Source organism: Phyllobates terribilis, unplaced genomic scaffold, assembly GCF_046119375.1.
Source record: "Phyllobates terribilis strain yellow unplaced genomic scaffold, ASM4611937v1 Scaffold_9__5_contigs__length_417890890, whole genome shotgun sequence".
NCBI lineage: Eukaryota > Metazoa > Chordata > Amphibia > Anura > Dendrobatidae > Phyllobates > Phyllobates terribilis.
In genome coordinates, this window is record NW_027362769.1 from 402,441,320 (window position 1) to 402,513,408 (window position 72,089).

Sequence of the window (72,089 nt, forward strand, 5' to 3'; positions counted from 1 at the left end):
AATGGATTTAAAGTGTATTCATTCAAATTAGAGGGACAATTTAAATTAAAAAGCTTAGAGCTGCCTCCACCACAGGGGGGCTCTCTCGACCCACCAGCGGACAGGCACCAGTATTGGGAGAGGGGGGCTGGCCGTCAGGGTTCACCGCGGCTCTGGCACAAACCCGGCGACACGGAGGTGGCACGGGCAGGAGCGGACTGGCCGTCTCGGCTTCTCACTTTTTGGATTTTAGAAGGGCATGACATGCCTATATCTGTGTCTCCCCCTCCTTTTACTCCTCCACCTCTTTTCTTTTCGCATGACTATATGTACTTGTCACTTTTCCATGTGTTAGTTGTGTCTTCTGAGCAGTTTGTCAGCTTTTGGACACCTTTGAAGGTGTTTTCTATGTGTTTCTATGTGTTTTTGTTTGCCTGCCATTGGTTTTAATGGTGTTCGAAGGTGTTCGACGAACAGTTCGACGAACAGTTCGGCGAACACACGGGTGTTCGACGAACCGAACCGAACTCGAACACTACGGGGGTGGCTCAACACTAATGTTCACCACACTACAGGTGTTTGGAGGTGTACTGGTAGGTTGGGCAGCTTCCTATGGATCTTTTGGCTTACTGTGGTTACGACAGGTTCGCTACTAGCAGAGGGTAGATTCTCCTGGTCTGCTGATGAGGAATCTTCTGCCTCAGGGGCCAATGGTTCGTCCAATTCTACTGGGACTTCTACAGCTCCCTGAGGGGCTGGTTGGAGAAATGTAAGGACTGGCACAACAATGGCATTATTCACTTGCGTCCATGACCGGGGAAATTCTCCGAGTACTGTGCTGACCATTTCTTCCACTTCCTCTGCGGGTTGAGGGATATCTTGGCCTTCTTCAGCATGATGTAGCTGCTCGGGACATTTCTTCAGGTGGTCTCTGGAAACTGTTGCTGTCGTTTCTCCTCCATCCTTACTTATGAGGTACACCTTGGTGTTATCATGACTTGATGGTAGAATGGTGTACGGCTCTTTCTCCCACTGGTCATCCAATTTATGGAGCCGCCTTTTTCTCTTTAGGACTTGCTCTCCAGGTGACAAGGGGGCAGCAGGTGCATGTCGATTGTAAGTCTTCTCTTGACTTTCTCTTGCTTGGGACAAACTTCTTTCAACACTTTCTTGTACCTTACGGTATTGCTGTTGCCGCTCAGTGTCCCAATCCGCATCAGGAGAGGCGTCCTCTGGTGTCAGAACTCCCATATCCAGATCGATGGGCAGCTTACCAGGTCTCGCTCTCATCAGATAAGCTGGTATGCAGTTGGTGGAATTCACTGGGATGTGGTTGCAGAGATCCACCAGGTCTGGCAACTTTTCTGGCCACAGGCTGCGTTCCTCCAGGGGCAACGTCTTCAGTAGGTCTATCACCACCTGATTCATCTTTTCAAACATCCCGTTGGGCTGGGGGTGATAAGGCGTTGTCCTGATCTTCTTGCAGCCGTACAGGTTGCAGAATTCCTGGAATACTTCTCCTTCGAAGGCCGGACCTTGGTCAGTTAGCACACATTCTGGGTAACCATGCGGGCGGCAGTAGTGCTGTTGGAAAGCTCTGGCTGCTGTCTGAGCCGTTTGGTCCTTGACTGGCACTACTACCAGGAACCGGGAGTAGTGGTCTACGATGGTGAGAGCGTAGACATAGCCTGACCTGCTCGGGGATAGCTTCACATGGTCCAGGGCTACCAGTTTGAGTGGCTGCTTGGTGATGATGGGCTGCAGGGGAGCCCTCTGGCTGTCACGGTCTTTTCTTCTTAGGTTGCATGGTCCGCATTCTCGACACCACCTCTCGACTGCTTTCCTCATGCCAACACAATAGAACCGTTCACGTAGCAGGACTTCCAGCTTCTTCCATCCAAAATGTCCCGCTCCATCGTGGTACGCTTCCAGGACCATAGACGCATCTCGCCTCGGGACTACCACCCGCCAGACCAGCTCATGTGTCCGGGAGTTGACAGTTCTTCGACACAGCTTCCCTTCATAGATTAACAGCTTGTTCTTTTCTTTCCACAGCTGTTTGGTCTCTTCTGGAGCATCTGAATCAGGGTATGAGTCAGCTTGTGTCAGCAACTCTTTGACTAGGCGAACAGCCGGGTCACTTTCTTGTGTTTCTGCCCATCCATGGTGGGGCAATGGATTGAACATGGCTTCTCTGTTGGCAGAGCACCTGTTCTTCACACAATGGGAGCACTGCTTTAGCACATGGTGGTGGAACGTGGGGATTTCTATCTCTTCCAGCTCCTCTGGGTCTTCTCCCCCGTCTGGCAAGTTAGGCATTCTGGACAGCGCACCTGCATTTGCATTCTTGTGCCCAGTCCGGTACTTAATGGTGAATTCATAATTAGACAGTCGGGTCATCCATCTTTGTTCCAGGGCACCAAGTTTTGCAGTGTCCAGGTGTGTCAGCGGGTCATTATCCGTGTACACAGTGAATTTGGAAGAGGCGAGATAATGTTTGAAGCGCTCAGTCACAGCCCAGATGATGGCAAGGAACTTCAACTTGAAGGAGCTGTAGTTTTCTGGGTTTCTTTCTGTGGGCTGGAGCTTCCTGCTGGCGTAGGCTATCACCCTTTCTCTGCCTTGCTGGATCTGGGACAGCACCGCTCCTAGTCCCACGTTGCTCGCGTCCGTGTGAAGGATGAAAGGTTGGCCATAATCAGGGTAGGCCAGGACCTCATCTCCTGTTAGGGTCATCTTCAACCTGGTGAAGGACCCATCTTCTAGCTTGTCCCATTTGAATGGTGGTTTCTGGTTCTTGGCCTTCCTGGACTGGCCTATCAGGAGGTCCTGCATGGGTGCCGCCATCTTGGTGAAGCCTGGTATAAACCTTCGGTAGTAGCCTACCAACCCGAGGAACTACTACACTTCTTTGATGGTGGAAGGTCTCGGCCAGTCCTTGATTACGGTGACCTTGTCTGGGACTGGTGCTACACCGTCAGCGCTTACCACATGTCCTAAGTACTGTACTTTGGGCTTCAGCAGGTGGCACTTAGACGGCTTCACCTTCAGGCCAAAGCCAGCCAGGGCTTCAAACACTTCCGCCAGGTGCTTCAGATGATCCTCATATGTTTTGGAGTATACTATGACGTCATTCAGGCACAGCAGGACTGTCTCGAAATTCTTATGCCCTAGACAGCACTCCATCAACCGCTGGAAGGTTCCTGGGGCGTTGCAGAGCCCAAATGGCATGCACTTGAACTCGCTGAGGCCCATCGAGGTGGTGAATGGGGTCTTTTCCTTATCTGCCTCTGCTACAGGAACCTGCCAATACCCACTAGTAAGATCCAAAGTAGAGAAATAATTAGCAGATTTTAACGCAGCTAGTGACTCCTCTATCCTGGGTAGTGGGTATGCATCTTTATGTGTTATGCGGTTAATTTGCCTGTAGTCTACACACATTCTCATTGTGCCATCCTTTTTCTTTACAAGAACTAATGGAGCTGCCCTGGGGCTACAACTGTCTCTTATTACCCCAGCCTCCTTCATCTCTCGCAACATCCCTTTGGCATTTTGGTAGTGTGCTGGCGGCACAGGCCGGTACCTTTCTTTAATGGGTGGATGGTCTCCCGTGGGGATATGGTGTTGAACCCCCTTTACCTACCTGAAGTCGAGTGGGTGTTTACTGAAGACCCTTTCATACTCTTGGACCACCCAGTATACTCCTTGTTTTTGGTGTTGATGGGTGGAGTCAGTGCCCACATGCAGCTTCTGACACCAGTTCTCCATCTGTCCCTCGGAGCCATTACCCTCCGCCTGGTTGGATGGAGGTAAGGGTTCCACTGTTTTTATAGCATTTTGATTGACGGTAAATAGCTTGGCTAGGGTGGCATACCGGGGCAAATGGACTTCTTTTTCCCCAATGTTCAGGATGCGGACTGGCACTCTCCCATGGCGGACATCAACCACCCCCCTGGCTGTCAAAATGGTGGGCCTACTGTCAGAGTAGACGGGCTCTACCAGGGCCTGGTAATCTCTACCCCGGAGACCGATTGCTGCCCGGCACCATATCAGCATTTCACTTCTTGAGGGCATGGCAATAGGGAATGGGTCGCTCATCCTGACACTGCCAATCTCACCACCAGACAGTTCTACCTGTTGTCTTTTCATCAGGGCTCTGATCTCTCTTTGTAGAACCCGCTGCTGGCTGGAACTGGTGGTCTCCGCAACCTGCTGTAACAAGACAATTATTTCTGCAAGACAATTTTCAATGACATTAGTGCCTAAGATTATAATGGGATGACTTTCTCGGCGATCAATGTCGACAATAATCAGTCCTTGTTCTGGCAGTTCGACTTTGCCAACCTTTATGGTCACTTCTTTGTACCCCACCTGAGGTACGTGTTGACCATTACTAGCATAAATACTCAAATGTTCGTCTGGACGGCGGGTAATGTCCGAATCAGTCCAGTACCGTTTGAAAAGAATGTAAGGGATGGTGGTCACCTGGGACCCAGTGTCCAGCAACGCGCTCATTGGAAAGCCGTCCAGCGCGATAGGTAGGACTGGTCGTCCTCCCACATATTTGTCTCGCCAGCTTGATGGGCCTGGTGGTCTTACGCCTGGGGGTTGGCCCTCTGCCCCAGGTTTTGCTCGTTTAAATGACAGTACCTTGCATAATGTCCTGGCTGGTTGCAGCGGCAGCAGATGGGTTGTCCATCCTGGTCGTAGCGGTCTCTGTTCCTCCCTCTGGATGGTGGAATCCTCTTCTGTCGGCGCCACGGGATGTCCTCCGGACTGGAAGCCAGCAGGATATTTCCGTTGGGATACACCTGCAAGGACTGCACAGTTTTGGTTAGTGCAGCTACACTTTTAGTTAACTCTTGGACCTGATGGTGCAGGTCTGTAGACAGGGCATTGTCCAGAGTCTGTGCATCAGCTCCTACAGGCTCCAGGGAAAAGGGTGCCACCTCCTGGTGGTAGGTGATAGCTGGGCGCCAATGAGCTGTAGCGCCACTTGGTGCTGGTTCCCATAGCACCAGGATGGCCCTGTCCTCAAATTGAGCAAAGTCCAAGTCAGGGTTTTGCAGAGCCATTATGCGCAACTGGGTTCGGCTATTTGACCAAGAAGGAAAGTGATGGGGCGCTACGCCTGATGACCTGGCCTCCACAGTCACCAGATCTGAACCCAATCGAGATGGTTTGGGGTGAGCTGGACCGCAGAGTGAAGGCAAAAGGGCCAACAAGTGCTAAGCATCTCTGGGAACACCTTCAAGATTGTTGGAAGACCATTTCCGGTGACTACCTCTTGAAGCTCATCAAGAGAATGCCAAGAGTGTGCAAAGCAGTCATCAAAGCAAAAGGTGGCTACTTTGAAGAACCTAGAATATAAGACATATTTTCAGTTGTTTCACACTTTTTTGTTAAGTATATAATTCCACATGTGTTAATTCATAGTTTTGATGCCTTCAGTGTGAATGTACAATTTTCAAAGTCATGAAAATACAGAAAAATCTTTAAATGAGAAGGTGTGTCCAAACTTTTGGTCTGTACTGTATGTGCTCTGTGTATGCATACAGTATGTGTATGTTTGCACTCTGCATATACATATTTGTGTATGTGTGTTCTCTGTGTATACCTTTTTGTGTATATGCTCGGTGCATTCATGAGTATGTATGTGTGTGCTCTGTATATACATATGTGTATGCTCTCAATATACATGTTTGTATGCATGTGCTTTGTGTATGTATGTGCTCTGTATATAGTTGTGTCTGAATATGCTCTGTATACATGATTATTAATGTATGTGCTAGGTTTGTATATGTGTGTGCAAGTATGTGCCCTCTGTATACATGTGTCTATATGTATTTGCTTAGTGTATACATGTGTGTATGTATGTGCTCTATATACATGTAATCAGAAAAAACTGACTGGCACTTTCAAAACAAGAAATAGGTGCGTACAGGTGCTTACTAGGAGCAGATACCTCCATATACAACTAACAAATAAAGTAGCACTCTGCACTGCTAAGTATGCAAACATGAAATATATGACATTAGAATATCATTACTGCTCTAGAAAGTAGAAATAACTGAGAAATCTTAGCGCATAAATTAGCCAATTCATGTGTACCTGGTCGCTACGATAAGGCGTTTCTTTGTGTCTGAAAGCATACGCTCTGCATGTGCATGTATGTCCTCTGAGCACATTGTGTCTGTATGTATATGCTTTGTGCATACAAATGTATATGTATGTATGTGCTCTGTGTATGTACAAATGTGTGTATTTATGTAGACATACGTGTGTGTATGTGCTAAGTGTATATACCTGTTTGTATAGTATCAACTTGTTTAAATATCGTCAGTGAAGACGGAAATTCATTGGTGTAAACATGTCAGCAATCGCCCAACAAACAAGCAAAATGCTGCTCATTCATCGGGTGATTGGATTGTTTATGCTGGAACAAAATCCCCCATAATTTTTTGTCATCTTGTGTAAAGAGGCGAGTAAACAAGCACCGAACGACTTCAATATAGTTGATAGAGCTCGATTAACGGTTGTGTAAACGCATCCTCTATGTGTGATGGTGCAATGCGCTAACATTTGGGGCCCACTTTTACCTTTTGCCCAGGGCCACACTTCACCTAAAAGTGTTTTTTTTATTATTTAAATTAAGTAACTGTTTGTTACTGTGGTAGTATATGTAGCATATAGAGTTGTATAAAAGTATCATTGGCATTAATGTTTTTTGTATAGTTTATTATGTTCGGTAGAAGTATTATTTATTCACTATGTAGTGGTCGTGGTGTGACGGTATAATTTCAGCTTTGTATAGAGGTATTATTGGTACTAATGGTCTTTGTATACTTGGATGATATATCTAGACCTGGTATTGCAGGAACAGAGATATCATGTGCCGTACGTATATGAGTGTATGTGTAGAGGAGGACAGATTCTTTGGGGGTTTGGGCTGCTGATGACCCTCCACCGCCCCTGTTCCAGGTAATAAGATACTGAAAAGTCACACACAAAGCAGCAGTCTGATGGTTAATATGGAGAATGTTCTCACGTATGTCCGGCTTTATGACTGCGGTGACCTAAGATACATCAGTGATATTATATAAAGCAGGACACAGAGATTTCTGGTCTACGGTGAGGCCCCTCGTGTGTAAGATCTGCAGTTTCTTGTAAACCCGTCACAAAGGTTTTCACTTTCACTTTCCTGGCTGTAATAAACACATCTAGCTCTTCTCGTCTTCATTCCACCTTTGTATGTGTAAGAGGTCGAGACTCGGAGCATCTCCCGGTGAGAACCATGCAGAGCATTCCTGAAATGACCGACTACATCAAGAACTTCAGTCTCCAGGACTGTAACAATAAGGGCTTCTCCCGAGTCCTCCTCCAGCTCTTTGGTTATTTGGGTCATGGGAAATCGTCTTTCATCAACACCTGTAAGTACGTCCTGGATGACACCGAGTTCAAGACCTACGCTGATTCCGAAGACAAACAAGGTGGTAACACCACGGAGAGGATCACCTACGAGCTCACCGACACACTCACCCTGGTGGACAACCGAGGCTGCTCCATCATGAACGAGTACGAGACTGGGGAAATATTTGCACAATTAGGTAAATATTTATGCTCAAGATGTCTATCTATTAGGGTTGAGCGAGTATGTTCTGTTCCGAGTATGCTCGGGCCGAGCTCCGAGTATTTATAGCTGCTCGGTGATATGGTTGAATCCCGTGTGCATGATTTGTGACTGTTTGACAGTTTTATTACATGTGAGGAATGTGTAAGAAATAGACATTCCTCCCATGTAATAAAGCTGTCAAACAGTCACAAATCATGCACACGGGAGCGATTCAACCATATCACCGAGCAGCTGTAAATACTCGGAGCTCGGCCCGAGCATACTCGGCGAAAGGGTTAATAGAACATACTCTCTCAACACTACTATCTATCTATCTATCTATCTATCTATCTATCTATCTATCTATCTATCTATCTATCTATCTATCTATCTATCTCCATACTGCTCCTCACTGCCCCCTTCAGTATTTCCCCATCTTCAGTGTGTCCCATTACCCCTATATACAGTATGCATTTGGTATATATACAGTATGATGCACATACAGCCTCTATACATAGTATAATGTCCCCATATAATTCTGCCCACACACAGTAGGATGGTGTCCCTTGCCCCCTTTACATAGCATGATGGCCCCCACAGTACATTTCTCCATAACATGATTAAAATAAAAGTTTTTCACACCTAATCCTGGTTCCTTGTCTATCACAGCCTTCGAATTCTCTTCTGGCAGCTCCTCTACCAGTGGTGGCAGGCCAGAAGTAGCCTGCATCTTGTGGAGTAGTAAGTTTCGGAGTAGAGAGCTGATGGCTTTCTGCTCCACAACACTTGTTAACAATATCAGTGTACTGAGGATGCCTACATTGCTAAAAGATTTTGCGGGTAAATGCAGTCCATGGTTGGCCCTCCTGGAGTAAGAGTCACCCCAGACCTCCACCTAAGGAGGTGGTAGAGCACATTAGCACCTCCCTCATCACTTGAATCTTGGATTATTATTCACATATTGAGAATTTCACACGAATTTTCAATCAGTTTCAGCACTGAAATAGTAAATCACTATCAGAAGAAGCCTGTATTGTACAAGCATACAACGCCGCTGCATTCCCTGTCGTCATCTTTTATACTGACTGTGATAATCGCACCTGAATGGCTGCGTTAGACCTTGTTATATGATCGCTACAAAGCCTCGCCTGGAATCATGAGCCCAATCTCCGGCTGATATAATTTTAGGCATAATGTGAAATGGGGTCAGGGATTTGCTTTTGAACCTAATTGTTAATTATTTCAAATCTCTCCATGTAGATGTCTACTGGATATGGACCTCAGGGAAAACTGTTACTTTTTGTTCTTCATTTTTCTTTTTTCATCAGGTAATTTGCTGCCACTCAATCAAACAGTATCATGGAGTAAGGGCATTGGATTGGTGGACAGAATCGTCGAGGCGGAGCGCTATGTGCAGACATCGGACTTCATTTATCCAATATTTGTCTACAGGTCAGTGGCTGAGCTGAATACTGAACACTGAATATATATCAATTATTATCTATATATATAATCATCTTATCCCGGCTCATCTGCCGCACGGAGGTCAGCGGCGATGCACACTAACCCTCTCACACTCACCCTCTCACACTCACACCCTCACGCACTCACACCCTCACACGCTCACCCTCACACACTCATCCTCACCCGCTCACCCTCACCCGCTCACCCTCAAACCCTCTCACCCTGACACGCTCACCCTCACATGCTCACCTTCACACGCTCACCCTCACACACTCACCCTCACATGCTCACCCTCCCACCCTCACACGCTCACCCTCACCCTCACACACTCATCCTCACCCACTCACCCTCACCCGCTCACCCTCAAACCCTCTCACCCTGACACGCTCACCCTCACACGCTCACCTTCACATGCTCACCCTCACACGCTCACCCTCACCCGCTCACCCTTACCCGCTCACCCTCACACGCTCATCCTCACACGCTCACCCTCACACGCTCACCTTCACATTCTCACCCTCACACGCTCAGCCTCACACACTCACCCTCACACGCACACCATTACCCTCACACGCTCACCCTCACCCTCTCACCCTCACACGCTCACCCTGACACGCTCACCCTCACACGCTCACCCTCACCCTCACCCTCTCACCCTCACACGCTCACCCTGACACGCTTACCCTCACACGCTCACCCTCTCACCCTGACACGCTCACCCTGACACGCTCACCCTCACACGCTCACCCTCACACGCTCACTCTCTCACGCTCACCCTCTCACGCTCTCCCGCTCACCCTCACCAGCTCACCCTCACCCGCTCACACGCACACCCTCAGACGCTCACACGCTCACACTCTCACACGCTCACCCTCACACGCTCACCGTCACACTCTTACCCTCACATGCTCACCCTCACACACTCACACGCACACCCTCAGACGCTCTCACTCTCACACGCTCACCCTCACACGCTCACCCTCACGCGCTCACCCTCTCACGCTCACCCTCTCACACTCACCCTCTCACACTCACACCCTCACGCACTCACACCCTCACACGCTCACCCTCACACACTCATCCTCACCCGCTCACCCTCACCCGCTCACCCTCAAACCCTCTCACCCTGACACGCTCACTCTCACACGCTCACCTTCACACGCTCACCCTCACACACTCACCCTCACATGCTCACCCTCCCACCCTCACACGCTCACCCTCACCCTCACACACTCATCCTCACCCGCTCACCCTCACCCGCTCACCCTCAAACCCTCTCACCCTGACACGCTCACCCTCACACGCTCACCTTCACATGCTCACCCTCACCCTCACCCGCTCACCCTTACCCGCTCACCCTCACACGCTCATCCTCACACGCTCACCCTCACACGCTCACCTTCACATTCTCACCCTCACCCTCACACGCTCACCCTCACACGCTCAGCCTCACACACTCACCCTCACACGCACACCATTACCCTCACACGCTCACCCTCACCCTCTCACCCTCACACGCTCACCCTGACACGCTCACCCTCACACGCTTACCCTCACCCTCACCCTCTCACCCTCACACGCTCACCCTGACACGCTCACCCTCACACGCTCACCCTCTCACCCTCACACGCTCACCCTGACACGCTCACCCTCACACGCTCACCCTCACATGCTCACCCTCACACGCTCACTCTCTCACGCTCACCCTCTCGCGCTCTCCCGCTCACCCTCACCAGCTCACCCTCACCCGCTCACACGCACACCCTCAGACGCTCACACGCTCACACTCTCACACGCTCACCCTCACACGCTCACCGTCACACTCTTACCCTCACACGCTCACCCTCACACACTCACACGCACACCCTCAGACGCTCTCACCCTCACACGCTCACGCTCACCCTCACACGCTCACCCTCACACGCTCACCCTCACACGCTCACCCTCACACGCACACCCTCACACGCTCACCCTCACACCCTCACACGCACACCCTCACACGCACACCCTCACCCTCACATGCTCACCCTCACACGCACACCCTCACACGCTCACCCTCACACCCTCACACGCACACCCTCACACGCACACCCTCACCCTCACACGCTCACCCTCACACGATCACCCTCACATGCTCACCCTCACACGCTCACCCTCACACGCTCACCCTCACAAGCTCACCCTCACTCTCACATGATCACCCTCACATGCTCACCCTCACCCGCACACCCTCACACGCTCACCCTCACAAGCACACCCTCACATGCACACCCTCACACGCACACGATCACACGCACACGATCACACTCACTCTCACACGCTCACCCTCACACGCACACCCTCACACGCACACCCTCACACGCTCACCCTCACACGCTCACCCTCTCACGCTCACCCTCTCATGCACACCCTCACACTCTCCTGCTCACCCTCACCAGCTCACCCTCACCCGCTCACATGCACACCCACAGACGCTCACACTCTCACACACTCACCCTCACACCCTCACCCACACACCCTCAGACGCTCACACCGTCACCCTCACACGCTCACCCCCACACACTCACCCTCTCACGCTCACCCTCATCCTCACATGCTCACCCTCACACACACCCTCACATGCTCACCCTCACAATCTCACCTCACACGCTCACCCACTCACCCTCACACGCTCTCCCTCTCACGCTCACCCTCTCATGCTCACCCTCTCACGCTCACCCTCACACTCTCACACTCACCCTCACCAGCTCACCCTCACCCGCTCACACGCACACCCACAGACGCTCACACTCTCACACACTCACCCTCACACCCTCACCCACACACCCTCAGACGCTCACACCGTCACCCTCACACGCTCACCCCCACACACTCACCCTCTCACGCTCACCCTCATCCTCACACGCTCACCCTCACACACTCACCCTCACATGCTCACCCTCACAATCTCACCTCACACGCTCACCCACTCACCCTCACACGCTCACCCTCTCACGCTCACCCTCTCATGCTCACCCTCTCACGCTCACCCTCACACTCTCCCACTCAGCCTCACCAGCTCACCCTCACCCGCTCACACGCACACCCACAGACGCTCACACTCTCACGCGTTCACCCTCACACCCTCACCCACACACCCTCAGATGCTCACACCGTCACCCTCACATGCTCACCCTCACAATCTCACCTCACACGCTCACCCACTCACCCTCAGACGCTCTCCCTCTCACGCTCACCCTCTCATGCTCATCCTCTCAGGCTCACCCTCACACTCTCCCGCTCACCCTCACCAGCTCACCCTCACCAGCTCACCCTCACCCGCTCACACGCACACCCTCAGACGCTCACACGCTCACACTCTCACACGCTCACCCTCACACCCTCACCCGCACACCCTCAGAGGCTCTCACCGTCACCCTCACACGCTTATCCTCACATGCTCACCCTCATGCGCTCACCCGCTCACCCTCGCGATCACACGCTCACCCTCACACGCTCACGCTCACCCTCACATGCTCACCCTCCCACCCTCACACGCTCACCCTCACCCGCTCACCCTTACCCGCTCACCCTCACACACTCATCCTCACCCACTCACCCTCACCCGCTCACCCTCAAACCCTCTCACCCTGACACGCTCACCCTCACACGCTCACCTTCGCATGCTCACCCTCACACGCTCACCCGCTCACCCTTACCCGCTCACCCTCACTTGCTCATCCTCACACGCTCACCCTCACACACTCACCTTCACACGCTCACCCTCACCCTCACAAGCTCACACGCTCACCCTCACACACTCACCCTCACACGCACACCCTCACACGCACACGCTCACCCTCACTCTCACACATCACCCTCACACGCTTACCCTCACCCTCTCACCCTCACACGCTCACCCTGACATGCTCACCCTCACACGCTCACCCTCTCACCCTCACACGCTCACCCTCTCACCCTCACACGCTCACCCTCACACGCTCACCCTCTCACGCTCACCCTCTCACGCTCACCCTCTCACGCTCTCCCGCTCACCCTCACCAGCTCACCCTCACCCGCTCACACGCACACCCTCAGACGCTCACACCCTCACACGCTCACCCTCACACGCTTACCCTCACACGCTCACCCTCACACACTCACACGCACACCCTCAGACGCTCTCACCCTTACACGCTCACCCTCACACGCTCACCCTCTCATGCTCTCCCGCTCACCCTCACCAGCTCACTCTCACACGCTCACCCTCACACGGTCACCTTCACTCGCTCACACGCACACCCACAGACGCTCACCCTCACACGCTCACCCTCACACGATCACCCTCACATGCTCACGCTCACCCTCACATGCTCACCCTCACACGCTCACCCTCACACGCACACCCTCACACGCTCACCCTCACACCCTCACACGCACACCCTCACACACACACCCTCATCCTCACACGCTCACCCTCACACGATCACCCTCACATGCTCACCCTCACACGCTCACCCTCACCCTCACAAGCTCACCCTCACTCTCACACGATCACCCTCACATGCTCACCCTCACCCGCACACCCTCACACGCTCACCCTCACAAGCACACCCTCACATGCACACCCTCACATGCACACGATCACACGCACACGATCACCCTCACCCTCACACGCTCACCTTCACACGGACACCCTCACACGCACACCCTCACAATCTCACCCTCACACGCTCACCCTCACCCTCACACGCTCACCCTCTCACGCTCACCCTCTCATGCACACCCTCACACTCTCCCGCTGACCCTCACCAGCTCACCCTCATCCGCTCACACGCACACCCACAGACGCTCACACTCTCACACGCTCACCTTCACACCCTCACCCACACACCCTCAGACGCTCACACCGTCACCCTCACACGCTCACCCCCACACACTCATCCTCTCACGCTCACCCTCATCCTCACACGCTCACCCTCACACACTCACCCTCACATGCTCACCCTCACAATCTCACCTCACACGCTCACCCACTCACCCTCACACGCTCTCCCTCTCACGCTCACCCTCTCATGCTCACCCTCTCAGGCTCACCCTCACACTCTCCCGCTCACCCTCACCAGCTCACCCTCACCAGCTCACCCTCACCCTCTCACACGCACACCCTCAGACGCTCACACGCTCACACCCTCACCCGCACACCCTCAGAGGCTCACACTGTCACCCTCACATGCTCATCCTCACATGCTCACCCTCACGCGCTCACCCTCACGATCACACGCTCACCCTCACACGCTCACCCTCACACGATCACCCTCACACGCTCACGCTCACCCTCACACGCTCACCCTCACATGCTCACCCTCACACGCACACCCTCACACACTCACCCTCCCACGCTCACCCGCTCACCCTCACACGCACACCCTCACCCTCACACGCTCACCCTCACATGCTCACGACCACACGCTCACCCTCACCTGCTCACCCGCTCACCCTCACACGCCCACCCTCACACGCTCACACTCTCATTCACTCACCCTCACACGCTCCCACGCTCACCCTCACACCCGCATACGCTCACCCTCACACACTCACCCTCACACGCACACCCTCACACGCACACGATCACGCTCACCTTCACATGCTCACCCTCATACGCACACCCTCACACGCACACCCTCACACGCACACCCTCACACGCTCACGCTCACCCTCACATGCTCACCCTCACACGCTCACCCTCACACGGTCACCCTCACATGCTCACACGCACACCTCCACACGCTCACCCTCACACGCCCACCCTCACCCGCTCACCTTCACATGCTCACCCTCACACCCTCACACGCTCACCCTCACCCGCTCACCCTGTGCTAGCCGGTCATCTCCCTCACATGCTCACCCACTCACCCTGTGCTAGCCGGTCATCTCCCGGCTGCTCGCAGCAGAAGTACCCCGACCGGTGGCCTCGCTCCCCGGTCCTCCAATATTCATTAGGGGCTCCGGGGGGATACATTGGGGGGTTAATTTAAAGTAGTGCACAACCCATTTAAAAACTGCTTCGCTGATTGCGCCCGGTCAGCCGCATACATATTCTAGAATACCCGATGCGTTAGAATCGGGCCACCATCTAGTATACTGTATAATGAGCTAAAGCTAAGAGGATATCACAGGATACAGAATATATAATAAAACAACTGTATACAGAGAGTAAAACACTATACTAACAACAACAAAGTAATATAGAGAGAAGAGCACCATACTGTACCTAGAACCGCAAAATGATATACAAAGAACTGCACCATACTGTACCTAGCACCACATCATAAACATGATACACGCTGGAGACGCCAGTATTGGATCAGATAGACAAGATGGAGAGCAGTGTGAGCAGGCTCTTCTTACCTCAGCATCCCTAATATATCCAGTAATAGATCGGATAGACAAGATGGATAGCAGTGTGAGCAGCCTCTTCTTACCTCAGCACCACTGATATCTCCAGTAAAAGATCGGATAGACAAGATGGACAGCAGTGTGAGCAGCCTCTTCTTACCTCAGCACTACTGGTATCTCCAATAATAGGTCAGATAGATAAGGTGGACAGAAGTGTGAGCAGCCTCTTCTTACCTCAGCACCCCTGGTATCTCTGGTAATAGGTCAGATAGACAAGATGGACAGCAATGTGAGCAGTCTCTTCTTAACTCTGTACCTCTGGTATCTCTAGTAATAGATCAGATAGACAAGGTGGACAGCACTGTGAGCAGTCTCTTCTTACCTCAGCACCCCTGGTATCTCTGGTAATAGGTCAGATAGACAAGATGGACAGCAATGTGAGCAGTCTCTTCTTACCTCAGCACCCCTGGTATCTCTGGTAATAGGTCAGATAGACAAGATGGACAGCAATGTGAGCAGTCTCTTCTTAACTCTGTACCTCTGGTATCTCTAGTAATAGATCAGATAGACAAGGTGGACAGCACTGTGAGCAGTCTCTTCTTACCTCAGCACCCCTGGTATCTCCAGTAATAGGTCAGATAGATAAGGTGGACAGAAGTGTGAGCAGCCTCTTCTTACCCCAGCACCCCTGGTATCTTTAGTAATAGATCACATGGACAAGGTGGACAGCAATGTGAGCAGTCTCTTCTTACCTCAGCACTCCTGGTATCTCTAGTATTAGATTAGATAAACAAGGTGAACAGCAGTGTGAGCAGCCTCTTGTTACCTCTGAACTTCTGGTATCTCTAGTAATAGATCAAATAGACAAGATGTACAGCAATATAATTAGTCTCTTCTTACCTCTGTACCCCTGGTATCTCTAGTACTAGATCAGATAGACAAGGTGGACAACAATGTGAGCAGCCTCTTCTTACCTCAGCATCCCTGGTATCTCCAGCATTAGATCAGATAGACAAGATGGACAGCAGTGTGAGCAGCATTTTCTTACCTCAGCATCCCTGGTATCTCCAGCATTAGATCAGATAGACAAGATGGACAGCAGTGTGAGCAGCCTCTTCTTACCTCAGCACCACTGTTATCTCGAGTAATAGGTCAGATAAACAAAGTGACCAGCAGTTTGAGCAGTCTCTTCTTACCCTAGCTCTTCTGGTATCTCTAGTATTAGATCACATAGACAGGGTGGATAGCAGTGTGAGCGGCCTCTTCTTAACTCAGCACCCCTGGTATCTAGAGCACTAGATCAGATACACAGGGAGGACGACAGTGTGAGCAGCCACGTGTTACCTCAGAATCCCTGGTATATCCAGCATTAGATAAGATAGACAGGGTGGATAGCAGTGTGAGCAGCCTCTTCTTAACTCTACACCGCTGGTATCTCCAGCATTAAATCAAATAGACAGGGTGGACAGCAGTGTGAGCAGCCTCTTCTTAACTCAGCATCCCTGGTATCTTCAGCATTAAATCAGATAGACAAGATGAACAGCAGTGTGAGCAGCCTCTTCTTACCTCAGCACCCCTGGTATCTCCAGCATTAGATCAGATAAACCAGATGGACAGCAGTGTGAGCAGTCTCTTCTTACATCAGCACCACTGGTATCTCCAGTAATAGATCAGATAGACAAAATGACTAACAGTTTGAGCAGTCTCTTCTTACCTCAGCTCTTATGGTATCTTTAGTATTAGATTAGATAGACAGGGTGGATAGCAGTGTGAGCGGCCTCTTCTTACCTCAGCACCCCTGGTATCTAGAGTATTAAATCAAGTAGACAGGGAGGACAGCAGTGTGAGCATCCTCTTGTTACCTCCGCATCCCTGGTATCTCCAGCATTAGATAAGATAGACAAGATGGACAGCAGTGTGAGCAGTCTCTTTTTACCTCAGCACTCCTGGAATCTCCAGCATTAGATCAAATAGACAGGGTGGACAGCAGTGTAAGCAGCCTCTACTTACCTCAGCATCCCTGGTATCTCCAATGTTAGATCAGATAGACCATATGGGCAGCAGTGTGAGCAGCCTCTTCTTACCTCAGCACCACTGGTATCTCCAGTAATAGATCAGATAGACAAAATGACCAGCAGTTTGAATAGTCTCTTCTCACCTCAGATCTTCTGGTATCTCTAGTATTAGATCAGATAAACAGGGTGGACAGCAGTGTGAGCGGCCTCTTCTTACCTCAGCACCCCAGGTATCTAGAGTATTAGATCAGATAGACAGGGAGGACAGAAGCGTGAGCAGCCTCTTGTCACATCAGCATTCCTTATATCTCCAGCATTAGATCAGATAGACAGGGTGGACAGCAGTGTGAGCAGCTTCTTGTTACCTCAGCATCCCTGGTATATCCAGCATGAGATCAGAAAGACTAAATGGACAGCAGTATGAGCAGCCTCTTCTTACCTCTGCACCGCTGGTATCTCCAGCATTAGATCAGATAGAGAGGGTGGACAGCAGTGTAAGCTGCCTATTCTTTCCTCAGCATCCCTGGTATCTCCAGCATTAGATCAGATAGACAAGATGGACAGCAGTGTGAGCAGCCTCTTCATACCTCAGCACCCATGGTATCTCCAGCATTAGATCAGATAGTCAAGATGGACAGCAGTGTGAGCAGCCTCTTCTTACTTCATGACCACTGGTATCTCCATTAATAGATCAGATAGACAAAATAACTAGCAGTTTTGGCAGTCTCTTCTTACTTCAGCTCTTCTGGTATCTTTAGTATTAGATCAGATATACAGGGTGGACAACAGTGTGAGTGGCCTCTTCTTACCTCAGCACACCTAGTATCTAGAGAATTAGATCAGATAGACAAGATGCCCAGCAGTGTGAGCAGCCTCTTATTACCTCAGCACCCCTGATATCTCCAGCATTAGATCAGATAGACCAGATGGACAGCAGTGTGAGCGGCCTCTTCTTACCTCAGCACCCCTGATATCTAGAGTATTAGATCAAGTAGACAGGGAGGACAGCAGTGTGAGCATCCTCTTGTTACCTCCGCATCCCTGATATCTCCAACATTAGATCAGATAGACAAGATGGACAGCAGTGTGAGCAGCCTCTTCTTAAGTCAGCACCACTGGTATCTCCAGTAATAGATCAGATAGACAAAATGACCAGCAGTTTGAGTAGTCTCTTCTCACCTCAGCTCTTCTGGTATCTCTAGTATTAGATCAGATAAACAGGGTGTACAGCAGTGTGAGTGGCTTCTTCTTACCTCAGCATCCCTGGTATCTAGAGTATTAGATCAGATAGTCAGGGAGGACAGCAGTGTGAGCAGCCTCTTGTTACCTCAGCATCCCTGGTATCTCCAGCATTAGATCAGATAGACAAGATGTACAGCAGTGTGAGCAGCCTCTTCTTATCTCAACACCCCTGGTATCTCCAGCATTAGATGAGATAGACAGGGTGGGCAGCAGTGTTAGCAGCCTATTCTTACCTCAGCATCCCTGGTATCTCCAGCATTAGATCAGTTAGACAAGATTGACAGCAGTGTGAGCAGCCTCTTCTTACCTCTGCACCCCTGGTATCTCTAGCATTAGATCAGATAGACAGGGTGGACAGCAGTGTAAGCAGCCTATTCTTACCTCAGCATCCCTGGTATCTCCAGCATTAGATCAGATAGACAAGATGACCAGCAGTGTGAGCAGTCTCTTCTTACCTCAGCACCCCTGATATCTCCAGCATTAGATCAAATAGACCAGATGGACAGCAGTGTGAGCAGCCTCTCCTTACCACAGTACAACTGGTATCTCCAGTAATAAGTCAGATAGACAAGATGACCAGCAGTGTGAGCAGCCTCTTCTTACCTCAGCTCTTTTCTTGTATCTCTAGTATGATATCAGTTAAACAGGGTGGACAGCAGTGTGAGCGGCCTCTTCTAACCTCATCACCCCTGGTATCTCCAGTATTAGATCAGATAGATAGGATAGACAGTAATGTGAGCAATGATGTAAAAATACTCTTGCTGCTATATTGCGCTATACAAAGATTAGACATTATCGCTGCACATTGTATTGTATGATGCAAATTGTCCACACGTTATTTACTATAGTGGCTTCACAGGAATTATTAATGAGAAGGTGACAATGTAACTTTCCCCAACATCATCAAGTGCACCCCGATATACTGTAACAGAAGATAAAATTCATCTGACAGACTTGTATTGAGGACCAGACAAAGCACAAATGCATATAATGTATTCTAAACATAGAATAAACTCAATGTCCATGGCACAGACACTTCAGAACTATGCTGAAGCCGGGTAAGACTGCTCTGCTTACGCTGGTCCAGGGAGAACTGCAACAGGACAGATCCAATGAAACTGGAGGAGTAGATAAAGACTAGTGATGGGCGAGCACTAAAATGCTCGGGTACTCGATGCTCGGGTCGAGTACATTGAAATACTCGGGTGCTTGACCCGAGCAACGAGCCCAATGTAAGTCTATAGGAAACTCGAGCATATTTCAGGCGGCTCCCCCCGGCGGTCTGCAGAGGGTCTAAAAATTGCCCAACTCAATGGGAACAGTGCTCAAATGGCATGAGAACAGCATGACAACACCCCTGGAAGCATTTCTGACTCCCAGGTCACTGCTGTCAACAACGTTGTCAGAGGTATTACGCCACTTTTAAGGACTCACAATAAAACATACCAAAACGAAACCAAAATGGATTTTCCTGGGAAATATGCTAAGGAACATCCTTTCCAGGGTAGTGACTTGTATATAAGGCAAAATAAATAACCAAAAACAAAAATACTCCTCTACACCTTGGGGTATGTTCACACGTAGCGTTTTTGATGCGTTTTTGCACTTTTGCATTGCTTTCAACCGTGACAAATGCATTCACCGGAAAATGTAATTTTAACATTTTACAACCTTACCTGGCCATGTGGTGTGTGAGACATGATCAGACACATCCTGTTTCATTTATGAAGGAGGGACTCTGAAAGTCACAAAGCCTATTGTTATAGGGCCATCAGGCGGCCTTTACTATTCTTAAAGGGCCAGCAGTCAGCCCTCACTGTTCTTAGAGAGCCATCAGCCGGCTATGCTTTGTTGTTCCCATTACTAAAGAGTGGGTCTCCTATACTGTTATTGCATATGCAGTGAGTGGCAGGGCTGCCCAAAATTTGGACGCACCCCAATATCCCTTTGGAAATTTGGACGCACCACAATACCCCTTTGAAGAGACTTAGAGGAGGGCCTCATGAAAACAATATTCCCATTAATAGGAAGTGGGTCTCCCATACTGTTTGCCTATGCAGTGAATGCAAGGGCTGCCAAAAATTTGGACCTACTCCAATGCCCCTTGAAAGAGACGTAGAGGAGGTCCTCCTGTAAAACAATGTTCCCATTTTTAGGAAGTGAATCTCCCATACTGTTTGCCTATGCAGTGAATGCAAGGGCTGCCAAAAATTTGGACCTACTCCAATGCCCCTTGGAAGAGACATAGAGGGCCTCCTGAAAAACAATATTCTCATTATTAGGAAGTGGGTCTCCCATTGTGTTTGCCTATGCAGTGAAAGCAAGGGTTGACAAAAATTTGGAGACACTCCAATGCCCTTTGGAAGAGACGTGGAGGTCAAAGGGCCTCCTGAAAACAATGTTCACATTATTAGGAAGTGGGTTTCCCATTGTGCTTGCCTATGCAGTTAATGCAAGGGTTGCCAAAAATTTGGAGGCACTCCAATAACCCTTGCAAGAGATGTGGAGGTCAGAGGGCCTCCTGAAAACATTGTTCAAATTATTAGGAAGTGGGTCTCCCATTGTGTTTGCCTATGCAGTGAATGCAAGGGTCGTCAAAAATTTGGAGGCACTCCAATGCCCCTTGGAAGAGACGTGGAAGTCAGAGGGTCTCCTGAAAACAATGTTCCCATTATTAGGAAGTGGGTCTCCCATACTGTTTGCTATGCAGTGAATGCAAGGGCTGCCAAAAATTTGGACCTACTCCAATGCCCCTTGGAAGAGACGTGGAGGTCAGAGGGCCTCGTGAAAACAATATTCCCACTATTACTAAATGGGTCTCCCATAGTGTTGGCCTATGCAGTGAATGAAAGGAGTGACAAAAATTGGGAGGCACTCCAATGCCCCTTGGAAGAGATGTAGAGGGCCTCATGAAAATATGTTCCCATAATTTTGAAGTGGGTCTCCCATAGTCTTGGCCTATGCAGTGAATGCAAGGGGTGCCAAAAATTGGGAGGCACTCCAATGCCCCTTGGAAGAGACGTGGAGGAGGGCCTCATAAAAAAATGTTCCCATAAAGGAGCGGGTCTCCTACTGTAGACCTGTCCACCTCAGGAATAACAGATATAACGTTCTCCTTGTAGCATGGGTCTAGAAGTGTCACTAACCAGTAATGACTGTCACTCAAAATTTTGAGAACACGAGGGTCGTGGGAAAGGCAGCGTAACATAAACTCAGCCATGCGTGCCAGACTTCCGTGTCTTCACCAAGAGGACGACTGACCATGCTCTCCTCCTCCTCATTCTCCTCTTCTCTGTCCTCAGGCCATCCACGCAGAACAGACGGTATGACATTTGTGCAGGTAGTAGAGTCTATAGCGCATGAAACTAGCTCCTGTTCTTCCTCCTCCTCCTCTTCCTAATTGTCACCCAATCCATGTTGGGATGAGATGAGGCTGGGCTGTGTGTAATCACTAGAGATGAGCGTTGTTCTACTCGAACTGTTCGCCAATCTCAAATTCAAGCTGTTTTGGGCGGTGTTCGAGCCGGTCGGCGAACACGAACAATTTGAGAAAAATTCGGCTGTTCGAGGTTATGTTCGATAACTGTTCGTGCACCAAAATCATAACTGGATTTTTTCTCAGTAATGATGAAAATTAATGTTAATACGCAGTTTGAGTGTACAGCGGGGCGGGGGGAGGGGCAGGGGATGGATCTCTGCAGGAACAATGAAGATCTCCATTTTTTTTTCTCTTTCCCGCATTTGCAGTGGGGAGGTGCAATCTGTCAGCCTATCAGCAGCGCACACACGGAGCGAAGTGCTTTTTTTCACACAAGCAAGGGCATGTGTGATTGGCAGTGTATGTCACATGTCCTTGCCCTATAAGACCAAGCCATTTTCCCCGTCGCCACCATTTTCTCACTGCTGCAGCTGCGTGTTAGACGGCACCGCTGTTGCTGTGTGCGCTATACCTTGTTAATTTCAAGCCAATTTTCGCACAAATATACAGATAGCTTGGGAGTAGGGAATAGTTGTGATTGCAGTCCTTTTAAGGACTAGGTTACAGCATTTCCTACGACTTTTATCAGGCAGGTCTGTGCTCTTAAATAGATAGATTGTGGGAGTAAAGACTAATTGTAATTGGAGTCCTTTTCAGGACTAGGTTACATCAGTTCCTATCAGTTTTTGCCAGGCAGGTCTGTGCCAGTGCTGTGCAAGTTTTTTTCACAGCATTTGGCTGAATCTAGCAAAGCTAATCCTTTTTGGCCTATTGCAGAGTGTGTTAGTCAGTGGAGTAGCCTATCTGTGTTGCAAGATATAACACCTGTGTATAGAATACCAATTTTTTTACTGCACCTAGTGAAGTAAAATCTTTTGGGCATAGCATCATTCTATTAGTCCATCTATACTGACCTCCATCAGGTTGCAAACTGAATATAATTTTTTTCTGCATCTAGCTCTGAAAAAATATTTGGGCTTCTAGCAGTGTGTGGGACTTGGTCTATTAGTCCATCTATACTGACCTCCATCAGGTTGCAAATTAAAAATAATTTTTTTCTTCATTTAGCTCTGAAAAAATATTTGGGCTTCTAGCAGTGTGTGGGACTTGTTCTATTAGTCCTTCTATACTGACCTCCATCAGGTTGCAAATTAAAAATAATTTTTTTCTTCATTTAGCTCTGAAAAAATATTTGGGCTTCTAGCAGTGTGTGGGACTTGGTCTATTAGTCCATCTATACTGACCTCCATCAGGTTGCAAATTAAAAATAATTTTTTTCTTCATTTAGCTCTGAAAAAATATTTGGGCTTCTAGCAGTGTGTGGGACTTGTTCTATTAGTCCTTCTATACTGACCTCCAGCAGGTTGCAAATTGAATATAATTTTTTTCTGCATCTAGCTCTGAAAAAATATTTGGGCTTCTAGCGGTGTGTGGGACTTGGTCTATTAGTCCATCTATACTGACCTCCATCAGGTTGCAAATTAAAAATAATTTTTTTCTGCATCTAGCTCTGAAAAAATATTTGGGCTTCTAGCAGTGTGTGGGACTTGGTCTATTAGTCCATCTATACTGACCTCCATCAGGTTGCAAATTAAAAATAATTTTTTTCTTCATTTATCTCTGTAAAAATATTTGGGCTTCTAGCAGCGTGTGGGACTTGTTCTATTAGTCCATCTATACTGACCTCCATCAGGTTGCAAATTAAAAATAATTTTTTTCTGCATCTAACCCAGCCAATAGTTTTGGCCTAATACCACAGTTTGGCCACTCAGCTCTGCTCGGTTACCATCCATTGTTTTTTTGTGCAAACAACTCCAGAGTTGTGAATTAGTTAACCACCAAAATGAGTGGAAAAAGGCCTGCTGCTGGTGGAAAGGGGAATAGGCGTGTTGGGAAGGGGAAAAAAGGTTGTGTCCGTGGGGTAGGTGCAGAAGAAAGACCATCTTCCAGCCAAACTAAAATGTCTACTTCTTTTAGCGGACAATGTGATAAGATCCCTTTCTTACGGCCACGCCAATCGCTACAAATTCCAGATGAGGCACAAAAACAGCAGGTGCTTCAACGGATATCAAGTGCTCCTCTAAGTGGGCTCTCCTCCACATCAACTTCAACATCACAAATACTCCAGTCCTCAAAGGTGTCACCCAAATCGCACTTGCTTCCTCACAGAGGTCGACTCCAGCGCTTCTGTGAATCCAGACGAGGAAATGATCTGCACTGATGCCCAGAATCTTTATGAGTCGGATCCAGGACCAGACGCAGAAGGTTCTGACCATAATGTAGACCCTCATTCCCAAACTGTAACTCCTGTTGGTGGAGACAATGAGGAAGAAGATGATAAGACTCAAATACCTGATTGGAGCGACAACTTTAGTTTTTTGTCAGGGCAGGAACAGGTTGGCTCTGAGGACGACGGGTGTGATAACGCACAGGGTGATGATGATGAGGTCGGAGATCCCACTTACTGTCAACCCACAGTCAGCCAAGAGATGAGGTCAGCAGAGGAGGTGGAGGAAGATGCTAGTGACGACGAGGTCAGGTTGCGCCTTCCTGGACAGAGACGTAGTACTGGAAGCACGTCAACAACTGCATCCTCAAACACAACTCTGCCTCTCACCACAAGTCGTGGTGGCTCTTCAGGTCGCATGGGTGCTAAGCCTTGCATAGCCTGGGCATTTTTTCAGATCGATAAAGATGACCCAACTCGTGTTATCTGTAACATTTGTCAGCAAAAGCTAAGTAGAGGCCAAAAAATACATAGTTTGAGTACTTCATGCATGAACCGGCACATGGACATGAAGCATAAGTTGCAGTGGGAAGCTCAGTGTGCTACAATGCGGTCTAGCCGGCCGGGCCAACCACCGTCTGCCATATCTTGTGCATCCGCGGCCTCTTCATCCTCTGTGACTGGGGGGACAGCAGTCACACCTGTTTTGGGGCGCAGACCTGCCACCTCTTTACCCGCAACAGCCAGCGTGATTGGCAGGTCATCATTTTCTTTGGAGGTGGTAACACCAGCTGGTCTTGAGCACTGTCCGACATCGATAGCACCACCTTTGGATCAAGGCAACGTAACATGTCCGCCTGCATCTTCCTCACAGACCGGCAGTTTGCCGGGGACACCCTTATCAACCCCGTCTAAGCACAATAGCCAGCCCTCGGTCCCTCAGATGTGGACAAGTAAAAGACCATTTCCTCCTAGCCATGAGAAAGCTAAGAGGTTGAATTTCACCATCTGCAAGCTCTTGGCTACAGAAATGCTGCCTTTCCGCCTGGTGGACACAGAGGATTTTCGAGACCTTATGTCCGTCGCAGTGCCCCAGTACCAGATGCCCAGTCGGCACTACTTCTCAAAGAAAGGTGTGCCTGCGCTCCACCAGCATGTCGCACACAACATCACCGCTTCTTTGAGAAACTCTGTGTGTGACAGGGTGCATTTCACCACAGACACTTGGACGAGTAGGCATGGACAGGGGCGTTACATGTCGCTGACTGGGCACTGGGTAACTATGGTGACAGCAGGACAAGGGGCTGCTGTCCAAGTCTTGCCGTCCCCACGAGTTGTGCGTCAATCCTCTTTATGTCAAAGTTCCTCCACTGCTTCTGCCTCCTCAACCTCCTCTCGGTCTTCCACCTGCACCCAAAGCCTGTCTGGTCATGCCACAAGCTTTCTAACTGCGCAGAAGGGATCCTGCACACCTCCTTACTATGCTGGCAGTAGGGCTCAACGTCATCAGGCGGTTTTTACATTGAAATGTCTGGGAAATGTGAGTCACACAGCTGAGGAGTTGTGGTCAGCTCTGGAGAACCAATTTCATGAATGGTTGTCTCCACTGGACCTGAAACCAGGGAAGGCCGTGTGCGACAATGCTGCAAACCTGAGTGCGGCCCTTCGCCGGGGCAATGTCACACACGTGCCTTGTATGGCTCACGTGTTGAACCTGGTTGTCCAGCAATTTTTAGCCCACTATCCCAGACTAGATGGCCTTCTGCAGAGGGCACGGTCGCTGTGTGCTCACTTCCGCCGTTCGCATCCCGCAGCTCAGCGACTTACATCTCTACAGAAGTCGTTGGGCCTGCCACTTCACCGGCTAAAATGCGATGTGCCTACCCGGTGGAATTCAACTCTGCACATGTTGCAGCGACTGTGGCAGCACCGACAAGCCCTGGTGCAATACGTTCTGACGTATAGCCTGGGCCAACGAGATTCAGAGGTGGGGCAAATCACGCTGGAGGAGTGGTCTCAGATCAGGGACCTATGCACCCTTCTGCACAGTTTTGAAATGGCGACGAAGATGTTTAGTGCTGACGATGCCATTATCAGCATGACTATTCCGGTGATTTACATGCTGGAGCACATGTTAAACAGAATTCGGAGTCAGGTGGTGGCACAAGAGGAGGTGGAGGAAGTAGAGGAGGAGGAGTTGTATGCGGAAGGGCTAACATCTGCAAGGTCCAGACGGTCGGCAGCACCAAGGCGGCAGGCATGTGAGGGTGGGGGAGATGGTTTTACCAGGGCACATGGTAGCAGCCAAACTAGTGAGGAAGGTGCAGGAGCCCAGGAAGAAGTGGAGGACGAACTGATGGAAGACTCATCAGATGAGGGAGACCTTGATCACATTTCTGTTGTGCGAGGTTGGGGGGAGAGGACAGAGGAAGGAAGCATGATTGTTACCTCGCCACCAACACAACAGGGACTTGGTGCTCCTGGATGCGCAACACACATGAGTGCCTTCTTGCTGCACTACCTGCAACATGACCCTCGAATTGTGAGAATTAGAAATAATCCTGACTACTGGGTTGCCACACTGTTAGATCCCCGGTACAAAAGTAAATTTGCAGAAATTATTCCTGCCATAGAAAGGGATGCACGCATGCAGGAGTATCAGCAGAGACTGTTGCAGAATCTTACATGTGCTTTTCCACAAAATACCAGTGGTGCACGTAGTGAATCTCACAGTTCCAACTTGCCAACCGTGGGACCGTCAAGTGTTCAGCACTCAAACCGTGACAGAACCACAGTATCTGCTGGTAACATCAATTTTGCGGAATCATTTCACCACTTTTTTAGCCCATCCTTTGCAAGGCCACAGGAGACAAGAAGTCTGACACATAGTCAACGCCTAGAGACGATGGTACAGGAGTATCTCCAAGTAAACATTGAAGCCACGACTGTGTCACTGGACCCTTGCTCTTTTTGGGCTTCCAATCTGGATAAATGGCCGGAGCTAGCCACTTACGCCTTGGAGATCTTGTCATGCCCCGCAGCCAGCGTTCTGTCTGAACGTGTGTTCAGCGCTGCTGGTGGTGTGCTGACAGATAAGCGCACGCGGCTCTCCACTGATAATGTAGACAGACTCACGTTCATAAAGATGAACAAATCATGGATCCGAAACGACTTTTCTACCCCTGTGTCATCCTGGGGAGAGTAAAAGCTTGATGATTGGTTAAAATCACCCTACCAACCGTTTTAAGCTTTCAAATTACTAATCATGTTTATCTGTATCTTGACTGGAAAATAATTTGGGCTTTGTAGCAGTGTGCAGCACTGATCCTATTAGGCCATCTATACTAAAGCTTCACCAGATTTAAAATTAAAAATAATTTTTAGCTGCATCTAGCCCGGAAAATAATTTTGGGGCTCCGAGATGCGCAAGGCACATAAGTGCCTTCTTGCTGCACTACCTGCAGCATGACCCTCATATTGTCAGAATTCGAAGTAATCATGACTACTGGGTTGCCACACTCTTAGATCCCCCAAACTTTTTGATCAACCTTTTCATTTTAATAAAGACCAAAAAAATGGTCATTTTTGAAATTATAAGCATTAGCAGGTTGTTAGAAACTGAAATCAAACAGTTTTCAACTCAAAACTTTATTCTAGGTGATGTTACATTTTCACATAGGACCCCTTGTTCGAAAGGAGCTTCTGAACTCTCTCGTCCATTGAATTTGTCAGGTTTTGGATGGTTTCTGCTTCAATTGTTTTGCATGAGGACAGAATACCCTCCCAGAGCTGTTGCTTAGATGTGAACTGCCTCCCGCCATCATAGACACTCCTTTTAATGATGCTCCAAAGGTTCTGAATGGGGTAGAGGTCAGGGGAGCATGGGGGTCACACCATAAGTTTGTCCCCTTTTATGCCCATATCAGCCAGAGATGCAGATGTTTTATGTGCAGCATGAGATGGTGCATTATCATGCAGAAAAATGATCTTGCTGTGAAATACACGGTTCTTCTTCTTGAACCATGGCAGGAAGTGCTGTTTGAGAAAATCCACATACATTATGGAGTTCATCTTTAGCGCCTTCAGGGATCCTAAAGGGGCCGACAATCTCTCTCCCCATGATTCCAGCCCAAAACATTACTCCACCTCCTCCTTGTTGGCGCTGTAGCCGTGTTTGCGTGGGGTGTCCATCAACCAGCCATCCTCCACTCCATCCATCTGGACCATCGAGCGCTGCACGGCACTCATCCGTGAACAAAACAGTTTTGAAATCAGTCTTCATGTAATGTTTGGCCCACTGGAGCCGTTTCTGCTTGTGTGAAGTGGATAGAGGAGGTCGACAGGATGGCGCATGCACAGCTGCAAACCTCTGAAGGACCCTGCATCTTGTTGTTCGGGGGACGTTGGAGGCACAAGCAGCTTCAAAAACTTGTCTGCTGCTATGACAAGGCTTTTTTGCCGCTGCTCTTTCAACCTGACGTAATTGCCTGTAGGAAAGAGTCCTCAATTTGCCCTTATCAGCACGCACACGTGTGTACTGTGAATCAGCTACATACTTCTTGATTGCCAAGACACTTCATCCTGATCATCGCACAATGTTGATTGTAGTCATGCCTTGACCTAAACACTCCACAATTTGTTGCTTCTCAGCAGCCGACACATCCTTTTTCTTTCCCATTTTGGCAGAAAATGTAGGCTGCTTAATAATGTGAGAGAGCCTTCTTAAGTAGTCTTGCCTTTCATTGGACACACCTGCCAAACTAATTAGCACAGGTGTCTGCAATTGCTTACAGTGATATAAAGAGCCCTGACACACATCACCATCAATGAGTTTAACTGACAAACAAACAAATTCTTCCCTTATCACTCCTAAACACTTTTTGTATAATAATTTGGAACGCAGTGTACATGTGCTTTTCCACAAAACACCAGTGGTTCACGTAGTGAATCTTACAGTTCTAACTTGCCAACCGTGGTCTGTATGGAATTGTTCAATAAAGGGCCCAAAATTAAGATAACATAGATGGGAGAGGTCTCTATGAATAGGAATTCCTAAGTATTTGATACCCTGTGAGGGCCAGGCAAAGGGAAAGTTGGACTGGATGGAATCCTATATGGATTTGGGGAGGGAGACATCGAGGGCCTCAGACTTCGCTGCATTGATTTTAAAATTTTACCATGTAACAAAGTGATCTATTTCAGCCATAACAGCATGGATGGATATATGTGATTGAGTGATATATACTAGGACATCATCAGCAAATAGAGAGCACTTGTACTCGGTGCCTCCCACCTCAATCCACCTAATATTGGGGTTATGGCGAATTGATGAGAGCAGGTGCTCCGTCACTAGGATGTATAAGAGAGGGGACAGAGGACATCACTGCCTTGTCCCATTGGTGATTGTGAAAGGTGATGAAAATGTTCTGACGCACCCCCTGGGCCTTGGGACACCCGGAGCCGGACCCTTTTTGGTGGATGCTGGTGGTTGTAGTCTTCGTGGCGGCGACCCAGTTCCGTGGCTCAGGGCGGTCAAACCAGTGGCGGAACTATTTATGTGGTTTTCATGTTTAAATGTCCGACTACGCCACCCGTGGATTGCGGTCAGAGTGAACCGCCGCTACAGGGCAGACCACTGAGGCTGGTGTTGTGGGTGCAGCAGAGCGTAGCATAACTCCCCACGGGAGGAGTATAGCCTCAGGGCAGTGTATGCGGAGGATGGGGGTGATGGTGCAGGGCAGCAGCAGTAACGACACGGAGTCAGTGATGCAGTTCAGGGCCTTTACTCACAGTTCTTATTATCCAGACCACGTCTGCAGGTAACGGCTGCCCACGTCGTACTGTGCTCACCAGGTGAGGGGCTCAGACAACTCCCAGATAACTTTGGAGCACTTCCCAGGACCCCCTTTGTGTGTCCTTTGTCTGGCCTTTCTTACCAACACTTCTGTCCGGCTGCCTCGGGCCTCCTCTTGGTAAACTTGGCGCCAGTTTCCCTGACCCTATGTGGTGCCTTCCTAGCGGGTGTAGCGAGGGGCTGCGCCACATAAAATGTCAGAGCCTCCGGTTTCTAGCTGAGGGTCGTTTCCTGCCTCCACTAGTTCGGGGACCGGTCTCCCCCTTTGGCCTGACCCCTCCACGCAGGTGGATTCGGGCGTGCGGTGGCGACTCGCCCGTCCGCACCCCTGGGATCCCTTCATTCCTCGTTCCTGGAGCCTTCTCCGCTCCTCTTCCTTCCTTCTCCCTCTTCCAGGCCTGGGCCTCTGTTACTAGGCCCGCCTCCGGAGCAGAGCTCATGCAGAGCCCCTGCTCCCTGCCACTTCTGCTCAGACTTCTCTGCACTGAACTAAGATGGTGCCCACCTTTTATACTCCCTTCTCAATGCACCCAGGAACTGCTTCCTCCCTGCTCCTGCACTACAGGGTTCCCCTTCCTCAGTGTTCCCTCCCCCCACTCCAGCCAGGGACAGGGACTGTCGTGCCCATCTCAGGGGCATATTGGTCGCCCTGCCCCACGGCAATGTGGTGTAATGCATGCAGGTGTCGGGTCCTGATCCACACTCCATCCTTACCTGAGAGTGAGATATCACACCTCTGGGTGAGGTGCAATACGTCTTTAGCAACCGAGCCCTCAGGGTGCTACAGTTCCATTTATCTTCAGCCTAGGTGACGTATTGCGATACAGGGCCGTGATTTTGGCTATAAAAGGGTCCCCTAGACCCCTACCCCAAGCTTTTTAAGAGAATCATATATGGCGTGCCAGGAGACTCTATGGAATGCTTTCTCAGCATCCAACGAGAGTATCTAATTACAAATTTTTAACTGCATCTAGCCCAGGAAATACTTTGTGCCTAGTAGCAGTGTCTGCTAGTAAGCGGATTATCCCGGCTGTTAAGCAAGCTGCACCACCTGTAGTTTAGACACTTAATTTTTTCAAAGGAAATGCTTCGGGACCATGGGATACTTAGTGAAGAGCATCAGGAGGCACCCCAAGGCATAGGGGCTGGGACTGGCAGTAGGATGCCTTGCGGTGGACAGCCGAGCTCGATCCTTATAAAAGCTTTTTAACTGCAGCAGCTCTAGTGGACGCTACTGGAGCTGGAATTACCGCGGCTGCTGGCATGAGACTTGCCCTCCAATAGATCCTTGTAAATGGATTTAAAGTGTATTCATTCAAATTAGAGAGACAATTTAAATTAAAAAGCTTAGAGCTGCCTCCACCACAGGGGGGCTCGCTCGACCCACCAGCGGACAGGCACCAGTATTGGGAGAGGGGGGCTGGCCGTCAGGGTTCACCGCGGCTCTGGCACAAACCCGGCGACACGGAGGTGGCACGGGCAGGAGCGGACTGGCCGTGTCGGCTTCTCACTTTTTGGATTTTAGAAGGGCATGACATGCCTATATCTGTGTCTCCCCCTCCTTTTACTCCTCCACCTCTTTTATTTTCGCATGACTATATGTACTTGTCACTTTTCCATGTGTTAGTTATGTCTTCTGAGCAGTTTGTCAGCTTTTGGACACCTTTGAAGGTGTTTTCTATGTGTTTCTATGTGTTTTTGTTTGCCTGCCATTGGTTTTAACGGTGTTCGAAGCTGTTCGACGAACAGTTCGACGAACAGTTCGGCGAACACACGGGTGTTCGACGAACCGAACCGAACTCGAACACTACGGGGGTGGCTCAACACTAGTAATCACCCTGTATGGTTCCTTGCTCCATCTCATCGTGCTACGCCTGAAATGCATCCTCTTTGATTGTGAGCAGAGAGCATTTCAGAAGACAGAGATGCGGGATGGTGACACTAATTATGGCGTCATCGCCGCTCACCATCTTGGTGGAGTCCTCAAAGTTTTGGAGGATGGTACATATGTCTGACATCCATGTCCACTCCTGAGGTCTTATGTGTGGAGTCTGAACTGAATACCGACGGCCTTGTTCATGCTGGTACGCAACAACTGCCCTCTTCTGCTCACAAATCCTTTCCAACATCTGCAGTGTAGAGTTCCAATGCGTGGTGACATCACACAACAGTCTGTGAGCCGGAAGCTGCAAACGCTGCTGAATCGTGGCAAGGGAGGCGGAAGCTGTAGGTTACTTTCTAAAATTGGCACACAGGCAGCGTACTTTAACAAGCAGATCCGGCAGCTCTGGGTAGGATTTGAGAAACCGCTGAACCACGAGATTATGCACATGGGCCATGCATGGTACATGTGAGAGCTCACCTCACCTCAGAGCCGCCACCAGGTTCTGGCCATTGTCACACACGACCATGCCTGGCTGTAGGTTCAGCGGTGGGAGCCACAGATCTGCCTGCTCTTTCGGAGCTGTCCATAACTCTTCAGCATTGGTTTGTCACCTAAGCATATTTGATTCAGCACAGCCTGTTGCTGTTTGGCCGAGGCAGTGCTGCAGTGCTTCCAGCTTGGGACTGATGTGGTCATATCAGAGATGGAGGCTGAAGAGGAGGAGGAGGAGGCTGAGGAGGATGAGGTGCAGGAGCTATAGACTGTGGGGGCAACCCTGATTGACCTAGGGCCCGCAATCCTTGGCCTCGTGAATACGTGTTCTATCCCAAAATCCGACTGGGCCCGGCTTCTCTATATTAACCCAGTGTGCCGTCAGCGAGATGTACCGTCTCTGCCCACAAGCACTTGTCCACGTGTCCGTGTTTAGGTGGTCTTTCCTGGTAACTTCGTTGTTGTGGACACGGCTAATGTTTTGAGACACGTGCTTGTGTAATGCGGGGACGGCACACAGTGAGAAATAGTGGTGGCTGGGGACCAAGTACCGAGGGACGGCCGTTGCCATCAGGTTGCGGAATGCTTCTATCTCCATGAGCCTAAAAGGCAACATTTCGAGCGCAAGTTGCGAAATGTGTGAATTTAGTAGTGTAGCCTGTGGGGCGTTAACTGCGTATTTGCGCTTGCAATCCAAGGACTGGGGAATGGACAACTGAATGCTGTGCTGGGACAAGGACATGGACGTGCTTCCTGATGCTGCTACTTGAGAGTGTGCAACGACAGGTGTAGGGCAGGAGGCATCTTCGCATGCACCATGGACAGGGGATTGGCTTACATGCACAACAGCGGAAAAAACAGTGGTGCCACTCACAAACACTGTTCCTGTACCCTGGGGTCCGGCCCACAAAGTCGAGTGCTTTGCTGCCATGTGCCTGATCATTCTGGTGGTGGTCAGGCTGGTAGTTTTGCCACCCCTGCTGATGCTGACCTGGCAGGTGGTACAAATGGCGTTTTTGGGGTTATCGGCAGAGTCTTTAAAAAACAACCAGACTCGGGAAGACCTAACAGTTGTACTGGCAACTTCCTTCATGTTGGTGTTATGGTTGCCTGCCTACTGTCTGCGACCACCACACTGCTTCTTCCTGCCTGTTGGGGTGCTCTGTCTCCCTCCCCCTGTGTGCTGCTGTCTTCGCTCTGCATGTCCTCCTGCCAGGTTGGGTCAGTTACTATATCATCCACCACCTCATCTTCCACTTCCGCACTCTGGTCCTCCTCCTGACTTTCTGGCAATTCTCTCTCATCATCGTCCACCTCTTGTGACACTTTTCCACCATCACCTTCGTGTGACCGTGGCTGCTCAAATATTTTGGCATCGCTACATGCGATCTCCTCTTGCCCCGCTTCAAGTGGACCGGGCGAGAGGCCCGAATCTATAAATGGAAAAGTGAACAGCTCTTCGGAGTGTCCAAGTGTGGGATCAGTTGTCTCTGGGCACTCGGCATGGTGGGAGGAAGGAGGTTCAGGATGAGGAATATGCAGTCCAGACTCACGGGTACTGAGACTTGACCGTTTGGAAGACAGGGTGGTGGTGGCTAAGTGACTGGAAGCATTATCTACTATCCAACCAATAACCTTTTAACACTGCTCTGGGTTCAATAGTGGTGTGCTGCGGTCCCCTTTTAATTGGGACAGGAAGGTCAGGCGAGAAGATGTCAGTGTTTGTTGTGGCACAATTTCAGCTTACCCACGGCCTCGGCCTCTGCATACACCATTACCATCACGTCCAGTTCCCCGTCCCTTGCCACGTGCCTTGCACATTTTAAATGGAGGACAGTATCTTCCACGCTCAATACAAATGGCTGAATTTGAAGTGAAATTATATGTGATTCGTGTGACGGAGAAAACAGAGTTTTAAATACCTGGCCAGTAGGTAACTATTTTGGACAGCAAACTCGTGTGAATTGCTTCACTGACACACTGAAACAAATTTTTATTGGAGGCCAGAAATGGCAGTATTTTCTGAAAACGTATATGTGATCCGTGTGATGGAGAAAACACAGTTTTAAATAGCTGGATTTCTAGCGCTGTAATATGGAAAGGACCTGGCTGCATTATGCAGTGCCAACAAGCAAATGGTGCAGAAAAACGGTGTTCTCTGGATTGCTTTTTAAGCAAATAATGAGGATTAAGATCCAAAAAAAAAGTAGTCCTGGCCCCTGAGACCTGGGCCTATTTCCAGAAATATCTAACAGCAGCAGAAGACAGAACTGGAAAGGAGCCTCTTGTGCTATGTGCACTGCAGTCTGCTATATACCCTGCCTGCCTATATACACTGCCTGCCTGATATCTCTGCAGATGGATTAGTCCTCAGAAGGACTGTTAGTTGAGATGGATATGTGTAATATACTTCTGTTCTACCTACACTAACTAGAAAAAAGCAAATCTCTCCCTAGCTCAGCAGCATCTCTCCCTACACTGTCTGATCCGGAGTGACTATGACGAGCATGGCGGTGCCAGGTCTGATATAGACCTGATGACGCTGGGCGGCCAGTCAATCACTGTAATGCCACAACCAACATGGCTATGGCATTACAGTGAGTGGCAGGCAATCCCTGCCTGTTCATTGGCTCTCTAAAGAGCTCCAAACATTCAGGGAGGGGACCCGAGTTCCTGCCCGGGCAACCCTGAAATACTCGCATAGCGCCGAGCAGTAGTGAAAATGCTCGCTCATCAGTAATAAAGACAAGAAGGAAATCCTTAGGGGGCAGACTTCAAAAACAATTATATTCACACAAATGATTGAATATGTATGGAAATTGCTAGAAGATCACTTTGTGAATTGATAGTAAGCCTTAAAGTGAATGATTTTAATAGTGTGAACAGTCTCTATAGGAATATCTATTCATAAACAGGATTAACATTTTTTCACATTTGCAGTGTAAAAAAAGGACTCTGCAATGATGAAGCACTCGAAATAAAGGAGCTATTGACCACGGCCAGAAACCTAACAGGTAACAATAGAGCTGGCTTACAAAGCGTTAACCTCGTCTTCTCCTCTTTCCCCATCATTTTCTCATTCAATGTTTCTGATCATCCCACAATATATTCAGTATACGGTGAGGCAGTAGGTCGCGTCTGACTCTAGGATCTTTTTGTTTCTTTCGTTTGATATTTTCTTTAGTCCTAAAAGTAAAATTTTAAATTTTCATTTCTTTCTCTTTCCCTTTTTTTTCTTTCGTTTAATGATTTTCATATCCAAAATGAGCCACGGAAATGACCACGGATAGAAAATGAGATAATCTCGTTATTGTAGATTTCTTGTCCAGATCTTTTGTCCGTAGTTCCGCCATTTGTGAATTCTGCAGGACGTAGAGCTCCTCGTTACATAACTATTCAGAACATTTTGTGTTTTGCAGGAATATGCCCTGTGGTCGTTCTCACCCATAAGACCGACTCTAACCTGAGAGACGTCCGCGCCAAGTTTGAGGACATGGATGTGGAGAGGATCTTCGCTCTTGAGAACTTCACCCTTGAAGATCACTTGAAGACGAGAGGAAAACATGAAGATGTCCTGAAGCTCTACATTGAAGTCATCAAAGATATTGAATATCGAATGGAAAGATTTTCTTCCCCAGAGGATGAAAGAGAGAAAAGGAAACAATTTGTGCTTAAGTTTGTGTATGAAAGAGAAATGAGAAAGAAGGAACAGGAAGTGGAGAGAAAGCTCAGAGAGGAAGCGAGACTCCGAGAGATGAAGGATCGGCAGAAAGAGTCGGAAGGTGGATGCACTCTACAGTAAATAAAGAAAGAATTTACTATTTCTTTCTACTCAGTCCATTTTGACTTCTACTATCGTTTTGTGTTCACAGCTCCTATTTAGACCTATGTATCTCTATGGTAACAGACTACAACCAAACTGTGTGGTCGGATCCTTTGGTTAGCCTCTCTTCCATATATAACCACTTCTTTTAGCTACATTTCAAAATATTCTTATTCTGCAGGTAGAAAGAGAAATAAACAGGAATGCGGCATAAGACTCTACAGGACTTGATAAATTAGGTCTGCATAGGAGCTGTAGATGCAAAACAGGTGGAGATGATTAACCAAGAGGTTATACAAAGTATTTTTTTTTATTTTAGATTCAACAAACCTATACATAATAAAAAAGGTTGAAAATGTGTATGACGCGCCCCTGGGCCTGTGTCGCGCTGCGTTGCGCGCGCGGGAGCTTACCCGGAGCCGGATCTCTTGAGGGTTGTAGTCTCGTGGCGGTGACCCGGTCCGTGCCCAGGGAGTCAAACTGAGCGGCGATGTAACAGCGGTAGATGTAGGACGACTACGCCACCCGTTGAATGCAGCTATGGAGCTGCCACTGCAGGACAGTCCGCTGAGGCCGGTGGATGGATGGTGCAGCGTAGATGGTATAACCCCCAACGGGAGGGGTATGGCCTCAGGGCAGCAGATGTGGATGATGGGGGTAGCAGGAACCACTCAGAGACGGTGCGGTGTAATTCAGGGCCTTTACTGGTAACAACGATAGACCCTCCCGGAGTACTTGCTAGTGAACGGGGCCTGGTCAGTCTTTGAGCAGATGGGATCTCCCCTGGCCAGGCGGAGTTGTAGGCCTCCCAAACTGACTGTACTCTTCTGGCTACCTTGCTAGAAGCGGATATAAGTAGCCCACGTCCCTGAGTGTACCGTGTGGTGCTCACCCGTATGGCCGGTGACTCGGGGCCTTCTAATGGCTTCCGCTCCACGATGGCGGTGCTGGTCCCACGTGTGTGACCGTGCCTTCGGGTTTCTGGGCCTGAGGACCTGAAATCCCCTGCCGATCGGCTTCTGCTGCTGGGTAAGAGTTAGTCCCCACAGCCTCGGACGCCGGGTCCGGTAAGAAAGCTTCTCAGTCAGGGCGAGCTCTGCAGCTGCCAGCCCCTGACTTGTAGTAGTATTGCTCCCACTGAGCTTCTGCTGTTTCTTCCTGTGACTGTTTCTTGTCTCTACTCTCCTTGACTGACTAACCCTGCCTCAGCCCAGGGTTTATACAGGGGAAGTTCTTCCCCTCCCAAGACTGGGCAGGAGGTGTGGCATGCACAGGATCCCTGACCAAAGGACCTCCCACCTGCTCTCAGACATAACATTACATTACTGTGGAAAACCAGACCCCTGGGGTGCCACATTCCCCCCTAGTGAAATTTAGTACTCCGGGACTAAACATATTTTAGAAAAAACATAACAAGATATAACAACAATAATAGTACAATAAGAAGAAACACATAAAGGTGGTCACGGCATGTCCGTAACCGGGTGTAGTCTTTGAAGAAAGCAAGGTGTCCATTTCACCAAAACAGGGAGACGTAACCAGGTAGGGGTCTGTCCTACCCCGAGTCCTTAACAGTCTCTAGTCCATCCTGGGTTACGCTCCAACTATGTACAAGGATTCCCGGTAAATCCACCAAGGATTCCTAAAAATAACTGGAAACACAAAATTATACACAAGCAACAATACACAGATAAACATAAATAAAACAATTTATACACTTCAAATCCTCCAGCGTGCGGGTAACTGGCCTCTAGTGGCCCTAGTGGACCTACGGAGCTGACTGTCTGGCCCTGAACTACAGGGTGTAGGAGCTGTCAAGGGTAAACTGGGCAGCTGTCTACCGGCTCTTTGTCTCACTAGGGGTACGGCAGGCTCACTATAAGCAGAGGGTTGATCCTCCTGTCCTGCTTGTGTGGAGTCTTCTGCCTCCTGGACCGGCTGTTCTTCCAGCTCTACCTGTTGCTCCGTAGGTGCTTGGGATGCTGGTTGGAGGAAGGTGAGTACGGGTACCACAACTGCACCATTGACTTGAGTCCAAGACCGAGGGAAGTCCCCGAGCACAGTACTAACCATATCTTCCCTTTCCTCTACGGGTCGATGGTCTTCTTGTTCCTCTTCAGGGTTCCTCAGTTGTTCGGGACACTTCTTCAGGTGGTCCCGGGATACAATGGCTGTGGTTTCCCCTCCGTCTTTACTGATGGTACAAACCTTCGGGTTCTCGTGGCTTGAGGGCAGTACGGTGTACGGGTCCTTCTCCCACTGGTCATCCAACTTGTGGAGCCGTCTCTTCCTCTTCAAGACCTGCTCTCCGGGTACCAGGGGAACAGCGGGAGCATACTGGTTGTAAGTTTTCTCTTGTCTTTCCCTAGCCTGACAGAGACTTCGCTCCACGCTCTGCTGTACTCTCCGGTACTGCTGCTGCCTCTCTGTGTCCCAGTCTGTTTCTGGTGAAGTGTCCTCGGGTGTCAGGACTCCCATTTCCAGGTCAACAGGTAACTTACCAGGTCTTGCCCTCATTAGGTAAGCCGGGGTACAGTTGGTGGAACCTACCGGGATGTGGTTGTATAGGTCCACCAGATCGGGCAACTTCTCAGGCCACAGACTGCGTTCTTCCAGGGGCAACGTTTTTAGAAGATCCATTACCACCTGGTTCATTTTCTCACAAAGTCCATTAGTTTGCGGATGGTAGGGTGTTGTCCTTATCTTCCGGCAGCCATACAGATTGCAGAATTCCTGGAAGACCTCCGCTTCAAAGGCAGGTCCCTGGTCCGTCAGCACTTGGTCCGGGTACCCGTGTGGACGGCAAAAGTGCTGCTGGAAGGCTCTAGCTGCTGTTTGAGCCGTTAAGTCCTTGACGGGGACGACAACCAGAAACCGGGAGTAATGATCCACGATGGTTAACGCGTAGACGTAGCCACTTCTGCTTGGGGTCAGTTTTACATGATCCAAGGGTACCAGTTCCAACGGTTGCCGGGTGACGATGGACTGCAGGGGAGTCTTCTGGCTGGCACGGTCCTTCCTTCTCAGGTTGCACGGGCCACAGTCTCTGCACCACTTCTCGATGGTTCCCCTCATGCCTACCCAGTGGAACCGCTCGCGCAGCAGGAACTCCAGCTTCTTCCACCCGAAGTGTCCAGCTCCGTCGTGGTATGCCTCCATCACCATGGCTGCGTCTCTTCGTGGCACCACTACTTGCCAGAGTAATTCATGCGTCCGGGAGTTAACCATTCTGCGGCACAACTTCCCTTTGTAAAGGAACAGTCGACTCTTCTCTGCCCATAGTTGTTTGGCTTCCTCCGGAGCGTCTGGTTCAAGGCGAGCCTCCGGCCGAGTCAGCATCTCCTTCACCAGTCGGACGGCAGGGTCGCTGTCTTGCGTTTCCGCCCAGTTGTAGTGGGGTAAGGGGTCCAACGTAGCAGCCTGCTTACTCCTTACCCGGTGGGAATACTGGATAGTCCCATGACGGTGGAACGCAGGGAGTTCAACTTCTTCCAGTCCCTCCGGATCTTCTCCTCCGTCCGGCAGGTTGGGCATCCTGGACAGGGCGTCCGCGTTGGTATTGGAGCGTCCTGCCCGGTATTTGATTGTGAACTCGTAGTTGGACAGACGGGCCATCCACCTCTGCTCCAGGGCACCGAGTCTTGCCGTGTCCAGGTGTGTCAACGGGTTGTTATCCGTGTACACGGTGAACCGGGAAGAAGCGAGGTAATGCTTAAAGCGCTCGGTGACTGCCCATACTACGGCCAGGAACTCTAACTTAAATGAGCTGTAGTTCTCGGGGTTCCTTTCGGTGGGTCGCAGTTTTCGGCTGGCGTAGGCGATTACTCGTTCCTTCCCCTGCTGGATCTGGGACAGTACGGCTCCTAGCCCGATGTTACTGGCATCGGTGTAGAGAATAAAGGGCTGGCTATAATCCGGGTACGCCAGGATTTCGTCCCCCGTGAGGGCCATCTTCAGCTGGCGGAAGGACTCTTCTTCCAGCTCCTCCCATTTGAAGGGCGGCTTCTGGTTCTTGGCCTTCCGGGACTGGCCTATCAGGAGGTCCTGCATAGGTGCTGCCTTTTTGGTGAAACCGGGAATAAACCTTCGGTAGTAGCCTACCAACCCTAGGAACTGCCGCACTTCTTTTACGCTGGAGGGGCTTGGCCATTCCTTAATTGCGGTGATCTTATCAGGGTCGGGAGCCACTCCGTCAGCGCTCACCACGTGTCCCAGGTACTGCACCTTTGGTTTCAGGAGGTGACACTTGGAGGGTTTCACCTTTAGGCCGTAACTTGCCAGAGCTTCGAACACTTCCGCCAGGTGTTTCAGGTGGTCCTCATACGTCTTGGAATATACGATGACATCGTCCAGGTACAACAGGACCGTCTCGAAGTTTCTGTGGCCCAGACAACACTCCATTAGTCGTTGGAAGGTTCCCGGAGCGTTGCAGAGTCCGAACGGCATGCAGGTGAACTCGCTAAGTCCCATCGGGGTGGTGAATGCGGTCTTCTCCCGGTCCGCCTCTGCTACAGGAACCTGCCAGTACCCGCTAGTGAGATCCAAGGTGGAGAAGAAGTTAGCAGATCTTAAAGCAGCCAAAGACTCCTCTATCCTTGGTAAAGGGTACGCATCCTTGTGTGTGATACGGTTGATTTTCCGGTAATCTACACACATCCTCATAGTGTTGTCTTTCTTTTTGACTAAAACTAGTGGGGCTGCCCAGGGGCTACAGCTATCCCGGATTACCCCAGCCTCCTTCATGTCTCTAAGCATCCCCTTGGCGTGTTGGTAATGTGCAGGGGGTACGGGTCGATGCCTCTCTTTTATGGGAGGATGATCTCCCGTGGGGATGCGGTGTTCTACCCCCTTGACTCGCCCGAAGTCTAACGGGTGTTTACTAAACACTCTCTCATACTCTTGAACCACCCGGTAGACTCCCTGTTTCTGGTGGGAGGGAGTGGAGTCAGTTCCCAAGTGTAGTTGCTGACACCAATCCTCCATTACTTTCTTAGAGCCGTTACCTTCCTCCGGGTGAGATGGAGGCAAGGGTTCCACAGACTGTATAGAGTTTTGGTTGATGGTATATAATTTGGCTAGCGTGGCATACCGGGGCAGGTACACTTCCCTCTCCCCGATATTGATTATGCGAACGGGCACCCTCCCATGGCGTACATTGACCACCCCCCGTGCTGTCAAAATGGTGGGCCTACTGTCTGAGTAAACTGGTTCTACCATTGCCTGGTAATCTCTACCTCTCAGACCAATAGCTGCCCGGCACCAAATCATCATTTCACTTTTTGGGGGCATGGCAATAGGAAAAGGGTCACACATTCTTACGCTACCAATCTCACCGCCGGAGAGTTCCACCTGTTGCCGTCGCATCAGTGACCGGATCTCTTTCTGGAGCACCCGCTGCTCGCCGGAGCTGGCGTTCTTGGCAACCTGCTGTAAAAGGAAAATCACCTCTGCAAGACAATTTTCAATTACATTAGTTCCTAGAGTTATTTTTGGGTGACTCTCATGTTTGTCAATATCTACAATGATCAGTCCCTGTGCTGCCAGTTCGACTCTACCGATTTTGATGGTCACCTCTTTAAATCCGATCTGTGGCACGGGCTGGCCATTGCTGGCGATGATACTCAAGTCGTCGTCAGGGTAGCGGGTAATATCCGAGTCATTCCAGTACTGCTTAAAGAGCACGTACGGGATGGTGGTGACCTGTGACCCGGTGTCCAGTAGGACACTCATGGGAATGCCATCCAGTACCACAGGCAAGACTGGACGTCCTCCCACATATCTGTCGCGCCAGTTCGATGGGCCTGGTGATCTTTTTCCTGGGGGTTGGCCCTCTACCCCAGGTTGTGCCCGTTTAAAGAACAGTACCTTGCCATATGTCCAGGTTGATTGCAGCGGCGGCAGATGGGTCGTCCGTCCTCGCTGTATCGGTCACTGGGTCTTCCTCTGGCCGGTGGGGTCCTCCTTGGTCGACGCCACGGGATGTCCTCCGGTCCGGATGCCAGCTGGATCTTCCCTGGGGTGGAAGCCTGTAAAGACTGCACAGTTCGGGTTAGCGCAGCAACGCTCTTAGCTAGCTCTTGGACCTGATGGTGTAGGTCTGGAGCCGGGTCATTGTCCAAAGCCTGCGCATCAGCTCCCACAGGCCCTGCCGACAAGGGCGCCGCCTCCTGGTGGTAAGTGATAGCAGGGCGCTTGTGGGTCACAACGCCACCCGGTGCCGGTTCTCGGAGCACCCGGATGGCTCTGTCCTTGAACTGTGCAAAGCCCAGATGGGGATCCTGTAAGGCCATTGCCCGCAACTGGGTTCGGTGGGTATTACAATACAGTCCCTCTATAAACTGTTCGGTCAACAGCCTGTCCTCGTTTCCCACTCCATCAGGGTCGGTCTGCTTAATGGCCCTCAGGGCCTCTTGTAGGTTTAGTGCATAGTCCCTTATACTCTCATGCGCTCGCTGCTTGCACCCGTAGAATCTAAGCTTAATCTCGGCTGAGGTGCGGGTATCAAAGGTGTCCTTCAGCCGGGTTAGTATCCCTGCGACAGTCTTCCTCCCAGGTGGCCAGGATTTTACTTCCCTTTTGGCTGCCCCGGTTAGTTGGGCCACCAGGATGCTCACTTTTTGCTCTTCTGTGAGGGGGTACACCTGGAAGAGGCTATCCAGCTTTTCTCTAAAGTCATGCAGGGTATGTGACTCCCCTGAGTACTGGGGTAGCCAAGCTGCTCCCGGGATATAGGGCATGGTGAAGGGCATAACTGCAGCAGCGGTAGCGCTGGCGGGGGTTGAGGCAGTGAAGCTCTCCTCCGTATCCGACATCTTCCTCCCCCCTAGTGGACCGTGGCCTACCTTGCGATGATCCTGTTCCGTAGGCCGCGGCTCCGCAGTGGATCGTCAGGGTTGAGGACCTTCCGTCGCGCTCCTGTGACGTTGGCGTCTGCTGGGCTCCTTCCAGGACCTTACGCAACGTCCGGACGTGAGGCGGGGCTTCAGTTCTCGCGCGCTTTCGGAGTCCACGCCCCTCTTCTTCCCGCGCGGCGTCCTCAAGATGGCGTCCAATGGCGGGAAAACTCCACGGATGGCGGGAAGAAGGCATAAGATGGCGCCGGATGGCGGGAAACTTCACCGATGGCGGGAAGAAGGCTGAAGATGGCGCCGGATGGCGGGAATCTTCACCACAGGTAAGTTTGAAAAGTCTCTTTTTCAGGCACGCAGTACCCGGTGGTTGCGGGCACGAAATCCTGCCGACTACGCCAAAGTTGACGCGCCCCTGGGCCTGTGTCGCGCTGCGTTGCGCACGCGGGAGCTTACCCGGAGCCGGATCTCTTGAGGGTTGTAGTCTCGTGGCGGTGACCCGGTCCGTGCCCAGGGAGTCAAACTGAGCGGCGATGTAACAGCGGTAGATGTAGGACGACTACGCCACCCGTTGAATGCAGCTATGGAGCTGCCACTGCAGGACAGTCCGCTGAGGCCGGTGGATGGATGGTGCAGCGTAGATGGTATAACCCCCAACGGGAGGGGTATGGCCTCAGGGCAGCAGATGTGGATGATGGGGGTAGCAGGAACCACTCAGAGACGGTGCGGTGTAATTCAGGGACTTTACTGGTAACAACGATAGACCCTCCCGGAGTACTTGCTAGTGAACGGGGCCTGGTCAGTCCTTGAGCAGATGGGATCTCCCCTGGCCAGGCGGAGTTGTAGGCCTCCCAAACTGACTGTACTCTTCTGGCTACCTTGCTAGAAGCGGATATAAGTAGCCCACGTCCCTGAGTGTACCGTGTGGTGCTCACCCGTATGGCCGGTGACTCGGGGCCTTCTAATGGCTTCCGCTCCACGATGGCGGTGCTGGTCCCACGTGTGTGACCGTGCCTTCGGGTTTCTGGGCCTGAGGACCTGAAATCCCCTGCCGATCGGCTTCTGCTGCTGGGTAAGAGTTAGTCCCCACAGCCTCGGACGCCGGGTCCGGTAAGAAAGCTTCTCAGTCAGGGCGAGCTCTGCAGCTGCCAGCCCCTGACTTGTAGTAGTATTGCTCCCACTGAGCTTCTGCTGTTTCTTCCTGTGACTGTTTCTTGTCTCTACTCTCCTTGACTGACTAACCCTGCCTCAGCCCAGGGTTTATACAGGGGAAGTTCTTCCCCTCCCAAGACTGGGCAGGAGGTGTGGCATGCACAGGATCCCTGACCAAAGGACCTCCCACCTGCTCTCAGACATAACATTACATTACTGTGGAAAACCAGACCCCTGGGGTGCCACATGTACATATCCTTCAAATGCACTGCTAGCATATCAGTTAGCATTAGAGTGTGGGAGTCTGGCCCTTTATAAGCATCAATTCCATGTTATTTCCATGTTCTCATCCCAGTTCTCGAATAGATTATTACACTGCATCATATAACTGTCCACGTATGGCCATGAAGTGGACGTACTACAACAATGGTTACCATATATCTGTTTGTCTGTGCCACATTATTAATAGATTCCAGGTTCAATGTATTCTATATTTCTATAATGACAAATTTCACACCTGATTACCCTAAGGAACCATCAGATTGAATTGTGACATCATGTCCTTCTACCACCCTATAGGACTATCTTGTCTGATGGAGCCTTCAGAATTTATAATGCGTGCGAGATGTTTGTATCCATTGTGTATGAAGGTGGCAGAATAAAACTCTTTATGATTACACCAAATCCTGACTTTGTACTTTCTTGGTTTTCCACCATGGTAAACACTAATCAGTATTGAGAGCCTGAACCACCTAGATGTTCTCCAGAGCTTCTCACCCAGGATGTTAACGATTCCTACCCACCCAGCAGAAGGGTTCTGATTCTCAGAAACATCTGCTATGATAAACCACAAAACCAATATAAATGACACATACAGGAAACACGGTGGATCATTTCTTCTACAGTAGACGCTCAAGTTTTTTGTGCAACAATGAGTGAAATAACTGTGACAATCTCACAACTAAAGATCCCAATAAAGAGTCATCGTTCCTCTAGAATTCTATGTTTTACTTTCCATAAAAAAAGATTTCAAATATATTTTTTTATCAAGATGCTTAGTAAAGTCGACTATGGATACTTAGATTTGATCTGTCGAGACTGGTGGTCATCTTTGACCCGTTCTTTCTACTCTTTGGCTTCCTGTTTGACTACTGCCTATTTTCTAATCATAGGTAAGCAGACTGAAATGATTCTTCTTTCACATTATGATACAACTAAAAAATGTCCGGAAGTCATTGGCTTTCAGTCAGTCAGTGTACAGGTAAGCTACAGAGCTGGCTGTCAATCAAAGTGCCAGGGCATGTTTACAGCACTGTGAGCAATGGTGTGACTGGTGATGGTAACCACTCCGCGCACGCCCCAGTGACTCTAGCCACTCAGTGCACACCCCAGTGATTGTAGCTACTCCGTGTATGCCCCAGTGATTGCAGCCACTCCGTGCACGCCCCGGTGACTGTAGCCACTCCGTGCACACCCCAGTGACTGTAGCCACTCTGTGCACACCCCAGTGACTCTAGCCACTCCGTGCACACCCCAGTGATTGTAGTTACTCTGTGTATGCCCAAGTGATTGCAGCCACTCCGTGCACGCCCCGGTGACTGTAGCCACTCCGTGCATGCCCCAGTTACTGTAGCCACTCCGTGCACGCCCCAGTGACTGAGCCACTCTGTGCACGCCCCAGTGACTGTAGCCACTCCATGTACGCCCCAATGACTGTAGCCACTCTGTGCACGCCCCAGTGACTGTAGCCACTCCGTGTACGCCCCAGTGACTGTAGCCACTCTGTGTATGCTCCAGTGATTGTAGCCACTCCGTGTCCGTCACAGTGACTGTAGCTACTCCGTGCACGCCCAAGTGATTGTAGCTAGTGTTGAGCGAACATGCTCGACACTGCTCGGTACTCGCCTGAGCATCACGCTACTCAGGATGTTCGGCGAGCACCGAGCATTTCCGGGTTACTCGGGCGGGAGCTCGGGTCTCCGCCCTGCATGTTTGGCGCTCTTTGCAGAGCCAATGAACATGCAGCGATTGCCAGCCAGTCACTGTAATGCCGCAGCCATGTTGGTGGTGGGCATTACATTGATTGGCTGGCCGCACAGCGTCACCTCGAGTATTTAAAACCGGGCGCCGCCATCTTGGACACAGACGCCCGGGATTAGCTAGTGTAGGGAAAGTGCTTCAGAGCTAGGGAGAGATTTATACTGCAAAATAGGTAGTATAGGGTCTCTAAAGGCTGCCAGATCAAACAAACTGTCCTTCTCAGGACTAATATCCATCCCAGATATCAGGCAGGCAGGCAGGCTGTATAGGAGATGCAGTGGTTATACCAGAAAATGCTGCATCACAGTCCTGTGTGCTCCTGTTGCTGAAATTTCTGGACTTAGCTCCAGGTCTCGGGGGCCAGGAAAAATCCTTTTTATTTCATCTAAATCCTCTTTTTTTTTTTCCTCCTTCACACTATACAAATACCCGTCTTATTAACCTTTTGGTGTCCCCCCCCAAAAAAAAAAAAAAAAAGTGTGTCTGTGACAGTTCAGACACAAATACAGTATATCTGTTTAAAAGAGTCTGGTGTAGGCCAGAGAAATAGAAGTGTGGTTTTGCAGTTCCACGGTTCAATCCTCTGTATTATCCACTTTTGGGCCATTTTTACTGACGCGCCCCCTGGGACATATTCCTTTTTGAGGGGAATACCCGGCACCGGATCAGATGGGGGGTTGTAGTCTCCGAGCGGCTGTGACCCGGTCCCGTGCCCAGGGCGTCAAGCTCAGTGTGATGTGGCAGTTCTACAGATGTTACTAAAGTTCTTTTGTGTCGACTACGCCACCCGTTGTGATGCGGTCACTGTGGCCGCCGCTGCAGCAGGGTCCGCTGAGGCTGATGGTGTAAGTGCAGCTTGTGATGGTATAACCCCCAACGGGTGGGGTATAGCCTCAGGGGGACAGGCGCAGAGGATGGGGGTTGTGGTGGTGTAGTGCAGACGGCAGTGAAGACAGAGTCGGGTTGTGCAGTTAAGGGTGTTTACTTACTGCAGATGTTGTACTGGTCACTCCAGCTGCTAGTGACCACCTGAGCCGTGCTGCGTCCACCAGGTCCTGGATCCAGCCAACCCCCAAACAAGTCCGGAGCGTGGCCCTGAGCTCTCCCTCTGTCCTTTCTTCAGCCGTCCCCACCAGTGATCCACCTAGGTCCAGCTCCCTCGGGCCTTCTGTTGGGACACCCTTGGCCCTGGGTTCCCTGACCCTTCATGTGGTGTGCCTTCGGGGTGAATGTGGTGGGTGACCGTGACAGACACTGCCCACGGTCTCCGGTCTCTGGCTGGGGATTGTTTTTACCCCCACCAGTTTGGGTTCCGGTACCCTTTTGCTGACTCCTCACCCGGTGCTCTGATTTGGGTTCTTGGGTCCCTTCTCTTCTGTGCTCTGGGTCTTTCTCTTTTCTCCTCTCTCACTCTGGGTCTTGGTCTTTCTTCTCTCCTCTCCTAACTTGTTTTCTGCAGCTGATCCTCTCTGCATCTGATCCTCTGCATCTGACCCTGATTCTTGTTGGTGCCCACCTTATATATCCCTCTATGTGTGAGCTCAGGTGACCAGCACCCAATGAGCTCCTAACTTTACCCAGGCTGCTCCCCCTATCTGCCCCTACACTACATGGGATGTTCCACCCCCCTCCCACTCCAGCCAGGAACAGACTCGGTCGTACCTGCACATTTCTAAGTGGGAGTACCGTCGGCCTGTTCCTCGGAAATGGGATGTATGTAGTGCATGCAGCCTACCGAGCTCAGTCCCACACTCCATCCTTACCCGGGAGTGGAATATCACACCTCTGGGTTGAGGTGCAATACCCCTGTAGCAGCCGAATCCTCAGGGTGCTACATTACAAAAAAAAAAAAGTTTGAGTGTGTCGCTCACTGTTCAGCCGCAAATATATCTATTTAAAAAAGTCTGGTATACACCAGTAAATTATAACTGTGGTTTTGCTGTCCCACGGTAAAAAATCTCTATTATCCTGCTTTTGGCATTTTTTGCCGCAAAGAAAAACAGTAATAGTGTCTCCTGATTGTTCAGACACCAATGTATCTGTTTAAAAGACTCTGGTATACACCAGTAAATTATAACTGTGGTTTAGCCGTCCCAATGTAAAAAATCTCTATTATCCAGCTTTTGGTATTTTTTCCGTAAAGAAAAACAGTAATAGTGTCTCCTGATTGTTCAGACACAAATATATCTGTTGAAAATAGTCTGGTGTAGGCCCGAGAAATAGAAGTGTAGTTTTGCCGTTCCACGGGTCAAATCTCTGTATTATCCTGCTTTTGGCATTTTTAGCCATAAAGAAAAACAGTAATAGTGTCTCCTGATTGTTCAGACACAAATATATCTGTTGAAAATAGTCTGGTGTAGGCCCGAGAAATAGAAGTGTGGTTTTGCAGTTCCACGGTTGTAATCTACTTTTTATTACCCTTTTTCCATTGATAGTGCAAGTGTAAGCTATTTTACTTCATTGACAATGGGCAAGGCTCGTGGCAAGGGATGTGGAACTGGACGTTCTGGTGATGGTGCGTGCAGAGGATGGGGCCGTGGCCAAAGTGAAAATGTGCCACAACCAACAGCCATATCTTCTCACTCCCAGTTCTTGACCGAATTATTAGGGAAGCACAGAACAACACCAGTATTGCGACCTGATCAGTGTGAACAGGTTATTAATTGGATAGCAGATAATACTTCCCGTTACCTGGCCAACACCAGCTCCGGTCTGTCTTCCACACGGTTAAATGTTAGCAGCCATGAGTCTCGACCGCATACTTCTCCTCACCCTGATGCTCCTTCTTCCCACCATGCCGAGTGTCGTCAGACAGCAACTGATCCCACACTTGGACACTATAAAGATCTGTTCACTGGTCCGTTTCCAGATTTGTGCCCCTCGCCTGCTCCGCTTGAAGTGGTGGAAGAGGAGATCCCATGTAGCGATGCCCAAATATTTGAACAGCCACAGCCACAGGAAGTCGACGCTTGCAATTTGTCACAAGAGGTGGACGATGACGAGACACAATTGCCAGGAAGTGAGGAGGAGGATCGTGGTGCGCAAGTGGAAGAGGAGGAGGCTGTGGATGATCTAGTAACTGACCCAACGTGGCAGGAGGACATGCAGAGCGAGGCCAGCAGCACACAGGGTGAGGGAGGCAGATTATCCCAACAGGCAGGAAGAAGCAGTGTGGTGGCGGCACACAGAAGGCGGGCAACCGTTCTCCGTAACACCAACACGAGGGACGTTGCCAGTACAACTGGTAGGTCTTCCAGAGTCTGGAATTTTTTTAAAGGAAAAGAAAATCCCGGCACTCACGTGTTGATAATTAGTTGGTTTATTCCACAACTGACAACTTTGTGAGTTGTGGAATAAACCAACTAATTATCAACACGTGAGTGCCGGGATTTTCTTTTCCTATAGACATTGATTTCCACGTGCACCACCCTAGCTACACGGAGTGCCGACTATTCATTTTTGATACTGGAATTTTTTTAAAGACTCTGCTGATAACCCAAAAAGGCCATTTGTACCACCTGCCATGCCAGCATCAGCAGGGGTGACAAAACTACCAGCCTGGCCACCACCAGCATGATCAGGCACATGTCAGCAAAGCACCCGACTTTGTGGGGTGAACCCCAGGGTCCACGACCAGTGTCAGCGGGTGTCACCACTGCTTCTTCCACTGTTGTGCGTGCAATAGAACCCCCTGTTGTGTGTGCAAGGCAATCCCCTGTCCATACTGCATGCAAAGATGCCCCCTCCTCTCAGTCTTCACTTGTTATGGCAGTTTCTCAAGAAACAGCATCAACGTCCACATCCACGTCCCACCGCAGCATTCAATTGTCCATATCCCAGACCTTTGAATGAAAGCGGAAATTCGCAGCCAACGCCCCACAGGCCACAGTCCTAAATTCGCACATTTCACGACTGCTTGCGTTGGAAATGCTGCCTTTTAGGCTGGTGGAGACAGAATCCTTCCACAACCTTATGGTGGTGGCCGTCCCTCAGTACTCAGTCCCCAGCCGACACTATTTTGCCCGGTTTGCCATTCCCGCACTACACAAGCACGTGTCCCAAAACATCTGCCGTGCCCTCAACAACGCAGTTACTGGGAGAGTCCACCTGACAACGGACACATGGACAAGTGCTTGTGGCCAGGGATGGTACATCTCCCTGATGGCACACTGGGTAAACATAGTGGATGGCGGGACCCAGTCGGACCTTGGGACGGAACACATCCTCCCCACACCAAGGATTGCGGGCTCTATGTCAGTCAGAGTTGCCCCCACAGTGTACAGCTCCTGCGCATCATCCTCCTCCTCCTCCTCATCTTCAGCCTCCATCTCAGATATCACATCAGTTACAAGCTGGAAGCACTGCAGTACTGCCTCAGCCAAGCGGCAACAGGCTGTGCTGAAACTCATAAGCTTAGGTGAGAAACCTCACACTGCTAGTGAGTTGTGGACAGCTGTTAAAGAGCAGGCAGATCTGTGGCTGAGACCGCTGAACCTACATCCAGGCATGGTCGTGTGTGACAATGGCCGTAACCTGGTGGCGGCACTGAGGCGAGGCAAGATCACACATGTACCATGCCTGGCTCATGTGCTTAACCTCGTGGTTCAGCGGTTTCTTAAATCATACCCCGAGTTGCCAGATCTGCTCGTCAAAGTACGCCGCCTATCAGCTCATTTTCGCAAGTCGGCTACAGCTTCCGCCGCCCTTGCTGTGTTGCAGCAGTGTTTGCACCTTCCATCACACCGACTGGTGTGTGATGTCCCCACACATTGGAACTCTACCCTCCACATGTTGCAAAGGATTTGTGAGCAGAAGAGAGCAGTTGTGGAGTACCAGCTGCAATAAAACCGTCGCTATTCAGGTCAGACTCCACACATAAGACCTCAGGAGTGGACCTGGATATCTGACATATGTACCATCCTGACAAACTTTGAGTCGCGATGACGCCATCATTGGCATCAACATTCCACTTGTCTGTCTTTTGCAACGCTCTCTGCAGAGAATTAAAGAGGAGCCATTGCAGCCAGAGTATGATGAGATGGATCAAGAACCCGTAGCGGGCGATTACACACGGCCCAGCCTCATCTCATCCCAACGTGCATTGGGGGACAATGAGGGAGAGGAGGAGGAGGAGGAGGAGGAAGAACAGGAGCTGGTATCATGCGCTGTAGACGGTAGTACCTGTACAACTGTCATACCGTCGGTTCAGCGTGGGTTGCCTGAGGACATGGGGGAGGAGGAGGAGGAGAGCATGGTCAGTTGTCATCTTGGTGAGGACATGGAAGTCTTGCCCGTTACCTGTCTGGCACGCATGGCTGACTTTGTTACGCTGCCTTAACTGTGACCCTCGCATTGTCAAAATGTTGGGTGACAGTCATTACTGCTTGGTGACACTTTTAGACCCTCGCTACAAGGAGAACTTTCACTCTCTTATTATTGAGGTGGAGAGGTCTACAAAAATGGGGCAGTACCAGAAGGCCCTTGCTGCAGAATTGTTAAAAAAATTCCCATCTGAACAAGCTAGCGGCAGAGGTCACAGTTCGTTGCCCAACCAAGGCGTACATGCGAGAGAGACGCAACTCCAATCCAGCAGAGGCAGGGGAACACTGTCAACGTTCTGGGACAGTTTTCTCAGACCCTCCCTTCGGACAGACCCTGAGGCGCGGGGTACTCTCACAAGGAGTGGTGAGGGAGTACCTTGCCGACCGTACCAGCATCCTCCGTGATTCCTCTGTGCCTTTTAATTATTGGGTATCCAAGCTTGACACTTGGAATGAACTCGCTCTGCACGCCTTGGAGGTCCAGGCCTGCCCTGCCGCTAGCTTGTTATCGGAGCGTGTTTTTAGTGCCGCTGGGGGAATTATAACTGATAAGCGCACTCGACTGTCAACTGACAATGCTGACAAGCTGACCCTTATCAAAATGAACAAGGGCTGGATTGGGCCAGACTTCTCATCACCACCAAATGACAGCAGAGTAACATAAAGTAAAATCCACTGTGTTATTTCGGGAGGTGTATTCACATGCACCGCTTCACACCCACACATGGGTATATGCTTCCTCATTTCGGCTGTTTTATGCTCTTCTCCTTATCCTCAGCCTCCACCACCACTATACCACCAGGGTGACCGTGGTCCGTGTTGCCATTATTGAAAGTTCCTCCATCCTTATTTTTGGCAGCTTTTGCTTGGAAGGCATAAGAAAAGACTATGGGAGACCAACTCCCCAATAATGGGAATAATATTTTTAGGATGCTGTACTGTATGGCTCTTGTAAGGGGCATTAAAACTGTCTTGTTAAGCTACTGTGACCTCCACCACTTTTCCAAGGGGCATTAAAACCGTCTTGTTAAGCTACTGGGACCTCCACGTCTCTTCTGAGGGGCATTAAAAGCATCTTGTTAAGCTACTGCGAACTCCACCACTTTTCCGAGGGGCATTAAAACCGTCTTGTTAAGCTACTGGGTCCTCCATGTCTCTTCCAAGGGGCATTAAAACCGTCTTGTTAAGCTACTGCAACCTCCACCACTTTTCCAAGGGGCATTCAAACCATCTTGTTAAGCTACTGTGACCTCCACCACTTTTCCAAGGGGCATTAAAACCATCTTGTTAAGCTACTGCGACCTCCACGTCTCTTCCGAGGGGCATTAAAACCGTCTTGTTAAGCTACTGTGACCTCCACGTCTCTTCAAAGGGGTGTTAAAAGCATCTTCTTAAGCCACTCTGAACTCCACAGCTCTTCCAAGGGGCATTGAAATGTTGTTTTTAATTACCTCTAACCTTCACGACTCTTCCAACGGGCATTGCATTTCCTCCTAATTTTAGTCAGCTTTTGCTTTTCAATGCAAAGGCGAAAACTAAGGGAGACCCACTCCACAATAATGGGTAGAAGGTTTTTAGTACACTGTAATCCACGTCTGTTTCAAGGGGCATTGCAGTTCCTCATAATTTTTGGAAAGCCTTCCATTCACTGCTTAGGCCAACAGTATACAGGAGACCCAGTTACTATAAATGGAAAAAATGGTTTAGTTAAGGCCCTCTGACCTTCATGTCACTTCCAAGGGGCATTGGAGTGCCTCGAAATGTTTGGTAGGCATTGCACTCACTGTATGCCCTATAACTGTGGAGCCGAACTGCTCCTTTTGGTACAGAACCATATCCTCCAAGACATGTGTGGTTGACTGGCCTGATATTGATGTGAATGGTCCCTGTTCCTCCTGCTCTTTCTCCTTTGCCACCACCTCATCCATCATTTATCACCTGAAGCTTTATTTTAACGGGAGTCATAGAACTGGGATAGTAGCAGGAAAACATCCAGCAATCCTCGGAGGAGGTAGGATATGCGCCAATATGCTGACCACTTAAGGCCTAGCCGCTACTATATACATGCGCTTGCATTCCAAGAAAACAAAGCAGATGCTAACTTCGATCATCATCATACTCCTCACCTTGGCACTCTCAACTCCCCTGATGGAGAAGCCAGGGCCCACCGGAGGAGTGGAGTTCTCTGGTGGGCTCGTCCAATGCTGCCCTAAAGCAGGCCAGTCTAAGAAAAGTGTGTGGGTCGGTAACAGGAGAAATAGGGGCGGCTGGGGACCGTTTATGGACACCCGGCCGCCCCTATGCGGCTGGGGACCGTGTGTGGACACCCGGCCGCGGGGTGGCTGGGGACCGAGTGTGGACACCTGGCCGCCCCCTGGTGGCTGGGGACCGAGCGTGGACACCTGGCCGCCGGGCGGCTGGGGACTGAGTATGGATAAAAGGGCCGCCGACGCAGCCATGACATGGTGGCCGGCGTCTGCCTCCACATGCCTAAAAAGCCCAATTTCAAGTGCTAGCAAGCTAGCAGTATGGAATTGCAGCCTGGGGGTGGGTGGGTAGCAGGTTGCAAACTTACGCTTGCATTCCAAGAGAACAAAGCAGATGCTAACTTTGATCATCATCATGCTCCTCACCTTGGCACTCTCAACTCCCCTGATGGAGAAGCCAGGGCCCACCGGAGGAGTCGGGTTCTCTGGTGGGCTTGTCCAATGCTGCCCTAAAGCAGGCCAGTCTAAGAAAAGTGTGTGGGAAGGTAACAGGAGAAATAGAGGCGGCTGGGAACCGTTTATGGACACCAGGCCGCCCCCATGCGGCTGGAGGCCGTGTGTGAACACCCAGCCGTGGGGCGGCTGGGGACCGAGCATGGACACCCGGCCACCGGGCGGCTGGGGACTGAGTATGGAAAAAAGGGCCACTGACGCAGCCATGACATGGTGGCTGGCGTCTGCCTCCACATGCCTAAAAGGCCCAATGAAAGCAAGCTAGCAGTATGCTATTGCAGCCTGGGGGTGGGTGGGTGACAGGTTGCACACTTACACTTGCATTCCAAGAAAACAAAGCAGATGCTAATGACGCGCCCCCTGGGCCGTGGGGTACCCGGAGCCGGGCCGGTGGGATACTGGGGGTTGTAGTCACAGTGGCGGTGACCCGGTCCGTGACCCAGGGCGGTCAAAGTAAAGACTAGTCTATATATAAAGGTGTTTAATGTCCGACTACGCCACCTTTGGAGTGCGGCTAATGAGGCCGCCGCTCCGGAACAGTCCTCTGAAGCTGGTGGTTTTGCAGCAAGGGTGGTATAACTCCCCACAGGAAGAGTGTAGCTTCAAGGCAGTGTGTGTGGATGATGGTGGTTGTAGTGCAGGGAGTCAGCAATGAACACAGAGTCTGTGTGATGCAGTCCCAAGATCTTTACTCACAGTTGTTGTCCAGATTACAGGGGCCAAAGCAATCTCCCTTGTCGTGCTGTGCGTACTCAGTGAGGGGCTCAGTCCACCCCCAGATAGCTTCGGAGTACTTAGCAGGACCTCCTTCTGTGTGTCCTTTCTCTGGCCTTCTCCCTGCACCTCACACCCAGCGACACTTCTATCCGGTACCCTCGGGCCTTGGCGGGCGACGAGTGTTCCGTCCCCTGGGTCCTATGTGGCTACCTTCTTAGTGAGACTGGTGTGGACTTTGGCTTACAGTACATGAAATGCTGCAGCCTCCGGTTTCTAGTTCAGCCTTGCTGTTTCTCTGCTAGTTGAGGGACCGGTTTCCCTTATCTGGCCTGACCCCTCTACCTCCTGGTAGCAGCGGGCGTACGGGTGGCTTGCTGCACGGCCCATACCCCTAGGGTCCATTCTCTTCTTGTTCCTGGAGCCTTTCCTGCTCCCTCTCCTCTCAGGCTCAGGCCTCCTGGCTAGGCCCGCCTCTCAAGCATAGGTCATGCAGAGCCTCTGCTCCTGTCACTTCTCCTCAGACTGTCTGGCTGAACTAAGATGGTGTCCTGTTTTATACAGCTCCTACTCAAGTGCTCCCAGGAACTACGTCCTCCACCCACACCCACTACATCGTTCCCCCTCTCTAGGTGGTTCCCCCCACTCCAGCCAGGGACCAGGGACTGTGCTCTCCTGTAGAAGCAATCTCGCCCTGTCCCCCGGAAATGTGGTGTAGTGAATGCAGGTGTTAGTGTCCTGAGTAGAGATGAGCGTTGTTCTACTCGAACTGTTCGCCAATCTCAAATTCGAGCTGTTTTGGGCGGTGTTCGAGCCGTTCGGCGAACACGAACAATTTGAGAAAAATTCGGCTGTTCGAGGTTATGTTCGATAACTGTTCGTGCACCAAAATCATAACTGGATTTTTTCTCAGTAATGATGAAAATTAATGTTAATACGCAGTTTGAGTGTACAGCGGGGTGGGGGGAGGGGCAGGGGATGGATCTCTGCAGGAACAATGAAGATCTCCATTTTTTTTTCTCTTTCCCGCATTTGCAGTGGGGAGGTGCAATCTGTCAGCCTATCAGCAGCGCACACACGGAGCGAAGTGCTTTTTTTCACGCAAGCAAGGGCATGGGTCATTGGCAGTGTATGTCACATGTCCTTGCCCTATAAGACCAAGCCATTTTCCCCGTCGCCACCATTTTCTCACTGCTGCAGCTGCGTGTTAGACGGCACCGCTGTTGCTGTGTGCGCTATACCTTGTTAATTTCAAGCCAATTTTCGCACAAATATACAGATAGCTTGGGAGTAGGGAATAGTTGTGATTGCAGTCCTTTTAAGGACTAGGTTACAGCATTTCCTATGACTTTTATCAGGGAGGTCTGTGCTCTTAAATAGATAGGTTGTGGGAGTAAAGACTAATTGTAATTGCAGTCCTTTTCAGGACTAGGTTACATCAGTTCCTATCAGTTTTTGCCAGGCAGGTCTGTGCCAGTGCTGTGCAAGTTTTTTTCACAGCATTTGGCTGAATCTAGCAAAGCTAATCCTTTTTGGCCTATTGCAGAGTGTGTTAGTCAGTGGAGTAGCCTATCTGTGTTGCAAGATATAACACCTGTGTATAGAATACCAATTTTTTTACTGCACCTAGTGAAGTAAAATCTTTTGGGCATAGCATCATTCTATTAGTCCATCTATACTGACCTCCATCAGGTTGCAAACTGAATATAATTTTTTTCTGCATCTAGCTCTGAAAAAATATTTGGGCTTCTAGCAGTGTGTGGGACTTGGTCTATTAGTCCATCTATACTGACCTCCATCAGGTTGCAAATTAAAAATAATTTTTTTCTTCATTTAGCTCTGAAAAAATATTTGGGCTTCTAGCAGTGTGTGGGACTTGTTCTATTAGTCCTTCTATACTGACCTCCAGCAGGTTGCAAATTGAATATAATTTTTTTCTGCATCTAGCTCTGAAAAAATAGTTGGGCTTCTAGCGGTGTGTGGGACTTGGTCTATTAGTCCATCTATACTGACCTCCATCAGGTTGCAAATTAAAAATAATTTTTTTCTGCATCTAGCTCTGAAAAAATATTTGGGCTTCTAGCAGTGTGTGGGACTTGGTCTATTAGTCCATCTATACTGACCTCCATCAGGTTGCAAATTAAAAATAATTTTTTTCTGCATCTAGCTCTGAAAAAATATTTGGACTTCTAGCGGTGTGTGGGACTTGGTCTATTAGTCCATCTATACTGACCTCCATCAGGTTGCAAATTAAAAATAATTTTTTTCTGCATCTAGCTCTGAAAAAATATTTGGGCTTCTAGCAGTGTGTGGGACTTGGTCTATTAGTCCATCTATACTGACCTCCATCAGGTTGCAAATTAAAAATAATTTTTTTCTGCATCTAGCTCTGAAAAAATATTTGGGCTTCTAGCGGTGTGTGGGACTTGGTCTATTAGTCCATCTATACTGACCTCCATCAGGTTGCAAATTCAAAATAATTTTTTTCTGCATCTAGCTCTGAAAAAATATTTGGGCTTCTAGCGGTGTGTGGGACTTGGTCTATTAGTCCATCTATACTGACCTCCATCAGGTTGCAAATTCAAAATAATTTTTTTCTGCATCTAGCTCTGAAAAAATATTTGGGCTTCTAGCAGTGTGTGGGACTTGGTCTATTAGTCCATCTATACTGACCTCCATCAGGTTGCAAATTAAAAATAATTTTTATCTGCATCTACAGTACCTCTGAAAAAATATTTGGGCTTCTAGCGGTGTGTGGGACTATTTGTATTAGTCCATCTATACTGACCTCCATCAGGTTGCAAATTAAAAATAATTTTTTTCTGCATCTAACCCAGCCAATAGTTTTGGCCTAATACCACAGTTTGGCCACTCAGCTCTGCTCGGTTACCATCCATTGTTTTTTTGTGCAAACAACTCCAGAGTTGTGAATTAGTTAACCACCAAAATGAGTGGAAAAAGGCCTGCTGCTGGTGGAAAGGGGAATAGGCGTGTTGGGAAGGGGAAAAAAGGTTGTGTCCGTGGGGTAGGTGCAGAAGAAAGACCATCTTCCAGCCAAACTAAAATGTCTACTTCTTTTAGCGGACAATGTGATAAGATCCCTTTCTTACGGCCACGCCAATCGCTACAAATTCCAGATGAGGCACAAAAACAGCAGGTGCTTCAACGGATATCAAGTGCTCCTTTAAGTGGGCTCTCCTCCACATCAACTTCAACATCACAAATACTCCAGTCCTCAAAGGTGTCACCCAAATCGCACTTGCTTCCTCACAGCTCCCAAATCTCCAGCTGAGTATGAGGTAGAACAGATGGTTGAGTCTGCAGAGCTGTTTACTCATACTATAGCCTGGGAATCAGAGGTCGACTCCAGCGCTTCTGTGAATCCAGACGAGGAAATGATCTGCGCTGATGCCCAGAATCTTTATGAGTCGGATCCAGGACCAGACGCAGAAGGTTCTGACCATAATGTAGACCCTCATTCCCAAACTGTAACTCCTGTTGGTGGAGACAATGAGGAAGACGATGATAAGACTCAAATACCTGATTGGAGCGACAACTTTAGTTTTTTGTCAGGGCAGGAACAGGTTGGCTCTGAGGACGACGGGTGTGATAACGCACAGGGTGATGATGATGAGGTCGGAGATCCCACTTACTGTCAACCCACAGTCAGCCAAGAGATGAGGTCAGCAGAGGAGGTGGAGGAAGATGCTAGTGACGACGAGGTCAGGTTGCGCCTTCCTGGACAGAGACGTAGTACTGGAAGCACGTCAACAACTGCATCCTCAAACACAACTCTGCCTCTCACCACAAGTCGTGGTGGCTCTTCAGGTCGCATGGGTGCTAAGCCTTGCATAGCCTGGGCATTTTTTCAGATCGATAAAGATGACCCAACTCGTGTTATCTGTAACATTTGTCAGCAAAAGCTAAGTAGAGGCCAAAAAATACATAGTTTGAGTACTTCATGCATGAACCGGCACATGGACATGAAGCATAAGTTGCAGTGGGAAGCTCAGTGTGCTACAATGCGGCCTAGCCGGCCGGGCCAATCACCGTCTGCCATATCTTGTGCATCCGCGGCCTCTTCATCCTCTGTGACTGGGGGGACAGCAGTCACACCTGTTTTGGGGCGCAGACCTGCCACCTCTTTACCCGCAACAGCCAGCGTGATTGGCAGGTCATCATTTTCTTTGGAGGTGGTAACACCAGCTGGTGTTGAGCGCTGTCCGACATCGATAGCACCACCTTTGGATCTAGGCAACCTAACATGTCCGCCTGCATCTTCCTCACAGACCGGCAGTTTGCCGGGGACACCCTTATCAACCCCGTCTAAGCACAATAGCCAGCCCTCGGTCCCTCAGATGTGGACAAGTAAAAGACCATTTCCTCCTAGCCATGAGAAAGCTAAGAGGTTGAATTTCACCATCTGCAAGCTCTTGGCTACAGAAATGCTGCCTTTCCGCCTGGTGGACACAGAGGATTTTCGAGACCTTATGTCCGTCGCAGTGCCCCAGTACCAGATGCCCAGTCGGCACTACTTCTCAAAGAAAGGTGTGCCTGCGCTCCACCAGCATGTCGCACACAACATCACCGCTTCTTTGAGAAACTCTGTGTGTGACAGGGTGCATTTCACCACAGACACTTGGACGAGTAGGCATGGACAGGGGCGTTACATGTCGCTGACTGGGCACTGGGTAACTATGGTGACAGCAGGACAAGGGGCTGCTGTCCAAGTCTTGCCGTCCCCACGAGTTGTGCGTCAATCCTCTTTATGTCAAAGTTCCTCCACTGCTTCTGCCTCCTCAACCTCCTCTCGGTCTTCCACCTGCACCCAAAGCCTGTCTGGTCATGCCACAAGCTTTCTAACTGCGCAGAAGGGATCCTGCACACCTCCTTACTATGCTGGCAGTAGGGCTCAATGTCATCAGGCGGTTTTTACATTGAAATGTCTGGGAAATGTGAGTCACACAGCTGAGGAGTTGTGGTCAGCTCTGGAGAACCAATTTCATGAATGGTTGTCTCCACTGGACCTGAAACCAGGGAAGGCCGTGTGCGACAATGCTGCAAACCTGGGTGCGGCCCTTCGCCGGGGCAATGTCACACACGTGCCTTGTATGGCTCACGTGTTGAACCTGGTTGTCCAGCAATTTTTAGCCCACTATCCCAGACTAGATGGCCTTCTGCAGAGGGCACGGTCGCTGTGTGCTCACTTCCGCCGTTCGCATCCCGCAGCTCAGCGACTTACATCTCTACAGAAGTCGTTGGGCCTGCCACTTCACCGGCTAAAATGCGATGTGCCTACCCGGTGGAATTCAACTCTGCACATGTTGCAGCGACTGTGGCAGCACCGACAAGCCCTGGTGCAATACGTTCTGACGTATAGCCTGGGGCAACGAGATTCAGAGGTGGGGCAAATCACGCTGGAGGAGTGGTCTCAGATCAGGGACCTATGCACCCTTCTGCACAGTTTTGAAATGGCGACGAAGATGTTTAGTGCTGACGATGCCATTATCAGCATGACTATTCCGGTGATTTACATGCTGGAGCACATGTTAAACAGAATTCGGAGTCAGGTGGTGGCACAAGAGGAGGTGGAGGAAGTAGAGGAGGAGGAGTTGTATGCGGAAGGGCTAACATCTGCAAGGTCCAGACGGTCGGCAGCACCAAGGCGGCAGGCATGTGAGGGTGGGGGAGATGGTTTTACCAGGGCGCATGGTAGCAGCCAAACTAGTGAGGAAGGTGCAGGAGCCCAGGAAGAAGTGGAGGACGAACTGATGGAAGACTCATTAGATGAGGGAGACCTTGATCACATTTCTGTTGTGCGAGGTTGGGGGGAGAGGACAGAGGAAGGAAGCATGATTGTTACCTCGCCACCAACACAACAGGGACTTGGTGCTCCTGGATGCGCAACACACATGAGTGCCTTCTTGCTGCACTACCTGCAACATGACCCTCGAATTGTGAGAATTAGAAATAATCCTGACTACTGGGTTGCCACACTGTTAGATCCCCGGTACAAAAGTAAATTTGCAGAAATTATTCCTGCCATAGAAAGGGATGCACGCATGCAGGAGTATCAGCAGAGACTGTTGCAGAATCTTACATGTGCTTTTCCACAAAATACCAGTGGTGCACGTAGTGAATCTCACAGTTCCAACTTGCCAACCGTGGGACCGTCAAGTGTTCAGCACTCAAACCGTAACAGAACCACAGTATCTGCTGGTAACATCAATTTTGCGGAATCATTTCACCACTTTTTTAGCCCATCCTTTGCAAGGCCACAAGAGACAAGAAGTCTGACACATAGTCAACGCCTAGAGACGATGGTACAGGAGTATCTCCAAGTAAACATTGAAGCCACGACTGTGTCACTGGACCCTTGCTCTTTTTGGGCTTCCAATCTGGATAAATGGCCGGAGCTAGCCACTTACGCCTTGGAGATCTTGTCATGCCCCGCAGCCAGCGTTCTGTCTGAACGTGTGTTCAGCGCTGCTGGTGGTGTGCTGACAGATAAGCGCACACGGCTCTCCACTGATAATGTAGACAGACTCACGTTCATAAAGATGAACAAATCATGGATCCGAAACGACTTTTCTACCCCTGTGTCATCCTGGGGAGAGTAAAAGCTTGATGATTGGTTAAAATCACCCTACCAACCGTTTTAAGCTTTCAAATTACTAATCATGTTTATCTGTATCTTGACTGGAAAATAATTTGGGCTTTGTAGCAGTGTGCAGCACTGATCCTATTAGGCCATCTATACTAAAGCTTCACCAGATTTAAAATTAAAAATAATTTTTAGCTGCATCTAGCCCGGAAAATAATTTTGGGGCTCCGAGATGCGCAAGGCACATAAGTGCCTTCTTGCTGCACTACCTGCAGCATGACCCTCATATTGTCAGAATTCGAAGTAATCATGACTACTGGGTTGCCACACTCTTAGATCCCCCAAACTTTTCGATCAACCTTTTCATTTTAATAAAGACCAAAAAAATGGTCATTTTTGAAATTATAAGCATTAGCAGGTTGTTAGAAACTGAAATCAAACAGTTTTCAACTCAAAACTTTATTCTAGGTGATGTTACATTTTCACATAGGACCCCTTGTTCGAAAGGAGCTTCTGAACTCTCTCGTCCATTGAATTTGTCAGGTTTTGGATGGTTTCTGCTTCAATTGTTTTGCATGAGGACAGAATACCCTCCCAGAGCTGTTGCTTAGATGTGAACTGCCTCCCGCCATCATAGACACTCCTTTTAATGATGCTCCAAAGGTTCTGAATGGGGTAGAGGTCAGGGGAGCATGGGGGTCACACCATAAGTTTGTCCCCTTTTATGCCCATATCAGCCAGAGATGCAGATGTTTTATGTGCAGCATGAGATGGTGCATTATCATGCAGAAAAATGATCTTGCTGTGAAATACACGGTTCTTCTTCTTGAACCATGGCAGGAAGTGCTGTTTGAGAAAATCCACATACATTATGGAGTTCATCTTTAGCGCCTTCAGGGATCCTAAAGGGGCCGACAATCTCTCTCCCCATGATTCCAGCCCAAAACATTACTCCACCTCCTCCTTGTTGGCGCTGTAGCCGTGTTTGCGTGGGGTGTCCATCAACCAGCCATCCTCCACTCCATCCATCTGGACCATCGAGCGCTGCACGGCACTCATCCGTGAACAAAACAGTTTTGAAATCAGTCTTCATGTAATGTTTGGCCCACTGGAGCCGTTTCTGCTTGTGTGAAGTGGATAGAGGAGGTCGACAGAATGGCGTATGCACAGCTGCAAACCTCTGAAGGACCCTGCATCTTGTTGTTCGGGGGACGTTGGAGGCACAAGCAGCTTCAAAAACTTGTCTGCTGCTATGACAAGGCATTTTTGCCGCTGCTCTTTCAACCTGACGTAATTGCCTGTAGGAAAGAGTCCTCAATTTGCCCTTATCAGCACGCACACGTGTGTACTGTGAATCAGCTACATACTTCTTGATTGCCAAGACACTTCATCCTGATCATCGCACAATGTTGATTGTAGTCATGCCTTGACCTAAACACTCCACAATTTGTTGCTTCTCAGCAGCCGACACATCCTTTTTCTTTCCCATTTTGGCAGAAAATGTAGGCTGCTTAATAATGTGAGAGAGCCTTCTTAAGTAGTCTTGCCTTTCATTGGACACACCTGCCAAACTAATTAGCACAGGTGTCTGCAATTGCTTACAGTGATATAAAGAGCCCTGACACACATCACCATCAATGAGTTTAACTGACAAACAAACAAATTCTTCCCTTATCACTCCTAAACACTTTTTGTATAATAATTTGGAACGCAGTGTACATGTGCTTTTCCACAAAACACCAGTGGTTCACGTAGTGAATCTTACAGTTCTAACTTGCCAACCGTGGTCTGTATGGAGTTGTTCAATAAAGGGCCCAAAATTAAGATAACATAGATGGGAGAGGTCTCTATGAATAGGAATTCCTAAGTATTTGATACCCTGTGAGGGCCAGGCAAAGGGAAAGTTGGACTGGATGGAATCCTATATGGATTTGGGGAGGGAGACATCGAGGGCCTCAGACTTCGCTGCATTGATTTTAAAATTTTACCATGTAACAAAGTGATCTATTTCAGCCATAACAGCATGGATGGATATATGTGATTGAGTGATATATACTAGGACATCATCAGCAAATAGAGAGCACTTGTACTCGGTGCCTCCCACCTCAATCCACCTAATATTGGGGTTATGGCGAATTGATGAGAGCAGGTGCTCCGTCACTAGGATGTATAAGAGAGGGGACAGAGGACATCACTGCCTTGTCCCATTGGTGATTGTGAAAGGTGATGAAAATGTTCTGACGCACCCCCTGGGCCTTGGGACACCTGGATCCGGACCCTTTTTGGTGGATGCTGGTGGTTGTAGTCTTCGTGGCGGCGACCCAGTTCCGTGGCTCAGGGCGGTCAAACCAGTGGCGGAACTATTTATGTGGTTTTCATGTTTAAATGTCCGACTACGCCACCCGTGGATTGCGGTCAGAGTGAACCGCCGCTACAGGGCAGACCACTGAGGCTGGTGTTGTGGGTGCAGCAGAGCGTAGCATAACTCCCCACGGGAGGAGTATAGCCTCAGGGCAGTGTATGCGGAGGATGGGGGTGATGGTGCAGGGCAGCAGCAGTAACGACACGGAGTCAGTGATGCAGTTCAGGGCCTTTACTCACAGTTCTTATTATCCAGACCACGTCTGCAGGTAACGGCTGCCCACGTCGTACTGTGCTCACCAGGTGAGGGGCTCAGACAACTCCCAGATAACTTTGGAGCACTTCACAGGACCCCCTTTGTGTGTCCTTTGTCTGGCCTTTCTTACCAACACTTCTGTCCGGCTGCCTCGGGCCTCCTCTTGGTAAACTTGGCGCCAGTTTCCCTGACCCTATGTGGTGCCTTCCTAGCGGGTGTAGCGAGGGGCTGCGCCACATAAAATGTCAGAGCCTCCGGTTTCTAGCTGAGGGTCGTTTCCTGCCTCCACTAGTTCGGGGACCGGTCTCCCCCTTTGGCCTGACCCCTCCACGCAGGTGGATTCGGGCGTGCGGTGGCGACTCGCCCGTCCGCACCCCTGGGATCCCTTCATTCCTCGTTCCTGGAGCCTTCTCCGCTCCTCTTCCTTCCTTCTCCCTCTTCCAGGCCTGGGCCTCTGTTACTAGGCCCGCCTCCGGAGCAGAGCTCATGCAGAGCCCCTGCTCCCTGCCACTTCTGCTCAGACTTCTCTGCACTGAACTAAGATGGTGCCCACCTTTTATACTCCCTTCTCAATGCACCCAGGAACTGCTTCCTCCCTGCTCCTGCACTACAGGGTTCCCCTTCCTCAGTGTTCCCTCCCCCCACTCCAGCCAGGGACAGGGACTGTCGTGCCCATCTCAGGGGCATATTGGTCGCCCTGCCCCACGGCAATGTGGTGTAATGCATGCAGGTGTCGGGTCCTGATCCACACTCCATCCTTACCTGAGAGTGAGATATCACACCTCTGGGTGAGGTGCAATACGTCTGTAGCAACCGAGCCCTCAGGGTGCTACAGTTCCATTTATCTTCAGCCTAGGTGACGTATTGCGATACAGGGCCGTGATTTTGGCTATAAAAGGGTCCCCTAGACCCCTACCCCAAGCTTTTTAAGAGAATCATATATGGCGTGCCAGGAGACTCTATGGAATGCTTTCTCAGCATCCAACGAGAGTATCTAATTACAAATTTTTAACTGCATCTAGCCCAGGAAATACTTTGTGCCTAGTAGCAGTGTCTGCTAGTGAGCGGATTATCCCGGCTGTTAAGCAAGCTGCACCACCTGTAGTTTAGACACTTAATTTTTTCAAAGGAAATGCTTCGGGACCATGGGATACTTAGTGAAGAGCATCAGGAGGCACCCCAAGGCATAGGGGCTGGGACTGGCAGTAGGATGCCTTGCGGTGGACAGCCGAGCTCGATCCTTATAAAAGCTTTTTAACTGCAGCAGCTTTAGTGGACGCTACTGGAGCTGGAATTACCGCGGCTGCTGGCATGAGACTTGCCCTCCAATAGATCCTTGTAAATGGATTTAAAGTGTATTCATTCAAATTAGAGAGACAATTTAAATTAAAAAGCTTAGAGCTGCCTCCACCACAGGGGGGCTCGCTCGACCCACCAGCGGACAGGCACCAGTATTGGGAGAGGGGGGCTGGCCGTCAGGGTTCACCGCGGCTCTGGCACAAACCCGGCGACACGGAGGTGGCACGGGCAGGAGCGGACTGGCCGTGTCGGCTTCTCACTTTTTGGATTTTAGAAGGGCATGACATGCCTATATCTGTGTCTCCCCCTCCTTTTACTCCTCCACCTCTTTTATTTTCGCATGACTATATGTACTTGTCACTTTTCCATGTGTTAGTTATGTCTTCTGAGCAGTTTGTCAGCTTTTGGACACCTTTGAAGGTGTTTTCTATGTGTTTCTATGTGTTTTTGTTTGCCTGCCATTGGTTTTAACGGTGTTCGAAGGTGTTCGACGAACAGTTCGACGAACAGTTCGGCGAACACACGGGTGTTCGACGAACCGAACCGAACTCGAACACTACGGGGGTGGCTCAACACTAGTCCTGAGCTGTACTCCTTCCTTACCTGAGGGTGAGATACCACACCTCTGGGTGAGATGCAGTACCATTGTGGCGACTGAACCCTCAGAGGTGCCACACTAACTTCTATCATCATCATGCTCCTCACCTTGGCACTCTCAACTCCCCTGATGGAGAAGCCAGAGCCCACCGGAGGAGTCGGGTTCTCTGGTGGGCTCGTCCAATGCTGCCCTAAAGCAGGCCAGTCTAAGAAAAGTGTGTGGGTCAGTAACAGGAGAATAGGGGCAGCTGGGGACCGTTTATGGACACCCGGCCGCCCCCATGCGGCTGGGGACCGAGTTTGGACACCCGGCCGCCCCCTTGTGGCTGGGGACCGAGCGTGGACACCCGGCCGCCGGGCGGTTGGGGACTGAGTATGGATAAAAGGGCCGCCAACGCAGCCATGACATGGTGGCCTGCGTCTGCCTCCACAGGCCTAAAAGGCCCAATTTCAAGTGCAAGCAAGCTAGCAGTATGGTATTGCAGCCTGGAGGTGGGTGGGTGGTTGGCTGCATATTTGCGCTTGCATTTTAAGGAATGGAGGAGGTACAATTTAACACTGCCCTGGGACAAGGACTTGCACGGGGATAGTTGCAAGTCTGCATCTTCTGATGCGGCAAGGATCACTTCTGATGGGAACACTTTTAGGCAGTGACCTGAGATGCTTCCAGGGATCTTCCCCATGCTGTTCCCATGTCTTTTCAGCACTGTATGCATGTGTCTGATGATGTGTCACACAGCACATGGCCAGATAAGGTTGTAAAATGTTAAAATGACATTTCCCGGTGAATGCATTTGTCACAGTTGAAAGCAATACAAAAGTGCAAAAACGCATGAAAAATGCTACTTGTGAACATAGCGCAAGGTGTGGAGGAGTATTTTTGTTTTGGGTTATTTATTTTACCTTATACACAAGTCTTTAACCTGGAAAGGAAATTCCTTAACATATTTCACAGGAAAACCGTTTCAGTTTCGTTTTTGAGCGTTTTAGTGTGAGCCTGTAAAAGTGGCTTAATACCTCTGACCACATTGTTGATAGCAGTGACCTGGGGGTGAGAAATGCTTCCAGGGGCGATCCCCATGTTGTCCCCATGTCATTTGAGCACTGTCACTATCGTTTTGGTCACTTTTTAGGCTTTCTACAGACTGCCGGGGGTGCCGCCGCAAAAATGCTCGGGTCTCCCATAGACTAACATTGGGCTCGTTGCTCGGGTCGAGCACCCGAGTATCACGGTGAGCTCGGCCCGAACTTCGAGCACCCGAGCATTTTAGTGCTCGCTCAACACTAATTGTAGCCATTTCATGTACGCCACAGTGATTGCAGCCACTACGTGCACACCCCGGTGACTGTAGCCACTCCGTGTACGCCTTAGTGATTGTAGCCACTCCGTGTATGCCAGAGTGATTGTAGCCACTCAATGCACGTCCCGGTGACTATAGCAACTCCGTGTATGCTTCAGTGATTTTAGCCACTCGGTGTATGTCACAGTGATTATAGCCACTCCGTGCATGCCCTAGTGATTGTAAACACTCCGTTCATGCCCCAGTTACTGTAGCCACTCCGTGTGCGCCCCAGTGATTGTAGCCACTCTGTGCATGCCCCAGTGACTGTAACCACTCCGTGCATTCCCCAGTGACTGTAACCACTCTGTGTACACCCCAGTGACTGTAGCCACTCCGTGCATGCCCCAGTGACTGTAACCACTCTGTGTACACCCCAGTGATTGTAGCCAATCCGTGTACGCCCCAGTGATTGTAACCACTCTGTGTACACCCCAGTGATTGTAGCCACTCTGTGTACGCCCCAGTGATTGTAACCACTCTGTGTACATCCCAGTGATTGTAGCCACTCCGTGTACACCTCAGTGATTGTAGCCACTCCGTGTACACCCCAGTTGTTGTAGCCACTCCATGTACACCCCAGTGATTGTAACCACTCCGTGTACACCCCAGTGATTGTAGCCACTCTGTGTATGCCCCAGTGATTGTAACCACTCCGTGTACACCCCAGTGATTGTAGCCACTCTGTGTACACCCCAGTGATTGTAGCCACTCTGTGTATGCCCCAGTGATTGTAGCCACTCCGTGTACGCCCCAGTGATTGTAACCACTCCATGTACACCCCAGTGATTGGTGCCACTCCGTGTACACCCCAGTGATTGCAGCCACTCTGTGTACACCCCAGTGATTGGTGCCACTCCGTGTACGCCCCAGTGATTGTAGCCACTCTATGTACACCCCAGTGATTGTAGCCACTCTATGTACACCCCAGTGATTGCAGCCACTCCGTGTACACCCCAGTGATTGTAGCCACTCTGTGTACGCCCCAGTGATTGTGGCCACTCCGTGTACACCCCAGTGATTGCAGCCACTCTGTGTATGCCCCTGTGATTGTAACCACTCTGTGTATGCCCCAGTGATTGTAGCCACTCCGTGTACACCCCAGTGATTGCAGCCACTCTGTGTACACCCCAGTGATTGTAGCCACTCTGTGTACGCCCCAGTGATTGGTGCCACTCCGTGTACACCCCAGTGATTGCAGCCACTCTGTGTACACCCCAGTGATTGTAGCCACTCTGTGTACGCCCCAGTGATTGGTGCCACTCCGTGTACGCCCCAGTGATTGTAGCCACTCCGTGTACGCCCCAGTGATTGTAACCACTCTGTGTACGCCCCATTGATTGTAGCCACTCCGTGTACACCCCAGTGATTGTAGCCACTCCGTGTACACCCCAGTGATTGCAGCCACTCTGTGTACGCCCCAGTGATTGTAACCACTCTATGTACACCCAGTGATTGCAGCCACTCCGTGTACACCCCAGTGATTGTAGCCACTCTGTGTACACCCCAGTGATTGCAGCACTCCGTGTACACCCTAGTGATTGCAGCCACTCTGTGTACACCCCAGTGATTGCAGCCACTCCGTGTACTCCCCAGTGATTATAGCCACTCCGTGTACACCCCAGTGATTGCAGCCACTCCGTGTACTCCCCAGTGATTGCAGCCACTCCGTGTACTCCCCAGTGATTGTAGCCACTCCGTGTACGCCCCAGTGATTGTAACCACTCTGTGTACACCCCTGTGATTGTAGCCACTCCGTGTACGCCCCAGTGATTGTAACCACTCTGTGTACACCCCAATGATTGTAACCACTCCGTGTACACCCCAGTGATTATAGCCACTCCGTGTACACCCCAGTGATTGCAGCCACTCTGTGTACGCCCCAGTGATTGTAGCCACTCTATGTACGCCCCAGTGATTGCAGCGACTCCGTGTATGCCCCAGTGATTGTAACCACTCTGTGTACGCCCCAGTGATTGTAGCCACTCCGTGTACACCCCATTGATTGTAGCCACTCCGTGTACACCCCAGTGATTGCAGCCACTCTGTGTACGCCCCAGTGATTGCAGCCACTCCGTGTATGCCCCAGTGATTGCAGCCACTCTGTATACGCCCCAGTGATTGCAGCCACTCCGTGTATGCCCCAGTGATTGTAGCCACTCCGTGTACGCCTCAGTGATTGTAGCCACTCCGTGTACGCCCCAGTGATTGTAGCCACTCTGTGTATGCCTCAGTGACTGAAATCAGGTCAGTTTCTCCCAGTAGCAGAATTTTCAGGAAGCCTTGTAACTCTATTGACCTGCAGATTTACCTTATATATTCAGATAAACAGCCTTTTCTGAGATGGTTTTCTTTCATTTCTCACCACTGGCAAGTCAATCTTTCTGTTGATTAAGCCATGTTCATACTATGTTTTTCAAGACTTTTTTTAAGCTAATCTGCTCCAAAATCCTTTAAAAAATATTTTGAAAAACTCTTCCAATAAATGTCTATAGTATATCTACTTTTCCTCTTCCAATGTCTATAGTATATCTACTTTTCCTCTTCCAATGTCTATAGTATATCTACTTTTCCTCTTCCAATGTCTATAGTATATCTACTTTTCCTCTTCCAATGTCTATAGTATATCTACTTTTCTGTTCACATCAGCAGTTTTTTGAACATTTTGTTTAAGAAGATGTTTAAACAATCACCTGGTGGGGATAAAAGGGCATATTAATTTAACAAGCTGCATAAAACACTTTAGAAAATACAATTCTTCCAAAATGTTTCAAAATTCTTCAAAACTGAATTTTCTGAAGTGGATTACACTTGAAAAACTTGCCATTTTTGTTCAACTTAAAGTTGAATGTACCCGTAGCCTGATAGAAACTCTTATTTACATCCAGACCTTGTCCGGCTCACACAGGTTCGGTTACGGTGTAGACTATCTTTTGTCAGATACGTGCTGATCTCTATGCCCAGTCCTATCTCCTGTTCAGGACTCCACTTTCTGGTAAGCCGATCACAGGACAGAGATTTGCTTATGACATGGTCTTGGCGCGAGGCTTCCTAGGATATTGGATATGGCTCACATTTGCTTATTTCGGTGTTTTGTATGACTATTTACAGCTGTAAGAAGACCAGTCCCAGCAGATGTGAGCTAACTCTACCTCTGACCAGAACCTCACAGAGATGTTGCAGTCTGTAGATTTATGGAAATTTGTCATGATGGTCATCATATTTACTCCAGGAACCGCTCTTAACTCCATGATCATCTCCATCTACTATACAGACTGGAGAGGAAGGCAACATTTCAGCCCTTGTGATCAGATCCTTCTCTCCATTTCTCTGACCAACCTGACCATGCAGATGCTCTCCACCCTCATCCTCATTATGTTGTCCTTCTTCGTTGAGCTTCCATACGTCCAGCTGTACCTCCTGCATATCTGCATCTTCTCTCAGTTCCTGACTTATGTCCATTTCTGGAATACCGCTTGGCTTTCCAGCTATTACTGCTTTAAGCTGGTGAGCTGCTCTCATCGTTACTTCACCTGGTTGAAGAACCGCTTCTCCTCTTCCATTGTGCAGACAATCGGAATATCGTTAGTTGTGATATTTCTCATTACTCTGCCTATTAACTGGATGGCAGAAAACACTACTATTCATAATGAGACCAGATACCATTTTGACGTAAAGTCTCCTTACGTGGCTTTTAATCTGCTGCTCGGTTGTGAGGTTCCTCTTCTTGTGACTCTCACCTGTATTGGCCTCAGTGTAACGTCTCTCCTGAGACACGTGTGGAGGATCAAGAAGAACAGATCAGAGGTCACCTCCCGTCCTCAGGTCAAGGGCCATGTACGGGCAGTCAGGGTCATGGTCCTGCAGACCCTCCTCAATGTCACTCTGCATATTGCCAACAGCGGCTTTTTTCTGTTTTCTTGGAGGCTTGGCTCCATATTGGATGGAATCTTCCATTTCTTGGTCCTGGTTAACCCCACAGCAGATGCTTTAATGTTAATTACCGGCAATCCTAAATTAAAAAGCAGATTATTGAGAAGATTCAATGTTTTCTGTCAAAAAGTGTAATGTTCAATTTATCCAATAATCTATTATTATTTATTGATCAAAGCTATTATCTCATATCTATTTGTTTCTGATATTTTGTGGGTCTGGTTGTATTACTATGTTTGACTTTGTCTTCGGTATCTTCATGTCGTTATTATGTTGTTGACCGTTTTAGTTTCTGGCAGATTTTTTGATTGGATGAATAAATTTCGTTTACGAGATCTTTGCTTTTTTGTTACTCTTGTTTCTTTCTTTTAGCTTTTTATTCTTATTGTTGGAGTATACAATATGTTTTCTTTGGCTTTTCCATTGGTGGACATCTGTGGTCTTTCTTCATTGTA

General features: G+C 49.7%; 2 protein-coding genes across 2 annotated transcripts; both read left to right on the forward strand.

The window, feature by feature from the left end:
* Nucleotides 1-7,162: 7,162 nt before the first annotated feature.
* Nucleotides 7,163-37,104, forward strand: LOC141161265 (uncharacterized). Its single transcript, XM_073646050.1, has 4 exons — nt 7,163-7,586; nt 8,920-9,043; nt 35,567-35,640; nt 36,046-37,104. The coding sequence occupies exons 1-4, from the start codon at nt 7,274-7,276 to the stop codon at nt 36,426-36,428; spliced, it is 894 nt and encodes a 297-aa protein (XP_073502151.1). The 5' UTR covers nt 7,163-7,273; the 3' UTR covers nt 36,429-37,104.
* A 33,771-nt stretch (nt 37,105-70,875) lies between these two features.
* On the forward strand, nt 70,876-71,769 carry LOC141161440 (taste receptor type 2 member 1-like). Its single transcript, XM_073646249.1, has one exon. The coding sequence runs from the start codon at nt 70,876-70,878 to the stop codon at nt 71,767-71,769; it is 894 nt and encodes a 297-aa protein (XP_073502350.1).
* The last annotated feature ends 320 nt before the right edge of the window (nt 71,770-72,089 follow it).

Bases quoted from the DNA above. Each gene is read 5' to 3' on its own strand.
- LOC141161265 (XM_073646050.1), top strand. From the start codon at position 7,274: ATGCAGAGCATTCCTGAAATGACCGACTACATCAAGAACTTCAGTCTC. The intron at 7,587-8,919 runs GTAAATATTTAT...TTTTTTCATCAG, and splicing joins GGAAATATTTGCACAATTAG to GTAATTTGCTGCCACTCAAT. The intron at 9,044-35,566 runs GTCAGTGGCTGA...TCACATTTGCAG, and splicing joins TATCCAATATTTGTCTACAG to TGTAAAAAAAGGACTCTGCA.
- LOC141161440 (XM_073646249.1), top strand. From the start codon at position 70,876: ATGTTGCAGTCTGTAGATTTATGGAAATTTGTCATGATGGTCATCATA.